A 72,089-nucleotide genomic window follows, 5' to 3' on the forward strand; every position below is an offset into this window, starting at 1 on the left:
AGATTCAGATGGAAATAAGGTAGAAGAGAAAATGCTATTTTGTTATTTCTTTGGCCTTGTTCAGATTCATTAGCCCCCTTCCCTGAGGACATGTCTTTATAGCATTTCTGTTACAGTTATTTGTAGAATCATTTTAGTTTCCATCCTAGACTCAAGATATTTGAGAATAGGGTCCAGGTTTCAGCCATCTTTCTACCTCTTGGAGTGAACCTAGCGCATGGGCAGTACATTATAATATTATAAATATTATATTATAAATACCTGAGTAAATGAACAATTAGAAAATTAATGAATGAAGACAAGCTATGAGCTGGGTCATGAACTCCTTCGGTGGGAAAAGGGGGAGGTTAAGTCAGATAAGTGGTCCTCCTGAATGAACTTTTTGTCTCTCCATGGTTGTCTAGTCTTACCCTCCTCCCTTAGTATGCCTCACTTAAAGGAAAGAGACAAGGTTGAAGACATACAAGCTCCATAGCAACAAATGTTCTTTCCTCACCTTAACCTGTATCTACTACAGAGCTATTATGTATTGCTCAAAAGGAGTTGGACCTGCCATACCTAGTTCTTCTGCTGATATCCTTAAACGGTAGAGGACATCTGGAAGATGGCAGTGACATAGATTTTGCATCTTTCTGATTACCTATTGAAATAAACAAAGCAATGACTATAGCAAAACCAAAGACCCATATACAGGCATACCTTTGAAATATTGCTGTTTCAGTTCCAGACCACTCCAATAAAGCAAGTCACACAAATATTTTGGTTTCCCAGTACATATAAAAGTTATCTTTACACTATATTGTAATCTATTAGGTGTGCAATAATATTATATCTAAAAACAATGTACAAACCTTAATTAAAAATACATTATTGGAGGAGGCAGAGTCAAGATGGTGGTGTGGGGAGACGTGGAGTTAGCGGCTCCACACAACCAAGGCTCCGGCTGGCCGCTGGTGGGGTACTCTGATGCCCAAGGAGATGGGAGGAACCCCAAAGTGAACTGGTAGGATGTAGGGGAACTGAGGGGGTAGGAGAAGTGGAAGCTAGACAGGATTGGTGCCCATGAGGCCGAGGAGATCTGGAGAGGCAGGTGGGAGGGACTCTGTGGGAAGAATGAGAGAGGAGTAGAGGGCGATTGCCCCACCAATTCAGGCCTGGAGAGCCTGCTGAGCTCTCAGGCCAGTACCACCCCTCCAAAGCTCCATCCAGGCCGCATGATTCCTGGGGGCATAGGAGGGAGGCTGGGGAGATCAGGAGAGGCAGGTGGGGGGAGCCATCCAGGAGGAGTAGGAGAGGAGCAGAGGGTGATTGTCCCACCCACTCAGGGCCTGGGAGCCTGCTGAGCTCCCAGGCAAATCCCCTGCCCTCCAAAACGCCCTTCAGGCTGCGTGGGTCCTTGGGGGCATAGGAGGGAGGCCGCAGAGATCAGGAGAGAGAGCCGGGAGGGGGCCTCCCAGACTGGAGGAGGAGAGGAAGTGAGGGCATTTGCCCCACCTACTCGAGCCAGGAAGGCTGCTGGGCTCCCAGGTGAGGTCCCCTGCCTTCTGAGACCAGGGGTAGGGGGCATGCCTGGGGCCCTTCTGTTCCTTGAGTCTAAGCCCCACCCCCCACAGCATTTTCCAGCCCTGTGGGACCTGACCATTGGTCCCGCCCACCACCCAAATCTCACCCTTGTTTAGGCCCCGCCATCCACAGCCAAGGCCTTTCCTCCCTCTTTTTTTTCCTCCTCCTCTTTTTTAATATTGTGGTACAGTTGGACCTTCCAGTTGTTGATTCCTCTATATTTCTATTTTTATATTCTTCCTAATATATCTGTTAGTTTCCTAGTCTAATTTTATTTTTATTTTTTACTTTGTTATTGTTATTTTTTTTTTTCTTTTTTGCCACCCCAGATGGCTTGCAGGATCTTGGTTCATGAGCCCAGGGCTGGGCCAAAGCTCCTGCAGTGGGAGCACCAAGTCTGAACCGCTAGACTAACAGAGAAGCTCAGACCCCAAGGAATATTCATTGGAGTGAGGTCTCACAGAGTTCCTCATCTCAGCACTAAGACCAAGGTCTACCCAATAGCCTAAAAACCCCAGTGTTGGAAGCCTCAGGCCAAACACCCAATAAGACGGGAACACAATCTCACTCATTAAAAAAAAAAAAAAATGAGATGGCAAAAAAATGAGATGGCAAAAAAAATATGCCACAGATGAGGGAGCAAGGTAAAAACCTTCAAGACCAAATAAATGAAGAGGAAATAGGTAATTTATCTGAAAAAGAATTCAGAGTAGTGATCATAAAGTTGATCCAGAATCTCAGAAATAGAATGGAGGCACAGATTGAGAAAATACAAGAAATGTTTAACAAGATCTAGAAGAACTAAATAACACACAGAAATGAACAACATGATAACTGAAATGAAAAATGCAATAGATGGAATCAATAACAGAATAACTGAGACAGAAGAATGAATAAGTAAGCCGGAAGGCAAAATGGTGGAAATAACTGCTGTGGAGCAGAATAAAGAAAAAAGAATGAAAAGAATTGAAGACGATCTCAGAGACCTCTGGGACAACACTAAACTCACCAACATTTGAATTATAGGGGTCCCAGAAGAAGAAGAGGAAAAAAAATGTTCTGAGAAAATATTTGAAAAGATTATACTTGAAAACTTCCCAAACATGGGAAAGGAAATACAGAGAGACCAGGAAGCACAAAGAGTCCAGGAAGCACAGAGAGTCCCATACAGGGTAAACCCAAAGAGAAACACACCAAGACACATATTAATCAAACTATAAAAAATTAAATACAAAGAAAAAATATTAAAAGCAGCAAGGGAAAAACAAAAAAATAACATCCAAAGGAATCCCCATAAGGTTATCAGCTGATTTTTCAATAGAAACTCTGCAGGCCAGAAGGGAGTGGCAGGACATACTTAAAGTGATGAAAGAGAAAAACCTACAACCAAGATTACTCTACCCAGCAAGGATCTCATTCAGATTTGATGGAGAAGTCAAAAACTTTTCAGACAAGCAAAAGCTAAGAGAATTGAGCACCACCAAACCAGCTTTACAACAAATACTAAATAAACTTCTCTAAGTGGGAAACTCAAGAGAAGAAAAAGACCCACAAAAATAAACCTAAAACAATTAAGAAAATGGTAATAGGAACATACATATTGATAATAACCTTGAATGTAAATGGATTAAATGCCCCAACCAAAAGACACAGACTGGCTGAATGGATACAAAAATAAAACCCATATATATGCTGTCTACAAGAGACCCACTTCAGACCTAGGGAAACATAAAGACTGAAAGTGAAGGGATGGAAAAAGATATTCCATGCAAATGGAAATCAAAAGAAAGCTGGAGTAGCAATACTCATATCAGATAAAATAGACTTTAAAATAAAGACTGTTACAAGAGATAAGGAGGGACACTACAAAAGGATCGATCAAAGAAGAAGATATAACAATTATGTTTATGCACCCAACGTAGGAGCACATCAATACATAAGAGAAATGCTAACAACCATGAAAGGAGAAATCAACAGTAACAGAATCATAGTAAGGGACTTTAACACCCCACTTACACCAATGGATAGATCATGCAAACAGAAAATAAATAAGGAAACACAAGTTTTAAATGACACAATAGATCAGGTAGATCTAATTGATACTTATAGAACATTCCACCCAAAAGTGGCAGAATACACTTTCTTCTCAAGTGCACATGGAACATTCTCCAGGATAGATCACATCTTGGGTCACAAATCAAGCCTTGGAAATTTTAAGAAAATTGAAATCATATCAAGCATCTTTTCTGACAACAACGCTATGAGATTGGAAATCAATTACAGGAAAAATAATTGTAAAAAACACAAATACATGGAGGCTAAACAGTGTGCTATTAAATAACCAAGAGATCACTGAAGAAATCAAAGAAGAAAGAAAAAAATACATAAAAGCAATAACAATGAAAACAAAATGGCCCAAAACCTATGGGATGCAGCAAAAGCAATTCTAAGAGGAAAGTTTATAGCAATACAATCTCACCTCAAGAAACAAGAAAAATCTCAAATAAACAATCTAACCCTACACTTAAGACAATTAGAGAAAGAAGAACAGAGAAAATCCAGTCAGTAGAAGGAAAGAAATCATAAAGATCAGAGCAGAAATAAATGAAATAGAAATGAAGAAAACAGTAGCAAAGATCAATAAAATGAAAAGCTGCTTCTTTGAGATGATAAACAAAATTGATTAACCCTTAGCCAGACTCATCAAGAAAAAAAGGGAGAGGACATAAATCAATAAACTTAGAAATGAAAAAGGAGAAATCACAAATGACACCACAGACATACAAAGGATTATAAGAGACTACTGCAAACAACTATATGCCAATAAAATGGATAACCATGAAGAAATGGACAAATTCTTGGAAAGATACAATTTTCTAAGACTGAACCAGGAAAAATTAGAAAATATAAACGGACCTACCACAAATAATAATATCAAATCCATAATTAAAAATCTTCCAACAAACAAAAGTGCAGGTACAGATGGCTTCACAGTCGAATTATATCAAACATTTAGAGAGGAGTTAACACTCATCCTTCTCAAACTCTTCCAAAAATATTGCATAGGGAGAAACAGTCCCATATTCATTCTACGAAGCCACCATCACCCTGATACCAAAACCAGAAAAAGATATCACAGAAAAAGAAAATTATAGACCAATATCACTCAGAGCATAGATGCAAAAATCCTCAACAAAATACTAGCAAACAGAATCCAATAGCACATTAAAAGGATCATACACCATGATCAAGTGGGATTTATTCCAGGAATGCAAGGATTCTTCAATATATGCCAATCAAACAATGTGATACACCACATTAACAAATTAAGGAATAAAAACCATATGATCATCTCAATAGTTGCAGAAAAAGCTTTTGACAAAATTCAACATCAACTTATGATAAAAACTCTCCAGAAAATGTGCATAGAGGGAGCCTACCTCAACATAATAAAGGCCATATATGACAAACCCACAGCAAGCATCATACTCAGTGGTGAAAAACTGAAAGCATTTCCACTGAGATCAGGAACAAAACTAGGATGTCCACTCTCACCACTCTTATTCAATATAGTTTTGGAAGTCCTAGCCACAGCAATCAGAGAAGAAAAACAAATAAAAGGAATACAAATTGGAAAAGAAGAAGTAAAACTGTCACTGTTTGCCAATAACATGATACTATACATAGAAAATCCTAAAGATGCCATCAGAAAACTGCTAGAACTAATCAATGAATTTGGTAACATTGCAGGATACAAAATTAATGCACAGAAATCTCTGGCATTCCTATACACCAACAATGAAAAATCAGAAAGAGAAATTAAGGAAACACTCTCCTTTACCATCGCAACTAAAAGAATAAAATACCTAGGAATAAACCTGTCTAAGGAGGCAAAAGACTTATACTCAGAAAACTATAAAACACTGATGAAAGAAATCATAGATGACATAAACAGATGGAGAAGTACGCCATGTTCTTGGATTGGAATAATCAATATTGTGAAAATGACTATACCACCCAATACAATGTACAGATTCAATGTAATCCCTGTCAAACCACCAATGGCATTCTTCACAGAATGAGAACAAAAAATTTTACAATTCATATGGAAATACAAAAGATCCCAAATAACCAAAGCAACCTTGAGAAAGAAAAACGGAGTTGGAGGAATCAGGTTCCCTGACTTCACACTAGACACTACCACAAAGCTACAGTAGACTTCACATTACCACAAAGCTACAGTAATCAAGACAGTGTGGTACTGGCACAAAAACAGAAATATAGATCAATGGTGTAGGATAGAATGCCCAGACCTAAACCCACACACATATGGTCACCTAATTTATGACAAAGGAGGCAAGAACATACAATGGAGAAAAGACAGCCTGTTCAATAAGTGGTGCTGAGAAAACTGGGCAGTTACATGTAAAAGATTGAAATTAGAACACTACCTAACACCATATACAAAAATAAGCTCCAAATAGATTAAAGACCTAAATGTAAGACCAGACACTATAAAATTCTTAGAGGAAAACATAGGAAGAACACTCTTGGTCATAAACCACAGCAAGAGCTTTTAGGACCCACCTCCTAGAGCAATGGAAATAAAAATAAACAAATGAGACTTAATTAAACTTAAAAAGTTTTGAATGGCAAAGGAAACCATAAACAAGACAAAAGGGCAACCCTCAAAATGGGAGAAAATATTTGCAAATGAAACAATATAGACAAAGGATTAATCTCCAGAATATACAAACAGCTCATGGAGCTCAATATCAAAAAAACAAACAATCCAGTTAAAAAATGGGCAGAAGTCCTAAATAGACATTTCACCAAGGAAGACATACAGATGGCCCAGAGTCACATGAAAAGATGCTCAACATCACTAATTATTAGAGAAATGCAAACTACAACGAGGTATCACCTCACGCTGGTGAGAATGGCCATTTTCAAAAAATCTAGAGACAATAAATGCTGGAAAGGGAGTGGTGAAAAGGGAACCATCCTGCACTGTTGGTGGGAATGTAGATTGATATAACCACTATGGAAAACAATATGAATGTTCCTTAAAAATCTAAAAATAAAACCACCATATGACCCAGAAATCCCACCACTGGGCATATACCCTGAGAATACCATAATTCAAAAAGAGACATTACCACAATGTTCATTGCAGCACTGTTTACAATAGCCAGGACATGGAACCAACGTAAATGTCCATCGACAGATGAATGGATAAAGAAGATGTGGCATATATATACAATGGAATATTACTCAGGCATAAAAAGAAATGAAATTGAGTTATTTGTAGTGAGATGGATGGACCTAGAGTCTGTCATACGGACTGAAGTAAGTCAGAAAGAGAAAAACAAATACAGTATGCTAACACATATAAGTGGAATCTAAAAAAAAAAAAAAATTGTAGTGATGAACTTAGTTACAGGGCAGGAATAAAGAGATAGACATAGAGAATGGACTTGAGGACATGGGGTGGGAGGGTGAAGCTGGGGCGAAGTGAGAGTAGCATCAACATACATACACTACTGAATTTACAATAGTTGGCTGGTGGGAAGCAGCAGCATAGTGCAGGGAGATTGCTTTGCAATGATCTGAGATAAGGAGGATGGGAGGGAGGCTCAAAAGGGAGGGGATATGGAGACATGTGTATGCATAGTGCTGATTTGCTTTGTTGTGCATCAGAAACTAACACAGTATTGTGAAGTTATTTTACTCCAATAAAGATCTATTAAAAAAAAAACCTACCTCATAAACCTGAAACAAACAAACAAACATTATTGCTAAAAATGCTAACCATCACCTGGGCCTTCTGCGATTGGTAATTTTTTTGCGGGTGGAGGATCTTGCCTGGATGTTGATGGCTGCTGACTGATCACGGTGGTGGATGCTGAAGGTTGGGGCTGCTGTGGCAATTTCTTAAAATAAGACAACAATGAAGTTTGCTACATCAATTGACTCTTCTTTTCACAAACAATTTCTCTGCAACAGGCAGTGCTGTTTGATAACATTTTACCCATAGTAGAATTTCTTTCAAAATTGGAGTCAATCCTCTCAAACCCTGTCATTGCTTTCTCAACTAAGTTTATGTAATATTATAACAATATTTGTTGTCATTTCAACAATCTTTACATCTTCACCAGAAATAGATTCTGTCTTAAGAAACCACTTTCTTTGTTCATTTATAAGAAGCAGCTCCTTATTCATTCAAAGTTTTACCATGAGAATGCAGCAAGTCAGTCAAACCTTCAGGCTCCACTTCTAATTCTAGTTCTTTTGCTATTTCCACCACATCTGCAGTTACTTCCTCCACTGAAGGCTTGAATCCCTCAAAGTCATACATGAGGGCTAGAATCAGCTTCTTCCAAACTCCTTTTAATGCTGATATTTTGACTTCCCCATGAATCTTGAATGTTCTTAATGACATCTAGAATGGTGAATCCTTTTCAGAGGTTTTCAATTGACTTTGCCCAGATCCATCAGAGGAATCAGTATCTATGGCAGCTATAGGTTTACAAAATGTATTTCTTACAAAGTAAGACTTGAACATTGAAATTACTCCTTAATCCATGGGCTGCAGAATGAGCTTTACATTAGCAGGCATGAAAACTACATTAATCTCATTGTCCATCTCCATCAGAGCTCTTGGGTGACCAGATGCATAGTCAATGAGCAGTAATGTTTTGAAAGGTATCTTTTTTTCAGAGCAGTAGGTCTCAACAGTACAAACCATTTGTAAACAGGTGTACTGTCATCCAGGCTTTGTTGTTCCATTTAAAGAGAATAGTCAAAGTAGACAGCATAATTCTTCAGGGCCCTAGGATTTTCAGAATGATAAGTAAGTGTTGGCTTCAACTTAAGTCACCAGCTGCATTAGTCCCTAACAAGGGAGTCAGCCTGTCCTTTGAATCTTTGAAGCCAGGCATTGACTTCTCTCTAGCTATGAAAGTCCTAGATGGCATCTTCTTCTGATAAAGGCTGTTTTGCTTACAGTGAGAATCTGTTCTTTAGTGCATCTACCTTTATTAATTAGCTTAGCTAGATCTTCTAGATAACTTGCTGCAGCTTCTACATCAGCACTTGCTGCTTCACCTTGCACTTTTATGTTACGGACTTGGTGTCTTCCCTTAACCCTCATGAACCAACCTCTGCTAGTTTCAAACTTCTTCTGCAGCTTCCTCACCTCTCTCAACCTTCACAGAATTAAAGAAAGTTAGAGTCTTGCTCTGGATGAATCTTTAGCTTAAGAGAATATTGTGGCTGTTTTGTTCCTCTTATCCAGACCACTAAAGCTTTTTCCATACCAGAAATAAGGCTGTTTTGCTTTCTTATCATTCATGTGTCCACTGGAGTAGTAAAATAGAGGTTCATAGAGAAGGTTCAACATATTTATCATAGGAGTCCTTATATGAAAACAAAGTCAAGGAAACAAAATATACTCTAACAACTAAAAAAATTTTAAGTTCTTGAAATAAAAGTTTATTTAAGACTTAGTAAAGTGTATGTCACATATCTGGGAAAATCTAAACAGAAAGGCAAACATCAAGGCATAGTCTAGTAAAAATATTGGGTTAAAAAAAATCTCTTGGGCATTGAGAGAAAAACAAAGCCATTCATAATAAAGGAAAATAGGATTGTCATTGACATTTTCAATAGCAACACTTTATTCTGTAGATCAATAGAATAACATTTAAGATACTCAAAAGAAAGAAAATGTGAGCCACATTTCCTATGTAGACAAACTGCCAACATAAAGACTGCTAACAAATGGTTATGAACCTGTAGTAATTCAGAAAATATTTTTCCTATGAGCTCTATCTGAGTAATTTGTTAAAGAATGAACTTCAGCCAACCAAAAGATTGGAGAGGCATTGAAGTTAGCAAGGTAATGCTTGTACTTTCTGACAATGTAGGACAATGATCAAAAATGGGGAGAAAATAGGGAGCATTTATGAAAAGAAGAATAAACTTGCTGACTGCTTTAAAGGTATTAACTGGGAGTAAAAGAAGTGTTACTCCATGTAGGGTATTGTGTAAAAGGGGAAGGGGGAAGGAAAGGTTACTAGTTAATTTCAACATAGCTCATAGTAGGGAATCAATAAAAAATAGCCAAAAGTAAAACTAAGGGTACTATAAAAAGATATTAGTACATATTTTAAGGTATTAGTTTAATGTGTTTACATATATATATATATATATACATATTTATTTATGTATGAAATGGAGCTAAGGCAAAACACATTGACATATTGATCATGTCAATAAATGTAAATACACTTAACTCACCTATTGAAATAAAAATGATTTCAGACTAATTAACAAATTATAAATTGAACACTATGATAAATACTAGATATCAGAGGAAGTAGAAATAAGACCAAATGCATTAAGAGATACAAAATGAGACTTTACAGTGCTAAGAGCTACAATTCATCTAATAATATAGTACCAACTTCCATAAAGCAGAAACTACACCAGTAGGGAAGTCTTTAACACCCTTCTCTAAATTCAAGTCCCACCAAGTGGACAAGATATTGGTAGAGCTATAGAAAAGCACAGTGTATTCAGTAAAGTAGATCTTAGTGATTCGTACCAAAATCAATCCCAATAATGAAAGAGACACTTTCTATGAAGTACACATGGAACATTTATGAAAATTGACTATGTCAATGTACAGAAAAAGAACTCAATAAATTCCAAAGACTAGAAATAATATAAACAATATTTTAGACCATAATAAAAACACTAAAAATTAATAACAAAATCAAAAACCCAAAAGATGCTTCTATTTGGAATTTTTAAAAAATCCTATTAAGCAACTAATGGGAAGTGAAAAATTAAATTACAAAATTTCTTTAAAATTATGATTTAAAACATGACATATCTGAATCTGTGGGAAACAAAGAAGTTATTAGAGGGAATTTATAGAATTAATTATTATCTAAATAGCAATGTAAACATCCCACCTCAAAATCTTAGAAAAAGAAAAACAAACACACAAAGAGAAAACAAAACAAAGTGGGAAAGAATTAATGAAGATAAAAACAAAATTGGTGAATTAAAAAACTGAAAGAAGTGAAATTATTAAATTATATGGTAGTTCTCAGGAAAAAAACCTCAACAAAATGGGCAAACCATTATATAATGTAACAGCAAAAGGGAGAAAGTACAAATATGCAAAATGATAGCCATAACAAAAGAAATTTAAAATAAGAATTATGAGAAATTACTTTTATTACTTTATCAAATAAGCTTTAAAATTTGAGCAAGGTTCTGTAAAATGTAGGCTATGAGCCTGTTGACAAAAAATTAATCAATAGTCTAAGAAAGAAATAGAAAAATTTATTCAAGCCAAACTGAGGATTCTGGCCCGGGAGACAGTCTCTCGGAGAGCTCTGAGAACTGTTATGAATAGGTAAGGGGAGGGTGTCAGTATATATGTGATTTTGGAAAAAGGGGTACATACAATTAAGCACACATCTTTGTAAAAGGTTACTGATAGTTGTGGGGAACAGACATCTTACTTAATGGCTTTAGGGCTTTTCTAAATATGGGAAGATGCAATAATTTCATGAAAAAGTTTCTCCTGAAAATATCTATCTGAGGGCCAATTTGGCCAGTTTTTCCAGAGCACAGAGCACGTCATCCTGATCTTCACCCTGAATTCCTGTAGGTCAGTGCCCACAGTGGCTAATGACTTGATTCTTGTAGAACTGGGTGATGGACAACATTCTTTATTTTACAATCCCCTCCTTTTCAGTCTTAATTTCAACCAAGGTTTTGGAGACATTTTGTGACCAGTTTGTCCCATGTGGCTAGGAATGCTTATTCCCAGGTCAGGTGAGGATTTTGTTGATAGGCCACTCAATGTGCAATTACTGGACTAGGCCTTGTTAACAGTAAACCAAAAGCCTCTGGGCCACCTATCTTACTAGTCTATTATGGTTCAGGAAATGGTTCCCTCTTGTTGCTTCTTCCCACATCTAGAGATTATGCTATTATAATTTATTGATCTTATAGAACTATATATTTGGTCAATTGTTTCAAGTTATATAATCGTCATTAATTTTATCTGAGACTCAGTCACACATTTGTTAATGCAAGAAACAATAATCTTGTAAAACAGGCAGAATACAAGTAATATCATTGGTAACAATAATAAGGTCATAAGTAAGTATTTAAGCCAAGAGCTTTCATTAGGTGCACCCAGTATTTTCCCAGGTCATCTAGCCAGTCTGTTCAGCACCAATCACCATGTTTAAGGGAATGATATATTGGCATTGCACATAAAGCTCACCAGAGATATCGGCATGTACAAGGTGAATGGTGGGTCTTTGTGATCCCTTACATGATTGAGAAAGGAATGTTATGTTTCTTTGTTTTTGGCCGTGCCCTGCAGCATGTGGGTTCTTAGTTCCCCAACCAGGGATCTAACCCCTGCCCCCTGCATTGGGAGCATGGAGTCTTAACAACTGGACTGCCAGGGAAGTCCCAAAAGGAATGTTATTTTGTGAGGAGTCACATGGTTGGTGCTAGAAGGAGAAAAATTTATCTTTATGGTTGATCGGGTATTTCTGCCATTAGGGAGGTCTGGTTAATGCATATTGCAGATGCACAAAGCAACTTGAGGGGAGGGTAGATGCCAAAGCATATGTTTTATGTGTAAATTTTTCTTGTCTTGCCTTAAAATGTGAATTTTTATTTCATCAAGCCAAATCTGGCCAGTTGCCTGTTTTTGTAAGTAAAGTCTTATTGAGACACATCTGCTCTTTTATACATTGTATATGACTACTTTTGCTAAAATGGTAGAGATGAGTAGTTGTGACAAAGACTTCATCGTCTGCAAAAACAAAATATTTACTATCTTACCCTTTACAGAAAAAGTTTGGGGACCACCTGACCTAGAGCAGTAGTTTTCTTTTTGGAAAAAGCAAACTTCAAAATGACCTTTACTTGAAACAGAATTTCACTGATTATCAAAGGAGAAGTAGAGAAAGTAGTTAAAACATTACTCCACATCCTTCCTTCTCCACGGACAGACACCAGGAAACCAAGGGTTATCAACAAGGATGATCTACAACAAGTACTCAGCCCACAAAGACTTTTTCTCTGCATTCCTGAGACTCCCCTTTCCTACCAAGAGACACTGGTGGCTGGGTTCCCTCATAAGGTGGATCTCACCATAACAAGCAGACTGTGAAATCTCTTTATCTCTGTGGACTAGAGACTTCCTTCCCCTACCTAATGGCACCAAGTGCCTGGCCCAGCCCTCAGAAGCTCCTTCTGTCTCAAGCAGCATTCATCAAAGACTAGTAGCAGCCTCATAGCACTAAATAAATCAAGCAGATCAAAAATAGCACCTCAAAGGCTCTGGAAATGATATTGTTGTTGGAACCACAGTCTATGAAATTAGGTCAGGATCTGCTTGCTAAACCTAAACATGGTGAAGACCTCTTAAAATAAAAGATTTAAGTAGGACCCAGAGACTTCTAACATAACAGCTAAAATGTCCAGGATGCAACTGAAAATCTTCCATCAGACCAAGAACCAGGAATTCACAAACTGAATGAGAAGAGATAATCAATTGATACCAACACGAAGGTGAATTGAATATTAGGATTATCTGAAAAAGACTTTAAAGCAGCCATCATAAAAATGCTTTAACAAGCAGTTACAAATTTCCTTGAAACAAATAGAAAAAATAGGAAATCTCAACAAGGAAATAGAAATTATAAAACAGAACAAAGTAGAAGGCAAAACTGAAAAATACAACAGAGAAGTGGATTTAAACAAGTGGAAAGATATATCATTACTTTGGATAGAAAGTCTCAACATCTGTAAAGATGTCAGTTTTACTTAATGTATAAATTTAATACACTTCAATTGAGGAAATGTGAATGTTTATTTGATGTTTTATTTTATTATGAAATAAGTATCACTTTTTAAAAGTATGGTCACTGTTTTTATCTCTTGGAGATAAATAGTGAAATACAGAATAGAAAATAGAATGTTTGAGATTTGCTTCAAAATAATGAAAGATGGTAGTGGGTGTGAGTAGGGATGAAACAAGATCAGCAAAGTATAAATTTATTGATAACTGTTGAAGCTGAATAACAGGTATGTTGAGTCTATTACACTATTTTCTGTACTTCTGTATGTGTTTGAGATTTTCTAAAATAAAAAAAAATTGTTTTCATGTCCTCAAGACATTAAAAAATGTCTTGCTTATATCTTGATTATTTTTTGTTTTTTGTTTTTTTGCAGTACACGGGCCTCTCACTGTTGTGGCCTGTCCCGTTGCGGAGCACAGTCTCCGGACGTGCAGGCTCAATGGCCATGGCTCACGGGCCCAGCCGCTCCATGGCATGTGAGGTCTTCCCAGACCGGGACATGAACCCGTGTCCCCTGCATCAGCAGGTGGACTCTCAACCACTGCGCCACCAGGGAAGCCCTATATTTTGTTTTGGTGGAAAAAAATAAATAGAGGTGAAATAGAAGAGGCTGGAATTTGAGTGAGATGAGGGTAGAAGAATAAGCTCAAATAAGAGGAAGAGTAATTATAGGAGCCTGAAGAGGAATTAGCCTAGATAACCCCACCAGAAGTATCTAGAATACAGTTTTTTAAGAATATAACTTCAGAATAATGACCCACCCAGTCTTCCCTAAAAAAAAGGGTTTTTGAAAGAAAAGAGACTCGAAGGAAATAATACCAAAATCCCCTGAAATACTCTAAATTCTATTTCAAAATCACCCTTAATATTTTCTTCTTCTACCTTCTTTATTTTTTCTTAATGTTGTTCCTTTTCTTTGAACACATAAAAGTAAAGAGATAAACATTTTAGAGTACTTTACTCGTTTTCTGCTTTGTTTGATTACTTCTGGTGGACAATAGTATTGCTTTCTGATTTATTTATTTATGTTTTTAGTGTTAATTATTTGAATATTTTTGTGTTAGAGCCTGTTTTCTGAAGATAGATTGTATAGATTTGATTCCAGCCTCTATTGTTTATGAGTTGTGTGACTTTGGGCAGATTGTTTACCCTTTCTATGTCTCAGTTTCCTTATGTGTAAAATGGGGAAATGCTAGTACCTAAGATTGTGGTTAGGATCGAGGATATCACACACTTATTGTGGAGCTGAGAGAATGTTAGAAACAGTCTATTCCTATGTCTGTGGTCTTTGGTTAAGCTCAATGCATGGAAGATGTGAGCGACTTATTTCCTTAACTAACCTGAGGCTTGGAACTAAACATGTGATGGTTTGGTATTTGATTCTGTAATTCTCCACTGCCCATCAGCATTCGTTTCCTATGGCTACTGTAACAAATTATCATCAACTTGATGGCTTACAACAGAAATTTATTCTCTCAGTTCTGGAAGCCATAAATCTGAAGCAAGGTGTAGTCAGGGCCATACTCCTTCCAGAGGTTTTAGGGAAGAATCCTTCCTTGCCTCTTCCAGCTTCTGTTGGCCCAGGCATCCCCTGGCTTGTAACTGAGCTGCGTTCCTCCACTGTCTACCTACAGCTGCCTTCGCATGACCTTTTTCTCTGTCTCTTTTTATCCTTTTCTGTCTCTTATAGATATTGGATTGGATTTAGGGCTCACCCTAATCCAGTATGATCTCATCTCAATTCTTACTGTAAGTAGATTTCCAAATAAAGCCACATTCTAGGTCTCCAGGTAGATATGAAATTTGGAGGACATTATTCAATCTCCTACAGCATCTAAAGATACATAGGGACTATTTTGGTTTGGTTTCCTTGGCTTGTGGTTGCATCACTCCAATATCTGCCTCCATTTTTTTTTTTTTTTTTTTTCTGCCTCCATTTTTACATCACCTCATTTTCTGTCTTTGTCTTCTCCACTGTGTGTGCTTGTTCCCAAAATTCCTTTGTGTCTTTCTTATAAGGATACATGCGATTGTATTTAGGGCTCAGGAAGATAATCCTGGCTAAGCATCTTTTCTCAAGAACCTTAACTTAATCACCTCTTTTGCCACATGAAGTAATGTTCACAAGTTCTGGGGATTGGGATATAGACATGCATTTTTTTTGGTGGGGGGGGAGTGGAGCACCGTTCAGCTCACTACACAATCTGAAGAAGACAGTCCTGTCAGAGGTACCTATTGAGGAGCCTAGGTAAACACAGGTGAAGACTCAAATTCAGAGGCATCAGCTTTGCAGGAAGATGAAGAAGCAACAGAATTGTTCATGAAACTGCTGGAACAGTGTTTGTTACCTACCACATCAGGCTGTGACAACCCTGGATTCGGAAAATGTTGCTGTTTTGAATTTCTATTGCCAGAGTCAAGGTTCACTGAAAGAATGCTACAACCAAGAACATTACCTTTGTTTGGCTACCTGACTTCAAGGTGCCTAAGCCTGCTGGACCACATTCCTGACTTATTCTGAACATCTAGAGCATATTTAGATGAATGACCTTGACATTTTTATATTATTTTACATTTAATTCCAAAGGTAACCCATGTTCCTTGTTAAACATTTAAACAGTTTGGACATATATAAGTAAAAAGTGAAAAATCTTTATCCCCTCTTTCTGAATTACTTTTCTTACCCCATCACCACTACATCAATCTCCAATGGGACTATTATTATCAGCTTAGGGTTTGTCTTTCCATACCTTTTCATGTATAGGTAAATGCACACAACCAAACTAAACTCATACCATACCTATTATTCTGCAACATTTTTTCAGCTGTAATTTCTTTACCCTTTATTAATAGTACTGTTTGATTTTTCCAGGAAACAATATTGTTCTGAAAAGTAAATTACCACTTCTAATATCACCCATCTATTATAACAGTCCAGATAAGAAATGATAGCAGATACTGTTAGCAATAGAACTATGAAAAATGGCCAAATAATGGAGATCTAGATGCTTACTGCGATCCAAACACCAAATCCACAATATTATTTTTATCCTAAAAATTAAATTGCTGCTTCTAATATCACCCATCTGTTGTAACAATCCAGGTGAGAAATGATAGTGGATAGGGTTAGCAATAGAGCTGTGAGAATTGGCCAAATGATGACAATCCAGATGCTTACTGAAATCCAAACATCCAACCCGTAATATTCTTTGAAACACTTTTGTAAATTAGGAATTAAATGATTTGTTGGTTTCTATTTACTACTTAGGAAGTCAAGTACATTTTCTTTACTTTTGCTTTGACAAAAAGCAATCAACTACTTTACTTCCAATTTAAAATGATATATTATAACCACTAAGATAAACTCTGAAGTCTTCCCACTCCTATTAAATACTTCTAGCTCTGTTATTACACGCATATGATTTAAGTATGGAATTTTTACCAACAGCAATTTCGTGTTGTTTCTTTGTCATGAAAATATTGTTTCACTATTACTATCTTTCAGCATCATCTCCACTCTTATTTTCATCAACAGCATATGCTGTTAGTAAGGTCTAAGACCTCCACAGCACTGTGCTGGGAGATAGAGAAAGATATGAACTATCCATCCTTTTCTTAAGGAACTGAATATCTGGATGGGGAGTTAGGCTATGGCTATAGTAGTTTGAGTATCACAAGTTGGTGAATTCCTTTATTATTCAAGTATTTTCTTGAATAATTGTATATTAAATAGTTATGTACCAGGCACTGTTCTCAGCTCCAAGATAAAGCATTGAACGACAGAAAGATTTCTGCCCCTATCAATTTTATATTCTAGAGGGAGAGCAAAGCAATAAACCAGAAAAATATAAGGGATATTAGGAGATTATCAACACTCTGGAGACAAATAAAAGAGGGTAACAAAGATGCAGAGCGCTGGGTGTTTTATACGTGCAATTTTAAATTAGAAGAGCAGGGTGAACCTCACTGAAAAGGTGATATTTGAGCAGACTTGAAGGAAGTATGCGAGTAAATCATGCCAGTTTCTGGGGTAAGAATATTTCATGCAGAAGAGATAGAGCAAAATCCTTGAAGCAGGGCCAAATCTGATGGCCCTGCTTACCAGCAAGGTGGTCAGTATGGCAGAGTAGAGTGAACAAAGGGGCAGTAAGAGATAAGAGTTGTCCAAAGGAGTCAGTACCTTGGCTTTTACTCTGCTAGAAACAGGGAGATATTGGAGGTTTGAAGCAGATGAGTAACATGCTGTGTTGAGAATTGACTCAAGTATGAGCTATGTAAAGTTGAGTGATCAGTTAGGACGCTGTGGCAATAATTCAGGTGAGGGGTGATAGCAGCCTGGACCAGGGCGGTAACAGGAGAAAATTCATCAATAGATATATTTTGAAGGTAGAGACAGCAAGATTTTCTGATGAACGGTGATAGAGCATCAGACCAACTGAGGATTACTTCAGAGTTTACTGGTCTGGGGAACTGGAATAATGGAGTTGCTATCAACTGTATGGCATCAATGTTAGGCATTCAGTTTGGCACAGGGTAAGCTTAAGATGTTTATTATGCAGACAAGTGGAGATGTTACATAGGCAATTGGATATAGAAACTAGAGTTTAGTAAGATGATTGGCTAGAGATAGAACTCTTTCAAGCCTTCAGGGTATAGATAGTTTTCCCAGTGGTGACGTTAAGAAGAGAAAGAACATCAAGGTAGAGAATAGGTCTGAGGACTGTACCCTGGGGCACTTGTATGTAAAACTGAGAAAAGGAGAAACCTGTAAAGGAACCAGAAATGGTCAGTGAGGTAGAAGGAAATCTCAGGAAGCCATGAAAACTTGTTTCAAGGAAGAGTGATCAATTTTGTTGTGTGTTGTTGATAGAACAAGAAAGAGAAGAAAAATAAATACATGTAACTATGGAAACTCTTTATAGGAAAGTAAAAGGAGCAGAAATATGGGAAAGGACCTGGAGGGAAAGGGATGTGTCAAGGACTTATTTTTAAAGATGGGAGAATTAGCACTGTAGATGAGACATTTTGTTTAGTCTTCCCTGTTTTAACACATTTTGAATGTGACTGTGTAGGGGAGGAAAACATTTCTTTTTCTCCTACCCATCTTACATTCATTGGCTGGGGCCCTGTAAATTAGACTGACAAAAGACAGATTAATAAGAGAAAAACAAACGGACGTTTATTAACATGTGCACCTCATATACACATAGGAGTACTCAGTGATGAGTAACTCAAAAAGGTGGTTAAAACTTGGGCTTATCTTAAAGAAAAAACAATAAATTTTTAGAGAAATGACCAAACAAAAGAAAAAGGTTTTGTTTCTACGGTGGCAAGTTGTGCGAAGGTAAATACATGAGGGAACTAATGAAAGACAAGGGCAAGTTGTAAATTTTGTTATGTAAATTCCTCTGGTGCTGTCTCTGGGTTGATAAGGGTCTAGAGTTATCTCTGGTGAATAACTTCTGTCTTCTTAGAAGAGCAGGGAGGGGAGACACCTTTACAAATTTATGTCCTGCTTTTAGGGAAATATGGGAAGAGCAAAGAACTTTCCTTGTATCTATTTCTTCTCGATTGCTTTCAGCTCAAAATAATCCTTATGCCAAAATAGCATAATTTGGGGTGGCATATTCTGCTACCCTTCAAATGCCTTTGAAAGGGCATGTTCTCTTCAGTTCTCCACACTTATCACTTACTATCTTTGTCCAACCCCTATAGGTACTCAGGTTTGCAACTCCTGTAGGAAACTGTGCCATTGTGGATTTAATATTGCAATTGTGGTATTTGTAAATAACCCTGAGAGACATGTAGTCATTTGTAACTATACTGAGTCACTTTTTGTTGATTTTTTAAAATATAAAATAATTTTTTTATCCTTTGTAAAGTTATGAAATAAAAATTTGTTTATGGTATACAATTTTAAAAAACATATAAAATCAGAAAAGAGAAATAAGTGTTAATCACAATCTACCAACAGAGATAATCTCCTGTTTACACTTGGGCATATATACTTACATACAGTCTTTTGGGTTTTTTTTTAACGAAACTCTATTTAAGAAAAATGGGGTCCATACTATAAAAATGTTGTGTGATTTACTTTTTACATTCAGCATAGCATTAAGTCTTGTGAAATCACTAAGTATTATTATTATACCCTCTTTAGTGATCTACAATATCATTTTTATAAAGACATAGAATTTCATTTTATGATGGATGAATCAAAATTTGTTTAATTGATTACTTGTTTAGATATTTAATTATCTCTTTACTTACTTATTGTGAATAAAATAATGTGACAATGAATATCCTTGTAACAAATTTCTGCATGCATTTTTTCCTAAAAGAGGATCATAAGTGCCTCAAGGCTGGCGTGAAAATGAATCACTTGGCTGGAGAGTGAGCTAGCTGACTTCCTCATGCATGGCTCCATAAAATTCTGTTGTCTTATTAAAATAAATTGTCGCACTCAATCTTCACCAAATGAGGTAAATATTATAAAGTTTTTCTTTTAAAAAATGGGGAGGGCTTCCCTGGTGGTACAGTGGTTGAGAGTCCGCCTGCCAATGCAGGGGACATGGGTTCGTGCCCCAGTCTGGGAAGATCTCACATGCCGTGGAGTGGCTAGGCCCGTGAGCCATGGCTGCTGAGCCTGTGCGTCTGGAGCCTGTGCTCCACAACAGGAGAGGCCACAACAGTGAGACGCCCATGAACTGAAAAAAAAAAATGGGGAAAGTCACATGTGTACTGATATAAAAACCCTCAAATGTAGGAAAACATCAATGATCCAAATAAGAAGTATGCTTTGCATATAACTTTTTCAAATATTTCTTTAGAGTTTGTAAATACTTGGCACCATGTCTAACTGGGTCTTTTCATGCATCAAGTCTTTAGTGACAATTTATTTCAAGGCTTTCTTTGCTGCCAAGCATTAAAACTCATCCTTTTCATTATTTAGGCTATTTGCATTAGTATAGACTACTGCACATGTTGACTTGGTTTTTTAATGCAACTTCTCACACCCATCATTTGTTTAATTAGGTGAGTTGATTACTTTATCATCTCAGCTTTTCTCAGAAATGGCATAAATTCCCTTTCCACCATTCTGGAAGTATTTTAATTAATGCCTTGGACCTTCCACACCAAACTCCATCAAAAATTTTAACTTTGTAGATTCCTTATATGATTTTCATGTAGTTGGTGCCCATCTTTTCTTTGTAAATTCCACCTGAAGCCCCTCATTCAAAGACAGCAAAAAAAAAATGCATTAAAGATTCTAAAATATAAGGCTTTTCCTTTTTGCAGCAGAATCCCTCTCAACTTGTCATGACACTTTTTATTTGCTTTTTAATGTCATTCTAGGTAAAGAAAATTAACATTTAAATTATAAGTATAAATAATACAGTTAATCTTTATATTGTACAATGCTAGTTTTAAAGGCAAATATAAAAACCTTCACAGCAATCAGAGAAGAAAAAGGAATCCAAATCAGAAGAGAAGAAGTAAAGCTGTCACTCTTTGCAGATGACATGATATTATACATAGAGAATCCTAAAGATGCTACCAGAAAATTACTAGAGCTAATCAATGAGTTTGATAAAGTAGCAGGATACCAAATTAATGCACAGAAATCTCTTGCATTCCTATACACTACTGATGAAAAATCTGAAAGAGAAATTAAGGAAACACTCCCATTTACCATTGCAACAAAAAGGATAAAATACCTAAGATTAAACCTACCTAAGGAGACAAAAGACCTGTATGCAGAAAACTATAAGGCACTGATGAAAGAAATTAAAGATGATCCAAACAGATGGAGAGATATACCATGTTCTTGGATTGGAACAATCAACATTCTGAAAATGACTATACTACTCAAAGCAATCTACAGATTCAATACAATCCCTGTCAAACTACCAATGGCATTTTTCACAGAACTAGAACAAAAAATTTTAAAATTTGTATGGAAACACAAAAGACCCCGAATAACCAAAGGAATCTTGAGAAAGAAAAACGGAGCTGGAGGAATCAGGTGCCTGGACTTCAGACTATACTACAAAGATACAGTAATCAAGACAGTATGGTACTGGCACAAAGACAGAAATATAGATCAATGGAACAGGATAGAAAGCCCAGAGATAAACCCATGCACATATGCTCAACTTATCTTTGATAAAGGAGGCAAGAATATACAGTGGAGAAAAGACAGCCTATTCAATAAGTGGTGCTGGGAAAACTGGACAGCTATATGTAAAAGAATGAAATTAGAACACTCCCTAACACCACACACAAAAATAAACTCAAAATGGATTAAAGACCTAAATCTAAGGCCAGACACTATAAAACTCTTAGAGGAAAACATAGGAAGAACATTCTATGACATAAATCACAGCAAGACCCTTTTTGACCCACTTCCTAGAGAATTGGAAATAAAAACAAGAATAAACAAATGGGACCTAATTAAACTTAAAAGTGTTTGCACAGCAAAGGAAAACATAAACAAGACAAAAAGACAACACTCAGAATGGGAGAAAATATTTGCAAATAAAGCAACTGACAAAGGATTAATCTCCAAAATTTACAAGCGGCTCATGCAGCTCAATAACAAAAAAACAAACAACCCAATCCAAAAATGGGCAGAAAACCTAAACAGACATTTCTCCAAAGAAGATATACAGATAGCCAACAAACACATGAAAGAATGCTCAACATCACTAATCATTAGAGAAATGCAAATCAAAACTACAATGAGGTATCATCTCACATCAGTCAGAATGGCCATCATCAAAATATCTACAAACAATAAATGCTGGACAGTGTGTGGAGAAAAGGGAACCCTCTTGCACTATTGGTGGGAATGTAATTTGATGCAGCTACTATGGAGAACAATATGGAGGGTCCTTAAAAAACTAAAACTAGAACTGCCATATGACCCAGCAATCCCACTACTGGGCATATACCCTGAGAAAACCATAATTCAGAAAGAGTCATGTACCACAATGTTCATTGCAGCTGTATTTACAATAGCCAGGACTTGGAAGCAACCTTAGTGTCCATCAACAGAGGAATGGATAAAGAAGATGTGGCACATATATGCAATGGAATATTACTCAACTATAAAAAGAAACGAAATTGAGTTATTTGTAGTGAGGTGGATGGACATAGAGTCTGTCATACAGAGTGAAGTAAGTCAGAAAGAGAAAAACAAATACTGTATGCTAACACATATATATGGAATCTAAAAAAAAAAAAATTCTTAGGAACCTAGGGGCAGGACAGGAATAAAGGCACAGACGTAGAGAATGGGCTTGAAGACACAGCGAGGGGGAAGAGTAAGCTGGGAATGAAGTGAGAGAGTGGCATGGACTTATATATACTACCAAATGTAAAATAGCTACTGGGAAGAAGGCGCATAGCACAGGGAGATCAGCTCGGTGCTTTGTGACCGCCTAGAGGGGTGGGATAGGGAGGGTGGGAGGAACACACAAGAGGGAGGAGATATGGGGATATATGTATATGTATAGCTGATTCACTTTGTTATAAAGCAGAAATTAACGCACCACTGTAAAGCAATTATACTCCAACAAAGATGTTAAAAAATAAAAAAACCTTGAACTCATATGTGTAATCACTGAAATTGCACAATTCCTGATTTGTGGCTCATATGTGTAAACTTATTTTGTACTTAGCACAATGGTAGAAATGCCGCACAAAACTAACTCAGCGGATCTTTTTTCTCACTTTGTGATAGGTACACATTCTCCTAATACTCTCTACTTTGAGGTACTCATTAGTAAGGAAAGACTGAAAAGGAAGAGGACCTATCAGTTGCTTTACATTTTCCTTTCCTGCTGTGCCATCAATTTCAGCCTAAATTGTTGGCTAATACAGGGAAGCAACACAGCAAGAAAAGAAACGATAAACTTCCTTGGCCGTTTATATTTCCTGGAATGACACTGCCTTCTTCCACATTTGCAGCAAATTTTGGTTGCACCAGAAAGTGTGCCCTATCTGGGCTGTCAGCTTACTCAGGGAAGACAGTACATGCTCACCTCTTAGTTGCTTTGAGTCTCCCTGAATTCCTACAGGGAGTAAGTCCACCACCATTCTGTGTTCACGGCCACCACCCACACTCTATGTGGAACAGATAGATGCCACATAAGGCATCTATCTCCTCTGCTCAGAGTTATGCTACATTGTTCTATCAGCTTTCACTTTCCAAACACAAGTCCAAAAACAAAATCAGTAAGAATTTCAAGACCGTGATCACAAAGCATAAAACCAAACATGAGGTCGTTCTGACCATCAGGTCCTGTGTGACTGTCCAGATCATATGCCCATGAAGCCATCTCTGTTTCCAGTCTTTTCAAATATCTTCTTGATCTTCACAGTGCAAAAATGTTAGGAAATTAGGTGCTCCTCTCTTCTCATGAAAGACTCTCTTGCCTGAAAAGTTCATCTCTCCTCAAAGCTACAATATCCACCTCTCTGTTAGTGATTGATGCCCATTATCTATATCTTCAGCCTCTACTGTCCTTCTGAATTCCAGAACCACATATCAAACTGTCCACCTGACATCTCTACTTGGATGTCTCAAAGGAACCTCAGACTTGAAGTGGCTAAAACAAACTGCATACATTTTCTTTTCATTGCTCCCCTTCCTTCCATCTTGCCCCCAACACTTCTAGATTTTATCCTCTTCCAGTGCCATGGGTCTCAATGAAAGATATCACCATCCAATCCATTACTCAAGTCAAAATTCAGGCAGTCATCTTTGTACCTCCTTCTTAACTTCAGTGCAGATCCATCACAATTTCTGGTCAGTTTTATCTCCTGAATATCTCCCTCTTTCTTTACTTTTCTCTCTCTCCATTGACACCATCTCTGTTATTACAATAACCTCCTAATTGCACTTACAGGATTCACTCTTACCACATCTGGTCTATTTTTCATGTTGCATCCAGAATATTTGTTTGTTTGTTTGCTTAAACACAAATTGGATTTTCCTACCTGCTTAAGACTATTCATTTCTTTCAGTATAAAAAAAAAATTCTTTAATGTGATATGCAAGGCCATTTATAGACTGACCACAACCACAACTTTATTATATTACAACTCCATCTTCCTTGCATTCTGTATTTCAGGAACACCAACCTGTTAAAGATTTAAATACTCCCTGTTTCCCAGTACAACTTCTGGGGTTTTTAAACATGGTTCCCCTTTGTCTTGGAATGGCTTTCCCTCTAACTTACATATTTGTATCCTACTCTTCCTTTAAGTCTCTGCTCAATCTTAAATTTTATAGTATAGAATTCCCTGACCCCCAATTGGGTCAATTCTTTCTGTTATATAATACTGTAGATGTCACATGTATAGTACTTTTATATATGTACGTTTGTGTACAACAATTTATAACATAGCCTTTGTAATGTGTCTTTGATCAAAATCTATCTCCTTCCCTAATGAGTAGACTCTGTCAAGTCAGAGAGTATGTCTGGCTCACTAAGCTCAGCTCCTTGCTTAGAATTTGAGTCGTACAAGAGACTCAATAAATATTTGTCACATCATTGAACGAATACTTACCTTCTTCCAGGCACAATACTTGGCACTTTACATGTTTTATCTCATTTAATCCTCTAACAAACATATGGGGCAGATTCTATTATTATCTCAGTTTTATGGAATTTGAGATTTACAAGCTTAAATTATTTGTATAAGGTCATATAGACTTTAAGTAGCAGAATCAGAATTTGAACTCAAATAGTGTACTCTGTCTTGAATTGTAGTGAAGGAGACAATTTAAAACTAGATTTAAAAGGGGTGAAGAAAACAAGAAATTGAAATCTGAGTCAGCATTATGGAATGAACCATATATGGTTTATCAAAAAAATCTATTACAACTTCAAATAATAAAGAAATGAATATATGATTCCAGTGTTAATGGCCAACCCTTTCTTCCAAGATATTGTGACTCACTTAGGCAGGACTGACAGAGGAAGAAGGTGTGTCTGCAAGGCTCTGGAACAAACTTTTTCTTTCTCTGTCTTGCCATTCACTCCTTTTCTGAGCCTTTGATAAAGTGTGTCCCAACCAGATCTCCCTCACCCTTTTCATGTTCCCTGCTTGATAGATCCACTGCTCGGAGGTCTAAATATCCGTCAACAGTTGCTCAAGAATCCGGCTTTAAAGTACAAAGTTTTCATCAGTTAAAGTCCTCCAGCTGTAGCTATTTCTCCTACTGAACAAATGCTGAGCCTGGAAGAGTACAGCTCTTCCCCAGAGCCTGCCCTGCCAAATATGTCTGGCAAAGCTGCCTGGGAATATCCTTTTGGTCTGCACACTGAAGTGATGGGAGTGATTTCAAGTATCTTCTTAACTTTTTGCAAGGAGAATGTAACTTCTATGCCGAGTGCCACCTCAGCATAGAGGTGGTTTCCTAGACCACATAAAATATGTAAAATACCATTATTTTCCAGGCACCTCCCAGGCTCCACTCTTCAACAGCTTCTTTGTCAGTAGCAGGGCATTTAAAGCTGTCACTGACAAACCCCTGACTTGGGGTTTGTGCTTTAACCATTTCATGACTAATTTTGGTGTGTGTTTGGGAGGGGTTCTATGAATTTAGCAATTGTCTAAAAATATTTTTCTTTGGCTCTTTAAAATATTGATCATTGGTGTAGCTCTCCCTTCCTCATTCCCCAAATAATTATGATTATCCATATTGCCTGGTTTGCCCAGTCATTACAAAGATCTTACAGTCTGGAAAGTTAATGACAAAACTCATAATAATGTTTGGAAGCTTTCTTTTGAGAATGGGTATAGAAAAGAAAGATGGAAAAGAAGAGGTTTAGAAATAATTGAGGGAATAAGGTTGGCCTCAATGGATATACACACACATATAATTACTCATGAAATATAGTTTTAACCTCAAAGTAGAATCCTCATGAGTGGACTTGGGAGAGGGTGGTGATGTAGCAGTTAAATATTTTGTTAGCAGATTGAACTGGCTGAAAGAGAACTTAGAGGCTGGAAAACCGGAAGAAAAAAAAAACCACAATAAACAGGTGTCAGGAGCTAATATGAGGCAAAGATGAGTACAATATTCTTTTAAATAAAAGCCCAGTAAATATTTCTTTTTTGAAACGTGAGATGTGGCAAGGCACGTATTGCTTTGACACTGACACCTTCCAGCATTGGTAATGCCATTTGTAGTCTATGAAACAAATAAGTGGTTTCTGATCCATGCTGGCATTAACATATAGGGAAATAGTCAATGCAAAACACAAACACAAAGGAACCACTGTAAAAATATTGTATTATTTGGATTCAGTCACCACCAATCTTGCCAAATCCCTGTAAATTCCCATTGTCCTGCATAGCAAGAATAAAGGAAAATACAGAGGTAGGTGCCACATTGTTTTAAGTTGAATGTTTTCCGATTTTTTTTCTTGAGCTGTCAGTCATTATTTAAAACCGAGTTAAGGGTTTTATTACATTCTTATTTTCCCCATATGCACTTAACAAATATATAAATTTTAGACTCTGCCTTAATTTTTTTAGCTATCATTCTCAAGGAACTGATTTCATTTGTGAATATGATGAGACTCAAAAGAATGGAAAAGAACAAACATTGGTGTGAAAATGATGCTTTAAATGCATGCTTGCCAGACAGGAAAAGCTCTTGGTTTTTTCCTATATTTAATCAATTAGCTTGTCTAATCCATTTGTGGAAGGTTGGCCTGACATGACTTCCCATCCGTTTAATAAGGATTAAGGTAGCATGAAGTGTGCATTTGCAAGTACAAACATGCTTAGAAATTCATTTATCTTTGGGGGGAGGCTGGTTCAAACTCCAGGTATATTTACAAACAAGATTCTAGTCACAGCCGAACAGCTTGGAGCTGGGGAAAGTAACTATGCCTTCTTTTCCTTAAACCCACAGGGCCTTTGAGTCCTACCCAAATAAAGATGGCCTTTGGCATTCAGCTCTCTTAGCTGGCAAGATATCTGCATAATGTCTGCAGAATTTAGAATGGCCAGGAGGGACAGGTCAAAGACAGCCAAATTATGATATCACACCCATAAAACCTCATCAGTAGTGACATACAGAAAACACTCAGTGAATTGTTTTCATTAACTTACCCTTATTAAGATGTTCTAAGCAGTGTCTTTATTTTTTGGCAGGTTTCAGATTCTGCCCTTTCTCCTTCCTTCATTCATTGCTTTTCCTTAAAAAGAATGGGCTACCATGGGCACTGATTGACAGTAGCTGAAAAAATGTAGCTCAGGAGAGTCAAGGATACTCAGACAGCCCAGGAAGAATGTTTTATACATGCTTTGTTTTCCTTTGGGAAAGCCAAAAACTTTCCAGAATCTTCTGGGATAGGTTAGGATGAGAGCTGTTCATGCAGTGAAGTAAAGGGAAGCCTGACTATAGAGAAAATCCTGCATCTCTTCTCTGGGAATCAGGATGAGAGCTCTGCCATACCACCCGACCAAATCCTAGCCTGGTCCTGGGTTGCAGTGAGCAGACTCTTCTGGAAAGAGAAAGCAGGGATGGTTGTCAAGCTGTCAGGATAGAGAGAATCAGGGAGCAGGGAGGGGGGACATGCAGTTGAACTCAGGCCCAGTTTTTCTTCAGGTCACACATGTCTCTAAAGCTGAAAATCTGGCTAGTCTACAAAAACGACATCAGGAGGAACAGAGGGGTGTAAGGAGAACCGACAGGAAACATTTTCTAATAACCGGCTGACCCTGTCGGGAGTTTAGAGGATCATCGTGTGGGGGCAGATATTGAGAAGACTCAGATGCTTGTCTACCTGTCTGAGTGGGGCCTGGGAATCTTGACCTGAAGGCCTTACTTATGGAGCAGAATTTATAAGCTATCACAGTGCCACGTGGCGGAGAACTTTTGCATAAAGATAGGTAGTAAGAGAAGGAGAGTGTAAGAAAGCCAAAACCAAGAGAAACAGAAATGAGGACAGAAGACTTATCAAGGGGTGTTTAAGATTGGAATGAATGGAGAAGATGTTTTGAATATAAAAGAGAGGAGCAAAGATATTACATTGTTTCACAGGCAAATTTTAAAATTGCGAAGACATAATTTACGTACTACAAATGAATCCTTGTTCTTTTGTGCTTTTTCCTTATTGTGCTAAATTTCATTTCTCAGATATGTATACTTTGAAAATTTAAGTTCTTAAATATATTTTAATTCCTTTAGATATAATAAGAACTAAGTGAACTATGGGGCATTTTTGGAGAGTTGAAAGTATTCTTTTACTATAACCTTGCTAGTCACCGGCATTCTTGAGGATTTCCATGTTGAATAAGCATGACAGATGGACCCTTGTCAATGATGGCCATTGATGTATGATGGGGAACTCCACGCCCTGAGAGTCATGCAGGCAGTGAACCTCAATGAAGGAAGTGCCCAAGTGTGTACCTTACCCACTTCAAGAAGAGATGAGAAAAACAAAGACCCCGAAGTGTGACTCAAAGAAGGAAATCAACTGTGAAGATAGCAGCTCTTCCTCACCCTCAGCATCTGAATCTTACTGATTTGACCAAAATGTTGCCTGGAAAAAGCAGTCCTGTACCAAGCTAATGAAGAGACAGTCATGACTCTCATCCCGATTCAATGTAAATGAACCAAATTAGAACTATGCTGTGCTTTACTAAGGATGTCAGAGTCTTAACTGTTTTTGACATTACCATATGAAGACTTAAACACATCCACACTAATTCCATCCAGATAAAGAGTCATGATATTCAGTAATGGGAGGTAAAACCAAAAGATGAAGAATGGACACAGCTATTTAAAACAAAACAATGCAAACAAACAAATGTAAGTAATTGAGAGAAAGGCACCCTGGTGACCGGAAGTCTGGGCACTTGAAGTCTAGTGCAAACTCCACTGCTGACCAGCTGAAAAGGAAGGGAATAGCTGACCTCCAGGTTCCCTTTTAACTCTGCATTTTTATGATTCTGATTCATCTTCCTAAGAAATACAGTTAAGTCTCAAGAGCACTGAGCAGCAGTGAATAGTGGGTGAATCCAATTTCTTTTAGTGATGGAAAAGTTCTGCAATTCTGTACAAAGAATTATTTGGGTTTTCTTTTGTGCCTACAACTTTTATTTTATTATCTTGAAGACCAAAATTGTTGGTTTGTTATATTTGTAAAGTTCAAATGTAAAATGATTATACTTGCTTAGGTGTTTTGTTTTTTTCTTTAAGTACAAGTGATGAATCTACTTCCTGGTGCCAGTCCATATTATTTCTTCACTCTGGCCAGTTAGATCTGGTGTCAGGTCATTTGAAGAGATACGATCTAATTTTGTTAGTATGTTGAGATTTTCTGCTTATGGTCTCTCCCTTCAACAAACAAATGAAAACCCATGCAAGCTTGTGAGAGCCAGTATAACAATATTTTTCATTTTAGTATTTCTATTTTTCTCCCTGGTGATAGGGAAAAATAAATTAGAGAACTCTGGGTCAAAGTCCTCAGATTTTTACAACTAACAGTTTATTCTATTCAACTGTTTAAGCACATTTAAATAAAATGAAAGGAAGTGAAAATGAATCACAAGCTAAAAGCAAGCTCTTGGCTTTCAGGAGTCTCTGGGCTGCTGATTCCAGGCAGCACTGAAATAGAAACACTGGAAGAGATAATAACCATGAACCAGTGCCTACGGCAATTCCTGCCTCTCCAGAAGAATCTAAAATGGTCTTGCTCCTGTTGATATCAATATGTGTAAAATAGCAACCAAAAAACACCTCACCTTTCAATCTCTTTGAACACTTCTGTATGTTGATTGAAAAGAGAATTTGATTTAAAAAAATGACAGTTTCTCACCACTCGAGATAGAGTAAAAATAAAAACAATGTGCTTGTATACATGTGTGGGTGTGTGCTTGTGTGTATTCAGACACGTGGGCGAGAGGTGAGGAGATATCCACACGTAAGTTCTCTTGGTGTGAATCAGGAGATTAACATCTGACCCTTCTGAAGTTTAGAAGGGCTTCCATCTCCAGAAGAAATAGAAGCAATATCCACCACTATTTTGGCCCTGTTTATCTCTGTACAGGTTCTCCAGTCAGTGTGATCTGTCTAATAAGGCTTCTCTCATCCCCAGTTGAATTGTTCTTGGAGATCTTTCTCTACGTACTGCCAAAAAGCTCCAACTTAATTTAGATAACACTCCGGGGATTCTGATTAGTTGTACTGTCTGAAGGTGGCCCAACCTGTCAATTTGTCATCTGCATTTGTCTTTCAAATCTAGGATTTCTCCCATTCTTTCAGTTTGGATCCAGAACGTGAGAGAGGGAGCTGGTTGTGCTTGTAAACCACCGTGTCAAGTCCCAGACTCCCAGATGGTTACACCCACGCCTGGAAGAGAACTCATTAAAGACTTAATCAAACAGGCTTCACTGTGCTATACTGTTGCTGGTGTTGGGATTTTTTTTTTCTTTCCTCTAGCTCTTTTATTATTTCCTTGGCACTTCTAGCATGCTGTTGAAGATCATCTGAGATTGAGACTGGATGTTGCATGATGTGAGGAAATTGGAACCAAGTGTATTTACTGTACTGGCATATGTATCATGCATTTCTAAAGCTGACAGTCTTATCTGAATAGCCTATCTTTCTAGGTCAGAGCATATTCCTTTAACCCCTGGATGCCTACACTTCCCTTCTCCCAAAGCAAGAATGTCAGAGGAACTTAAAGAACTTACCTTAGTAGTTGTATTCATTCTGATCAGATTGAATATCAACGGTGGCTTTCAACAAGAGCAAGCACACCAGAGGTAAAACACTGAATTATTTAGAACAGATTATATAAATGAAAGAATAAGATATTTTCTGTTTGAGGTAGTCTGAAAAAACAAAACAACACAAAACAAAGCTAAACATGTACCAAAAATGTTATAATTCTACTCTCTTTTGCACAACTTTCCTGGTTTTGGAAATGTGGGTATCATTCTCATCTTTTCCAGGAATATATCATAAAGCTGGATTTAGACAAGTTGATGTGAGGTTGGACGTGGTGGCATAAGAAAGTCTGAACAGTCAACTCTGGTGGGCTGGAGAGTTAAATTACATGAGAGTGTCAACCACTCTACTGAGTTTTGTACAAAACAGGTAATAAGAAGATAGAAGCAGAAAACATTTCTATGCAGACGAACTTTGGGTATGGGTTCAGATTCACACTGCAAAAGCAAAGAGAACACAGTAGCTTGTAAGACAGTAACCTGGAGCTCCTTCTAGCTCCTGACTTTAAATAGATTAATACGAATGTTTGTTTTTAAATGAGGAAGGCAGGCTTTGCTGGTGTAAATGACATTTGAGGGGTCTGAATAGCAAAGAAACTAAGAAGTTGAAGGATGGCTGGAAGTGGTGAGTAGAAGGAGGATATATATTAAGAAAGAAAAGTCCAGATATATACAAAATTATTTGGGTCTCTGTTTGCCAAGTCACACCCCAAAAGGGAGTCAGAGAGTAAGACAAGGTGACTCCTCTTCCATGGGGTAACCTCAATTTCTGTATATGCAGAGGTGGGTCAGCTGGCATCCTGTGAAACTTCATCACTGGATTGGCTGGATTAGCATCATGGGAATTTGTCCATCCTGTGCCAGACAATTTGTTAAATCCCATTCATGTGTCCCAATGCGTGATTAGGGACTTCTAGTAACTACCCATGTTCACACATCTATCATTCAGACACAAAATAAAATACAAAACACCAAATGTCTCTAGAGTTGAGCCAGATCTTTCTTATCTTTGAACAATCAAAACTTATAAAAGCCTTAGGGAACTGAAATGATTTATGAATGTTCAAAGTTGCTAAACTTTTGACAATTGTTCTTGCAAAAACAAAACTGTCTACATTATCTTGTATTACCATACTGATTTTGAACAAAAAAAAAATTTGTTTCAAAAACAGAATGTTGTTTTCTTGTTATTTTTTCCCCTTCTATTTAGACTTTGTGTTAAAAAAAAAAACCAAAAAACTTTCTTTGATTCTTTTCTTCTGAAAGCTGTTCTAAGTAAGAGCATCTGGGGGAAACATAAACTTCTCAATACTGTGTTAGTAAAATCTCTGTCCTGGTCTGGGATATAAATTGCATCTTGTCACCAGGCTGACCAAATAGACATTTATAACCTCTTCAACTACCAAAGGAAAACTGTAGATTGTAGAATATGTGGATTCAAGCCTGGCAAAAAGAACAGGTCAGTTAAGAATCCTAGACAAATCTTACTCTATCATGAATTGCAATGAAAAAGAATCAAGATTTATATTCTGTTTACTCATGTCTAAGGTAAATTCAAAAGGTGTGAAAAGTGGTAAACTAAAAGCAGAACTGATCCACTGTGGTTAAAGACAGACTTTTTCCCCTTCTCAGCATTAATTGTTTGGTATGGTTTCATTCTTTGTGAGATACTCAGGATTAAGAAATAATTGTGTTTCATTAATGTCTGATGAGTATCTTGTCAACCTCAGATAACAGAAGGTAAACACCTTCAAGATCTCTAGACCATCGTTGATATCATTGCTGACAGTTCCATTCTGTCAGACTTCAGTTACAATAGACAGTGTCTTTAGGCATCCTTGTCCAGTGATTGTGGGATTAAAATTGGTGTAAGCATTTTGAAAATAGCTTGGCAATATATTGTAAGAATCTTAAAACCATATCCCTTGAGCTAACCATTCCTCTTCTTAGAATATAACATAAGAAAAAAGTATCAGATATAGAATAAAAAATCAATTTGTTGATTTTTATGTAATCTGAGGATCCCCAGGTCCCCCAACTATCTGGGATGTTATTTTGCTTTTAATATCCAAGTAAATAAGTCACCCACATTAACTTCAGAAGGTCCAATGACTTTCTAAAATGTCTAAGAATAGGAGGGTAGAGGGTAGGGGGTAGGGACAAGGTATATTACCTTGGTTTTCTCTCATGCCTTCTCCAAACTCCTGCACCAGGCCTTTACTGAATCCCTGGGGTATCTCGTCTCTGCCTTTCCGTGTCACTCAAGTCTTACTGGTCGATTTCATGCCATTTCCATCATTCTTCCCAGCACCCCTAAGATAACTGAATGTTTGGGAATAGTGGAAACGACTTACAGCACAGGATAGGAAGTAACTTAAATATGGATCTTGGTCACATTGTGTTGTTAAAGGTAGTTGGCCATCCCGGAGAGTCCCTTCCTGGCTGGCTCTCAGGCTCTAGACTCTCACCCTATTGATGGCACTGGTCTCTCCTTTCAAAGCAGCCTCCTTCCCATTTCCTGGTTTCTCTGAGTCCTGCCACCCCAGCCTCCTGTCACCCCGCACCCCCACTCCCTCAGCCACAACTCCTTTCTCCAAGAATCAAACAGAGGTGCTTCAAACTATTTTTCAATCTCAAAATGATTTTCCCTCGGAGGAAATACACTTTTACTTTATTTTGCAGAGCAGTTTAGATTCCTTAATTTTAACATCCCCATTCGAAACTTTGCCTGGGGCCTATCTTAACTTTTAAACCAAAGTGTCTGTTAAATGTTTTTGTCAAATACAAGAGAAATCTTTTTGTAAAGTTGGGATCTGTTATCATTTTCCCCTGCAAATTCATGAAAAAGAAATTCTCTTTCTGATGAACTGGTAAATTGATAATACAGAAATTAATATCCCTCAAAAGGAAAATGAATGAGCAAATTATAGTAAATCCATAGAGTAAAATAATATCTCATAATTACAAATTGTATTCATAAAGAATTTTTTGGTTTATATGTCACTATTTTAAATGACACGAATGGTATAAAATTAAACTATATGATTTTAACCATGTAAAAATACTTAAATAAGCAGAAAGAAATATACTAAAATATAAAGAGCATCTATTCTAAATGGTGGAGTTATTGGTGATTTTTATTTTCCTTTAAACATTTTTAATAGTTTCCAGCTTGTCTACAATAAGCATATACTAGCTTTATGGCTTAAAATATACATTTATGTAAAATTCTCAAGAATTTGGACTTTTAAATCTATGTCTTCTTTTTTCCTTTCTCCTGATACTGTTCATTGTCTATTCACAGTGATGGTGTTGGTCTGGGCAGCATGAATTCAATTACAGTTCATCTAGGGTGAATGGGGGAGGGCAATAATCAAAGAACTCAGATTAATAACTGTTTAGCTTATTATGAAAAAAGAATGGAAAACCATATGTTCTCTAGGGACATCCAGTTTGAAAAGTCTCCAGAAAGAATATTAGCCAATTAACTACTAAGAAGTCATCATCTGTATATAATTTTCTAAATTGTTAACCTGGCCCCAAGTTAGAAACCAATTACAATAATCTCACAGACTAGTCACATTCTGTTCATGAGGATACAGGCAAACACTCAACTCTTCCACTGCTTACTCATATATAGACTAGGACCCCTGAATTTTATATGATGCAAGCCATCTATTGTGATTAAATTGTCCCTGATCTGGCATTTCAGGCTGCTGTGCAACCACACGCTACATGTTCCACCAGATTTGTGGTGAAAAGTCCCACCGAGATCTGAGGACGAATCTATTGTCTTGTGTAGCCTGTTCAGTCTTGGGAAATGCTTTTAAACTGTTCTCATAGCCTCTATTAGATGCAACTGTAAACACATTATTCTCACAGTTCAACATCTTTCTTCCTAAGATCAGGCATTGCATCTATGATATTCTCAACAAGCCGAGTAATATAAAAATCAATGATATAGGCGACTTATTTATTGCACAAGGGTAAGTGTGCACTTGGACATACTACAGCACCAGAACACTTTACAAGAGTTGGTGCCCCTCACAGGCAACTACATTCTCCTTAGATGGGTCTTTCTTTGTGATATATTCAAACTGACCTCTTATTAGATAATAGATGTGTACTATTTCCCTAACTATTCAGACATCCTTAGCAATAAATAATGTAAGACATGAAGTCCTTTTTGTTTTGTTTTGTTTTTTTATTAAGAAGAAAATCCTTCCATCAAACATAGGATATCTGATTTGAAATGATGTATCTCTTATCCCTCTCCCTTGGATCCACAGGTCTGAGGAATAAAACAGTAAAGACTTTCTCTAATAACAGATATTTGATGGCTCACTTTAACTTGCAGTTTGAGACAGCAAACTCCTCACCTTCTGCACTCTGAGTTATACCTTATATCTGACAGTCACAAAGAAAAATAGTGTGTAGCTATGTAGAGGCCATGATAAGGTTAACTTTAAGGAAATTTATGTCATGAAGGTGGCAGGATTGTTTTAGGGAGCGAGTAAAGTTTAGAATTTAACACAGGAAAAAGTATATTAAAGGATTAATTTTGCAAAAAGTTTTTTTCAGTAGAGAAGGTAGCATAACTGAAGCATACATCTATAATTTAATTTTCATTAAGAAGAAGAAACTACCCCTACAAGGTCAAATACATGCACCAAATCTTTAAAAGCATATATGACAAAACTAAAAATAATGGAAATGATTGTGCAGCAGGCTTAATTTAACATGTGTGATTGCTGGGTAGCTAACATGACAATGATATGAGTTCCTCATGGATAATGGTTAAGAACACAGACTTTGGAGTTAGATGGCCACCAACTAGCTGTGTGACTTTAGGTTTATTATTTAATTTCTTTAAGCATCAATTTCCTCAGGAGTAAAATAAGAGCTATGATACTGTTTATTTCACAGTATTTTTGTGAGAATTGAAGAAAAGATAATATGCATAGAATAATTAGAACAGTGCTTGGATGACAGTAAATGTTCATTAACTGGTGGCTCTTGACTACCATGATTTCCAAGGGTATGTGTGTGAGTAGGGAACTAAAAACTACATATGCTATAAAAGTCAACTCCTATTTCCAAAGGCCATATGACCATTTTCTTTTCATTTTTAAATATTCCCTTTGCGCATCTTACTCTAAACACTTAGATGTTATCTCTGTGGTTAATAAAGTAAATTCTTTTCTTATTTAAAAATATAAGTAAGAGAAGTTAAATGGTGAAGTAAAGAATGAAATGCAGATTTATTTTCCCTCCAGAAAATACCAGCCGTTGTCACCCACAGAATATCAATTGCCACTATATCCATGCATCAAAGCAAAAATTGACAAAATATATCCTCTGCCAGGGCTTCAGAGGTACAAAATAAATAATGCAAGAGTCTGTCCTCAAGAAGTTTTCTTCTGTAGGGGAAATAGAACAAATATTAAATCACTCCATTGTAAGTTATAAAGGAATAAATGCCTGAAACATAGGGATAAAGTGTTTTGGGGGCTCAGATGATGGCATCATCCCTTGAATCTGTTGATAAAAGAAAAATTCATGGCAGAGGTAGATTTTGAACTAAGCTTTGAGAGCTATCAAGATTTGTGTACTATTATGAAGAAAATGCAGCAGTAACAACAATTGTATTAGTATATTTTTTGTTTTGATTTTTCTTTTTTGTTGTTGTTTTTTTTTTGATTTTTGTTTTTGTTTTTTTTTGTTTTTTGATTTTTCTTGACATAGGTTTGTATAGCAAGTTATTTTCTGCATGTGTTTTGCCTAGGAGATAACTCACATTTAAGATAATTAGATTCTCCATGCTGAAAATTGTGGAGAGATTGGTGGAGGAATGGTTTCTTATTGTATCTGCCTCCCCTCAAAATTCACTCAGAATGGGTCAGGAATAGACATACAAAAGTTAAAACTATAAAATTTCTAGAGGCTGAACCAAGATGGTGGAGTAGAAGGACGTGCTCTCACTCCATCTTGTGAGAACACCAGAATCACAACTAACTGCTGAACAATCATCGACAGGAAGACACTGGAACTCACCAAAAAAGATACCCCACATCCAAAGAAAAAGGAGAAGCTACAATGAGATGGTAGGAGGGTTGCAATCACAAAAAAATCAAATCCCACAACTGCTAGGTGGGTGACTCACAAACTGGAGAACACTTATACCACAGAAGTTCAGCCACTGGAGGGAAGGTTCTGAGTCCCACATCAGGCTTGGCAATGGGAGGAGGAATTCCTAGAGAATCTTTGAAGGCTAGCAAGATTTGATTGCAGGACTCTGACAGGACGAGGGGAAACAGAGACTCCACTCTTGGAGGGCACACACAAAGTAGTGTGCACATTGGGACCCAGGGGAAGGAGTAGTGACCCCAAGGGAGACTGAACCAGACCTACTTGCTAGTGCTGGAGGCTCTCCTGCTGAGGCGGGGGGTAGCTATGGTTCACCATGAGGACAAGGACACTGGCAGCAGAAGTTCTTGGAGGTAGTCCTTGGTGTGAGCCCTCCCAGAGTCTGCCATTAGTCACACCAAAGAGCCTGGGTAGGCTCCAGTGTTGGGTTGCCTCAGGCCAATAACCAACAGGGAGGGAACCCAGCCCCACCCATCAGCAGACAAGCGTATTAAAGTTTTTCTGAACTCTGCCAACCAGAGCAACAGCCAGCTCTACCCACCACCAGTCCCTCCCATAAGGAAACTTGCACAAGCCTCTTAGACAGCCTCATCCACCAGAGGGCAAACAGCAGAAGCAAGAAGAACTATAATCCTGCAGCCTGTGGAACAAAAAACACATTCACAGAAAGATAGACAACATGAAAAGGCAGAGGGCTATGTACCAGATGAAGGAACAAGGTAAAACCCCAGAAAAACAACTAAATAAAGTGGAGATAGGCAACCTTCCAGAAAATGAATTCAGAATAATGAGAGTGAAGATGATCCAAGACCTCGGGAAAAAAGAATGGAGGCAAAGATCGAGAAGATGCAAGAAATATTTAAAAAAGACCTAGAAGAATTAAAGAACAAACAAACAGAGATGAACAATACAATAACTGAAATGAAAACTGTACTAGAAGGAATCGACAGCAGAATAACTGAAGCAGGAAAATGGATAAGTGACCTGGAAGACAAAATGGTGGAATTCACTGCTGCAGAACAGAATAAAGAAAAAAGAGTGAAAAGAAATGAAGACAGCCTAAGAGACCTCTGGGACAACATTAAATGCAACAACATTCACATTATAGGGATACCAGAAGGAGAAGAGAGAGTGAAAGGACCTGAGAAAATATTTGAAGAGATTATAGTCGAAAACTTCCCTAATATGGAAAAGGAAATAGCTATAAAAGTGCAGGAAGTGCAGTGAGTCCCATACAGGATAAACCCAAGGAGAAACAAGTTGAGATGCATAGTAATCAAATTGGCAAAAATTAAAGAAAAATTATTGAAAGCAACAAGGGAAAAATGACAAATAGCATATGAGGGAACTCCCATAAGGTTAACAGGTGATTTCTCAGCAGAAAGTCTACAAGCCAGAGGAAGTGGCATGATATACTTAAAGTGATGAAAGGGAAGAACCTACAACCAAGAGTACTCTACCCAGCAAGGATCTCATTCAGATTCGATGGAGAAATCAAAAGTTTTACAAACAAGCAAAAGCTAACAGAATTCAGCACCACCAAACCAGCTCTACAACAAATGCTAAAGGAACTTCTCTAAATGGAAAACACAAGAGAAGAAAAGGGCCTACTAAAACAAACCCAAAACAATTAAGAAAATGGTCACAGGAACATACATATCGATACTTACCTTAAACGTGAATGGATTAAATGCTCCAACGAAAAGACACAGGCTTGCTGAATGGATACAGAAACAAGATCCATAAATATGCTGTCTACAAGAGACCTACTTCAGACCTAGGGACACATACAGACTGAAAGTGAGGGGATGGGAAAAGATATTTCATGCAAATTGAGATCAAAAGAAAGCTGGAGTAGCAATACTCATATCAGATGAAATAGACTTTAAAATAAAGGTTCTTACAAGAGACAAGGAAGAACACTACATAATGATCAAGAGATCAATCCAAGAAGAAGATATAACAATTATAAATATATACGCACTCAACATAAGAGCACCTCAATATATAAGGCAACTGCTAACAGCTCTAAAAGAGGAAGTCAACAGTAACACAATAATAGTGGGGGAATTTAACACCTCACTTACCAGAATGGACAGATGATCCAAAGTGAAAATAAATAAGGAAACAGATGCTTTAAATGACACAATAGACCAGATAGATTTAATTGACATTTATAGGACATTCCATCCAAAAATAGCAGATTACACTTTCTTCTCAAGTGTGCATGGAACAATCTCCAGGATAGATCATATCTTGGGTCACAAATCAAGCCTCAGCAAATTTAAGAAAATTGAAATCATATCAAGCATCTTTTCTGACCACAATGCTGTGAGATTAGAAATCAATTACAGGGAAAAAAAAAGTAAAAAACACAAACACAGGGCGGCTAAACAATACATTACAATATAACCAAGAAATCACTAAGAAATCAAAGAGGAAATTAAAAAATACCTAGAGACAAATGACAATGAAAACACAACAATCCAAAACCTATGGGATGCAGCAAAAGCAGTGCTAAGAGGGAGTTTATAGCAATACAGGCCTACTTCAAGAAATAAGAAAAATCTCAAATAAACAATCTAATGTTACACCTAAAGGAGTGAGAGAAAGAAGAACAAACAAAACCCAAAGTTAGCAGAAGGAAAGAAATCATAAAGATCAGAGCAGAAATTAATGAAATAGAAACAAAGAAAACAATAACAAAGATCAATAAAACTAAAAGCTGGGTCTTTGAGAAGATAAAAAATATTGATAAACCATTAGCCAGACTCATCAAGAAAAAGAGGGAGAGAACTCAAGTCAATAAAGTTAGAAATGAAAAAGGAGAAGTTACAACAGACACCACAGAAATACAAAGCACCTTAAGAAACTACTACAAGAAATGCTATGCCAATAAAATGAACAACCTGGAAGAAATGGACAAATTCTTAGAGAAGAATGAACCAGGAAGAAATAGAAAAGATGGACAGACCAGTCACAAGCAATGAAATTGAAACTGTGATTAAAAATCTTCCAACAAACAAAAGTTCAGGACTACATGGCTTCACAGGTGAATTCTATCAAACATTTAGAGAAGAGCTAACACCCATCCTTCTCAAACTCTTCCAAAAAATTGCAGAGGAAGGAACACTCCCAAAGTCATTCTGTGAGGCCACCATCACCCTGATACCAAAACCAGACAAAGATACTGCAAAAAAAGAAACTTACAGACCAATATCACTGATGAATATAGATGCAAAAATCCTCAGAAAAATGCTAACAAATAGAATCCAACAACACATTAAGAGGATCATACACCATGATCACGTGGGATTTATCCCAGGTATGCAAGGATCCTTCAATATATGCAAATCAATCAATGTGATACACCATATTAACAAATTGAAGAGTAAAAACCATGTGATTATCTCAATAGATGCAGAAAAAGCTTTTGACAAAATTCAACACCAATTTATGATAAAAACTCTCCAGAAAGTGGGCATAGAGGGAAGCTACCTCAACATAATAAAGGCCATATATGACAAACCCACAGCAAACATCATTCTCAATGGTGAAAATCTGAAAGCATTTCTTCTAAGATCAGGAACAAGACAAGGATGTACACTCTCACCACTATTATTCAACATAGTTTTGGAAGTCCTAGCCACGGCAATCAGAGAAGAAATAGAAATAAAAGGAATACAAATTGGAAAAGAAGGAGTAAAACTGTCACTGTTTGCAGATGACATACATAGAGAATGCTAAAGATGCCACCAGAAAACTACAATAGCTAATCAATGAATTTGGTAAAGTTACAGGATACAAAATTAATGCACAGAAATCTCTTGCATCCCTATATACTGATGGTGAAAAATCTGAAAGAGAAAATAAGGAAACCCTCCCATTTACCACTGCAACAAAAAGAATAAAATACCTAGGAATAAACCTACCTATGGAGACAAAAGACCTGTATGCAGAAATCTATAAGACACTGATGAAAGAAATTAAAGATGATATGAACAGATGGAGACATATACCATGCTCTTGGATTGGAACAATCAATATTGTGAAAATGACTATACTACCCAAAGCAATCTACAGATTCAATGCAATCCCTATCAAATTACCAATGGCATTTTTTACAGAACTAGAACAAAAAATCTTATAATTTGTATGGAGACACAAAAGACCCTGAATAGCCAAAGCAGTCTTGAGGGAAAAAAGTGGAGCTGGAGGAATCAGACACCCTGACTCCAGACTATACTACAAAGCTACAGTAATCAAGACAATATGCTAGTGGCACAAAAACAGAAATGTAGATCAATGGAACAAGATAGAAAGCCCAGAGATAAACCCACGCACCTATGGTCAACTAATCTATGACAAAGGAGGCAAGGATATAGAATGGAGAAAAGACAGCCTCTTCAATAAGTGGAATAACTGGACAGCTACATGTAAAAGAATGAAATTAGAACACTCCCTAACACCATACATAAAAATAAACTCAAAATGGATTAGAGACCTAAATGTAAGACCGGACACTATAAAACTTAGAGGGAAACATAGGAAGAACACTCTTTGACATAAATCACAGCAAGATCTTTTTTGATCCACCTCCTAAAGTAATGGAAATAAAAACAAAAGTAAACAAATGGGACTGAATGAAACTTAAAAGCTTTTGCACAGCAAAGGAAACCATAAACAAGATGAAAAGACAACCCTCAGAATGGGAGAAAATACTTGCAAATGAATCAATGGACAAAGGATTAATCTCCAAAATATATAAACAGCTCATGCAGCTCAATATTAAAAAAACAAACAACCCAATCCAAAAATGGGCAGAAGACCTAAATAGACATTTCTCCAAAGAAGGCATACAGATAGCCAATAAGCACATGAATAACTGCTCAACATCACTAATTATTAGAGAAATGAAAATCAAAACTGCAATGAGGTATCACCTCATACCAGTTAGAATGAGCATCATCAGAAAATCTACAAACAACTAATGTTGGAGAGGGTGCAGAGAAAAGGGAACCCTCTGGCACTGTTGGTGGGAATGTAAATTGATACAGTCACTATGGAGAACAGTATGGAGGTTCCTTAAAAACTAAAAATAGAATTACCATATGATCCAGGAATCCCACTACTGGGCATATACCCAGAGAAAACCATAATTCAAAAAGAGTCATGTATCACAATGTTCACTGCAACACTATTTACAATAGCCAGGACATGGAAGCAACCTAAATGCCCATCAACAGACGAATGGATAAAGAAGATGTGGTATATATATACAATGGAATATTACTCAGCCATAAAAAGGAATGAAATTGGGTCATTTGTTGAGACGTGGATGGATGTAGAGACTGTCATACAGAGTGAAGTAAGTCAGAAAGAGAAAAATAAATACCGTATATTAACGTATATATGTGGAACCTAGAAAAATAGTACAGATGAACAGGTCTGCAGGGCAGAAATTGAGACACAGATGTAGAGAACAAACTTATGGACACCAAGGGGAGAAAGTGGCAGGGTATTGGCTTGGTGGTGTGATGAAGTGGGCGATTGGTGTTGATATGTATACACTGATGTGTATAAAATTGATGACTAATAAGAACCTGCTGTATAAAAAATAAATAAAATAAAATTCAAAAAAAAATTTCTAAGACAAAGTCTCAGAGAATACTTGGCAACCTAGGGGTCGATTTATCAATATTTATACATTATACTTTATACAAATTAAAAATCTTTGCTATCAGAAGACACCATTAAGAAAATCAGGCTAGGAGAATAGTACATCTATTCTGAATATATGAAGAACGCTTGGCTTCACAGGTGAATTCTATCAAACATTTAGAGAAGAATGTGATATAGACAACCCAATTTATAAACGGGCAAAATACTTCAACATATACTGTGCCAAACAAGATATGCAAGTGGCCAATAAGCCTATGAATAGATGTTTAACATCATTAGTAAAGATAAGGAAAATAAGACCTCAGTGAACTACAAATGACTAAAATTATAAAGGAGGATTATATGAAGTGTTGATGAGGATGTGGAACTGAAAATCTCATACATTGCTGCTAGGAATGAAAAATAGTATGGCCACATTGGAAAACCAGTGTGGCAGTTCTTTATAAAGCTAAACACATCTTATATGTGACCCAGCAATTCCACTCTTAGGTATTTACCCAAGGGAAATGAAGACACATGTCTACAAACAAACTTGAACAAGAATAGGTCTGATATAACAGATATATTAAAAATGACCTACAAAAGCAGAGCATGTATATTTTTTTCAAGTACATATGGAGCATTTGTAAAAATTGACTATGTATTAGGTAAAAATGGCAACCATAACACAATTCCAAGAATGGATATTACATAGATTACATTCTCTGATCACTAGAAAACAACAGTGAAATTTATCTCCCTCAACCCACATACCTTTAGTAATTTAAGTACTCACTGATGGGTTAAAGAGGGAAATATGGTGACAATTAGGAAATGTTTTGACTATAAAGCTACTACATATTAAGACTCTAGGTATGCAGTTAAACAATACTTAGGAGTTAATATACAACTTTAAATTTATTCATTAAAAAAGAAAAAGAAATAAGAAAAGTTAAACTTTCAATTTAAGAATCTACAAGAATAAACCAAAAGAATTTGAAGGAAGGAAATAATAAAGATAAGAGCAGATTTTAATAAAGTGGAAAACAAAGAAATAACAGCAGGTATTAGCAAAACGAAAACCTGGTTGCTTGAAAAGATGACTAAATTGAGAAACTTGAAGCAAGTCTAATTTAAAACAAATAAGCAAAAATAAGATTAGGAATGGAAAGGAGGCTACAAGTGCAAATACACTGGGCCTTGAAAATCTTAAGACTATATCATGGACAACTTATTTCAAATTTATTGAAAGCTTAGAAGAAATGAGAAATTTTCTGGAAAAGAAGGGTTTTTTTGTTTGTTTGCTTGTTTGTTTTTTGTTTTTCTAAGAAGTAGCATAGCATAATGATTAAGAGTGTAGAATCTGAGTCATACTGCCTGAGTCTGAATCCCAGCTTACCACTTACTCTGGCTATGATCTTGAGCAAATTAATTAAACTCTCAATTTTTCCATTTGGAAAATGTGAATAAACATAGTACTTTGTAGCATTGATACAAAGGTTGAAATAATGTTTGCAATATGCATGAAATACTACCAGGAAACATTAAGAGCTTATTAATAGTAATGTTTATTATTTTTATTAATATTAATTATCAACTCTAACTCAAGATTAAAAATAATGAATAAGCCAATAGTAACTAAAAATTGAACAGTAAAAGTATACTGCTTCTATAGTCACCATTTCCACTGTCATATATGAGTTTTATCAGACTTTCATATAACAGTAGTTCTCAATTTTAATAAACTGCTTCAGATAATTGCAATACAGGGTAAGCTATTCCATACATTTTACAAGGCAAATATAACCTCGATAAGGACAATAACCTGGATAAAAAACAGCACAAGAAAAAAATAAACCATTGTCATTTAACAATGTAGTTGTTGAATATAATTGCAAAATACTAAAAATCAGAAAGTCAGATTCAAGAGTCTGTTAAAAATACATTCTGACAAAGTATTCTGTGAAAGAAAAGGAAGACAGAATGTCAGAAGAATCTATTAATGTAACACATATAAGCTCAAAGAAGACAGAAAAAATTAGTTGATAAAATTTAACAATTTCATGATAAAAATGTTTCTCTCAGTAAGAATGCAAAGAAACTTCATAAGTTTCTTAACTTTAATTTCTGACAAAATAGATTTTGATGTTAAAATACATATTTCAGAAATTTGCAGTAAATATCATACTTAATGTTAAGATTCTAGCAGCATTTCCATTAAAGTAAGGAGTAGTGCTTCCCTGGTGGCGCAGTGGTTGAGAGTCCGCCTGCCGATGCAGGGGACACGGCTTCGTGCCCCAGTCCAGGAAGATCTCACATACCGCAGAGCGGCTAGACCCGTGAGCCATGGCTGCTGAGCCTGCCTGTCCGGAGCCTGTGCTCCGGGAGAGGCCACAACAGTGAGAGGCCCGCATACTGCAGAAAATAGTAAGGAGTAAATGTTAATTCCTGCACTCAACATTTCTATTTAATATTGTTCTGAGGCCCTACTTATTACAAAAGGAAAAGATAGAGAAAAACTATAAGAATTGGAAAAGAAGAGATAAAATATCCTTTATTAGATGATATAAACATCATTTAATTGGACAATTTACAAACTAGCAGAACTAATATGAATGATAATGTCGCTAGATATGAATCCAACATACCTAAATCAGTGGTTTTCTCATACACAGTAACCCTTTAGATAGCATAATAGAAAAAAAAATCTCATTTTTTAAATTATAAAATATAAAGGGCATGTCAAGATAAGTATAACAAATTCTGTAAGAATTTATGAAGAAATTACAAAAAAAATTTAATGACATGAAAGAAGACATTAAGTAATGGAGCTATATATATGGCATTAATTTAAATGTAGACTCACTATTGTAATGATAGAAATTCTATGCAAAGGAATCAGTATATTTCAATAAAAATCTCACCAAAGTGTTTCATGGAACTAGACAAGCTGTTTTTAAAGTTAATACAGAAGAGCAAAAGGTAAAAGCAAAAATTAGGCAAATTTGAAAAAGAATAAGTTGGAGAGGGGCAGGTGCTACTAGAAAGCAAAATTTAGAAAGCTGTGGAAATGACAGTGTGTATGAATGCAGAGATGAACAGACCAAGGGAACAGAATAGAGACACAGAAATAGAATCAGTGTATATGGAAACTTGATATATGACAGAGGTAATGTTGTAAACCAGTGAACTAATCAATCAATGATGATGGGAAAATTGGTAATCCACATGGAATGTATAATACTAGTAATAATAACGGATTCCTCAATCAAACCATATCCAAGAGGAAAAATTATTCCTAGGGAGAGGTTCTGATCAAAACATTCAAGGCAAAACTTTAAAACGTTTTAAAGAAAATAAAGGATAATACCATTATAATGCTGAGGTAGTGACAGATTTTTTTAAAAAAAACAAGCAAGATGATAATAGATTTGACTATGTTAAAATTTATTTTAAGAAAAGAGAACAAATTCTGCATTCAAACAGATAATATAAGCAAAGTGGAAAGGGAAGCCAGAAACTGGGCAAAGAATTTTTTAAAAATAGATAAAATCAAAACAGGATTGAGAAACAGTAAGGAAGAGTCTCTGGAGCTTAACACTGAGTTTTCACCACTTATTAGCTGGATGACCTTTGGCAAATTACTTCACATCTATGTACCTTAGCTCCCTATGTACAAAACAGGGATAATAAGTTTCTCCAACTCTCAGGGTTGTTGTAAAGATCAAATGAGTTAGTTATTGAATATAAGATTACCCAAACAGGATGAAGCATATCATAAGCATTCAATAAATTTTAGCAATTATTTTAAAGGGTTAGTATCAAAATATGGAGAGAAATCCTAAAAGTAAGTAAGAAAAAGACAATTTAATAGAAAAAATGGGCAAATACTAGTGTTTCAGGAGGACACCCAAATGTCCAAAGACCATTAGAAAAGCTGATCAACTCAGTAGTAATCATAGAAACACAAATTAAAAATACAGTGAGATGCCATTTCATGCTCATCAGATTGGCATAATTCAAAGTGTAGGGCTATGGAGTAGTAGAAAGCCCACAAACTGTTGGTAAGAATGTAAACTGCTACGACCAATATTGAGAATAATTGACATTATCAAGGAGCATTGATGATGATTATACTAGGCAATTCAGCAATTGTACTTCTGAGATATAAACCCTAGGAAATTTTTAATGAAGGTGCTCCAAAAAAACATGTACAAAACTATTTTTAACAATATTGTTTGTAATTGTAAATTAGTGGAAGCAAACTAAATATCTTTCAGTAGAGGAATGGATAAATGATACTGTGTTATTGCCATATAAAGAACTACCACACATGATTATAATGAATGAACAAGAGCTACGTCCATCAACATGGACAAACATCCAAATGTAATGTCAATCACAACTTGCTGCATTACATCCCATCTCTTCTCACCTACTCATACCACTCTAAGAATTTCTTTCCTGCATGAGCAAATTTTCCATTTCTACTGTATTATCCCCATGAGCATGCAACTTGCTATCCTTACCCTTTCTTACGTTCCCTTCTAGCTACCATCCAATTTCCTGCTACTTTACAGCAGAATTCTTTGAAAGGGTTGATTATACTTGATACCTACAATTCCCTTGCCTTCTTCTCTTTTTTGTGGGGGGGTGGGGAGAGGGTGGTGGTCACACCCATGTCATGCGGGGATCTTAGTTCCCAGTCCAGGGACCGAACCCATGCCCCCTGCCTTGGGAGCAGAGAGTCTTAAGCACTGGACCACTAGGGAATCTCCCTCTCTTCTCTTTCTTAATCTTTCTAAATTCTCTTTCACATTTCAACAGCAGATGCCTCAAAGTATTATTCCCAAATTTTGTGTCTGCTTCTTTTATCAATTTTATATTTTCAATAGATAATAGAGTCAAATGTTTCCAAAATTTAAAAAAAACAAATATTTTGTATGTTGTGAAAACACTTTTCTATCCTACTCTTTTTTCTCCACTCTTTTCACTCTTCTCTCCAAACTATTATTTATTTCTTGTGTATTATTCAGCTTATTTGTGCACACACAAGCAAATGCAAATTTATTTATGCTGGCTGATTGCTGCAGAATTCTTTTTTCACTTGATGTATCTTGGAGGCCATTTCACATCAGCACATAAGAGGTTTTCAATTATTTTTTATGTGTCTAGTATTTGATTGAATGGAGATACCATATAATTTATTTTGCCACATTATTATTGATGAACATTTTGAGTTTCTACACTTTTACATTTACAAACAATGCTGTGATAAATGACCTTGTATATGTGCATTTTGCATGTGTGTAGATTAAACATATGTAGATGAATTTCTAGAAGCTAAACTCCTAGTTCAAAGCAAAAAATGTGTTTATTTTTGAAAGATATTACTAAATATCTTTTCTAGTAATATGTGGGAGTACCTGCTCTCCCTAGACTCTCAAAGAAATTCTATTGTCAAATTATTACAAATTTTCCCTCATTATTTCAAGTAGAAAATAGTAAGCAGTTTTAACTTATGTTTCTTTAAGTAAACAAAGTTGAATATTTTTTCATAGGTTGAAAATTTTGTATTTATTTTTCTGTGTATTGTCCATTTTTATCCTTGTCATTTTTTCAGTTGGGTTATTGTTCTTATCAGTTTCTAGGAGCTCTTTAAATATTGGAGATATTAGTCATTTTCTCTCACATATTTTTCCTTTTTTGTCACTGGCATTTAACTTTGTGATTTTTTTATCCCATGCAGAAGTTTATTTTTTATTTTAACTGAAGTATAATTGGCTTACAATATTATATTAATTTCAGGTGTACAACATAGTAATTCAATATTTTTATAGAATATACTCCAAAGTTATTATAAAATGTTAACTATATTCCCTGTTCTGTATATTAAATCCTTGTAACTTTTATTTATTTATTTATTTTATTTTTTGGCTGCGTCAGGTCTTAGTTGCAGCACACGGGATCTTGGTTGAGGCATGTGGGATCTTTTTCGATACGGTGCTCGGTCTGCTCGGGTTTCTCTCTAGTTGCGGCACTCAGGCTTCTTTCTAGTTGTGGCATGTGGGTTTTCTCTCTCTAGTTGTGTCATGTGAGCTCTATTTCTATATTTCTTTATACTTATACAGTGGCCTGTTTGTCTATATATGTACCAGTATCACGTTGTTTTAATTGCAGGATTGAGGCTTTAAATGCAAGGTTTTAATATCTGATCAAGCTAACCTCTCCATCATTGCCCTTCTTCATCAGAATTTCTTTGCTATTATTGTTTATTTTTCCAGATGAAGATGGCATCCATTTTTCTAGTGCTTCAAATCCCATTGGTATTTTTATTGGGAACACATTACATTTATAAATTAACTTTAGAAATTAACTTTCAGAGAATCGACATCATTGTAACATTGAGGTTCTAACCCAAGATCTTGGTATGTTATTCATTTGAGAAGCATTTCTTTCATATGGTTTTGCATGTTTGTTCTGGCAAGTTTCTTTCATATAATCTTGCATATTTCCTTTTACTTCTAGGTATTTTATTTTATTTTTTTATTGCTCATGAAAAATGGGTCTTTTTTATCATAGCTGCAAATTGTTTATTGTTAGTTTATACGAAATCTATACTTCTAATATTAATTTATACTGTATCATCTGATGGAATGATCTTGTTTGTATTAGTTTTAAGTTGATTTTCTTGGCTTTTACAGGTATACAAATAACATCGGCAAAAAGTCATAATTTTACCCCTTACTTTCCAAATTTTATGCCTCTAAATATTTCCTCTTTTCTCATTATGTTGATGATTATGGTGGGCTTTTTTTTTTTTTTTTGCGTGATTTCTGTGGCAATGTCTCTAGTGTTTACCCATCAAGTATGATGTTGGCTTATTGGTTGATGTAGTTAATACATATAGTATTAAGGAAATCTACATTCATTTTCATTACCTCATGTTTGACTCATCTTTGAAAAGTTTACTCAAGATAGCTTTATGGGAACAGTATTTGTTGATTTCTTGAAAGTCAGAACTGTTTCTCTGTAGCCTTTAAAATTGGTTATAATCCTGGCTTAATATAAATTTGTAAGTAATCCTTTACTTACTCACTACTATAAAGAGACATGATTCCAATTTGATGTCTCCCTTGCTTATAAATATGGTGGTTGTAAAACTTATTGTTCAGACAGTGGCAATTCTAAGAGTAAAGGAGTATTCTATCAGTAATTATACTGGAAAAAAAGCCATAAACTGGGACTGCCCTCCCAACATCTGCCCCTCACCAAAAAAAGCCTGAGACATATGGTACACTAACAGTACGTGATTTCTTCTCTGTTCTTGGTTACCCAAGATTTATTTCTTTACAATTAAAGTTTAACAACTTTATTTAAAATATATCTCGGTGCTGAATATTCTGTTAAGCGTTCTAGTTTCTAAGACACATGGGAAATTTCAAAGTGTAGATTCGAGTGTTCTTGGGTTTCAAGAAAGTTTTTTGTTATACTTTTTCAGTGTTTCAGTGTTATACTTTTTTCCATTACTTTGCTCTTATCTCTAATCCTCTTTAACCCTTAATTTCAATTTGATTGCTTTTCTCCTTTCTGGTGTCTGTCCCTTACTGTGCTCCCCCATGTATGGTCTATTTTGTGTTATTTTTAATTGCACTTTATTTCTGTAATTAAGATATATTTATATATTTCATTTCTGAGTTCTGCCAGATCACATTTTGTCTTCTATTGTTCATCATTTGTTTCTTTAGATTTTTGCATTTCTCTTTTATAATATTCCTTCAGAGATGTAATTACCTCATCAAGTTTGAAAATTTCCATGGGAAAAACCTTAGAGGTAATTTGTATCAGTCCATGGCACCACATTTTTATGAGTATTCTTCACCTGCTGATAACATTTGCAGCTTTAACCAAATTTTTTTCTTAGGCTTTTATTGATACTGTGTCATTACTTTTCATTGAATGAATTGTAGTTTCCTGGACTAATGACTATTGGTAGAAATTTTCTGTGAGGAGTTCAATAAGGTGAGGGTAGTCTTCTTGGAAACAGTACCCAAAGGTCTCTTTTTTTGGTTTTGTTTCTACATAGGCAGGCTGTTTCTGATAAATAACACTCATCTTTATCTAGCTGTGTCTCCACTGATCTTATGAACTAACTACATCCAAGAGGGTACTGCCCCAAGTCTTGTTCATTTCAGTTATCATACTTGAAAGCAAATGACATGGGTTTTATAATTCAGGATGAGCTCCTTATTTTCAGAAAATGTATTTTATCCAAGACAAGTAGGGAAATGCTGAGTTACACAGTTGTGTTTCTACCAGAAATTTTCCTTTCTCTTTTGAACCCATTCCAATCAACATTTCTCCCCACCATCCCACTGAAAGATTTCTTGTCAAACATTATCAATAACCTTTACATTGTTCATTCCAATAGCCAAATTTTAGATGTTACTTTATGTGACTTACTGAGAGGTACATAGAAACCCTCAATTATATACATGATGTTTAACTTCTTAAAAATTATCAGAAATAAATGTAACATAATGTTAAGATTTGATAAAACTGGGTGGTTGGTACACTAGTATTTTACTTATTCTCTATTTTTGTCAATGCATTTGAAATATTTCATTTTATTTTTTAAGAAGGGGGAAACAGATTAATCTCTTAAGGGAATATACAGCAAATATATAGAATAAGAAGGACTCATGGAATTGTAATAGGGAAGAACAAATCTGACTCTCTATTGGATCTGCTTCTTTACTTTAACCTTTGTATTCTATTGTTGTTGCTACAAGTTAAGAATGTTGCTTATAGCCTGAAATATACAGGATAGCTCATCCTCAAGACTCTTACATTTAAAGGTATAATACTTCCATTCATATAGAGATTAAAAGTTGCAGAACAGACAATAACATTTGTCTTGTTGAAGTTTCTTTTTTTTTTTTTTATTGGAGTACTGTATAGTTGATTTGGAATGTTGTGTTACTTTCTGCTCTACAGCAAAGTGAATCAGTTATACATATATCCACTATTTTTTAGATTCTTTTCTCATATAGGTCATTATGTTGAGAGTTTATAGGAACCTTGTGACTAGACACACATGGACAGCTGCAAGAACAAAGGATTCCGGTACCAAGAAGTTTGCAGCAACCAACCACACCCTCTCCCTTTTTAGTATAAAAGAAGCCTGAATTCTAACTTGGGCAAGATGGTTCTTGGGACACTAGTCCACCATCTTCTAGGTCTGCTGGCTTTCCAAATAAGGTTGCTATTTTTTGCCTCAACAGCTCATTCCTCGATTTATTGGCCAGTAGTGTGGCGAGCAGTACCATACTGGACTTGGTAACAAAATGAATACAGAACTTATTGTGCCTGAGGAACTGATTGAAGTAATTGGCAAAGATTAAAATCCACTGAAGTTTAAACAAATCTGAGGGCAAAAGAATTTTACCTGGCTCCTTATTTCATCAGATGCCTAGTAATGATTCAAGATGTTACTGATGTCACCTAGAAAAGGCAGTTTAGTCTATCATTTTAGAGACAATTGTACCTGATTGTTTAAAAAACTACATACACGCAATAAATATATAACAATTTTTCTATGGATCAGACTTATATGCTAGTTATTAGGACTACAGTGATGAATAAGATGAAAATGGGGAAAAAATATCTAGCTTCAAAGAGTTCACAGTCTAGTGGGGAAGATAGACAAATAAACAGTTATATTTTTAAAAGTGCTATAATAATGCCATAATAGCAATGTGTGTGGGGTGCCACGGGGGCAGAGAGCTGTGAGAATGAGCCTCCTATATATCAATAGAGATCTGTGCTCACAGAGAAACTTTACCCAGAGCCATGCTGTCAGCAACTATGTTCCCAAATCTACCATAATTATTAATCCTAACTGCCAAATCCAGGGCCTCCCACTAGAATTTATTATACTCCAGGTTTTGTGATTTTTTTTAAGTAATAAGGCATTTGTTAAACTCAACACATTCTTAGGACGTTTTTATGCTCCAATTTAAGTGCCACGTGGCTAACTTAATCAGGTTTTTCCCTCTGCTTCTAAAATATCCTCATCAAAACAACAACCAGCGAGTAAGGACTTTGTTAATCAGAATGTGGGGCATTCAGAAAAAAAATTATCCTCTCAATAATCTAGTTGATAAGAGATACAAATAAAAACCTCTCTCAGGAGAAAGTACTGAAATGATTTTCTCAAGCAAAAACCAATTTGTTAGGTATTAACTGGCTCCATCTGATGATGCAATGAGTTTAGTTTGGGGTCAAAGCAAGTACAGTGGCAGCTATAATGAGGATCAAGATGAAGACAAATCTAAAAATGTCCATCCAAATGGTAGCATTAAAAAGAAATTGTCTAACTATTAACAGATCAATAACAGGGTTTTTTTCCTGGACTGCTGTTCACAAGTGTAATATCGTACCTGTATTTAAGTAGCTATTTTCCTCTTGGATTTATATCTGTCCTCAAAAAAAAAAAAAAAAAAAAGCACCATGGGGCAAAATCCTCCTGGCTGAGAAGATTTATACCTTTGGCATTGCCATTATTGCTCCAAGCCTTCAGGTCTCCTGCCATCAGGTAAATAGATTTTATAAAGGTGAGATGGCTTTTATATTGGAAACTGCAATAGAGAAAACTTGTGCTCCTTTCAGGAAGGAATGCCATCTGCATTTCTTGGGGTAGCTTAATAAAAATGGGAATACCAAATTGCTATTCTGTGAACTAGGAAACTCATAGAAGAATGGTTTCTGTATTTAGAGATCATTTTCCTTAAAATTAATTAATTAATTAATATAACTGTCAGCATCACCCTTATTTTAACCACAATGATTTTCTCCCTAATTAGGTCCTAAAACCTTAAAGTTGAGAGAAGTAATTTCCTAGAATCAATGTTTCATTTAGGCAAATCATGCTATTACTAACCATGTTATTGCTAAGAGGAAAGTTGATATTTACCTGTAGAACCCAATTGTACGTACGTTATGGAAGAGGAATTTTAGTAATTAGGTGTAAATTCCAGAGAAAATAATGTTCTACCTGGGCATATCCCTGGTCTCTCTGCTTGTAAGAAGTAGAAATGGCACCATAATTCTAGTTTATAGGGTAGAATAATTGCCTCAGTTTTCTGAATTGGATTTTAGCTAAAAGTTCTATAGGATCATTTAGACCTTTGACAGATAACATATCTAGGGAAAAAATGTACATAACATTTAATCAGTTTCATTCCTCTACAGTATATGCTCTTGCCAGGACAGTCTTTTTGATACAATTCACTTCATGTCTCAATCTCTGCTGAAAACCATTAAATAGGGCCTTATTGATTGTAGAATAATGTCAAAATCCCTAAATACAACACTGAAGGGTGTTCATCTTGCCCACACTACTCTTCCACAGTCCTTTCCTCTACTAACTTCTTAAGCATCCTATTTTCTGTCTACACTTGCCACTTGGAATTTCCTTCAATACTCTCTGCTTTACCTGTCTGAGTGACTCTTTTCTTCCCTATCATCTTTTTTCTCCACTCACACACATACTTCAAAACACAATGCAAATCTGCCTTCATGAAACCTTCCCTGATAATTCTGGTTAAATGCAACCCATCGCACTTTGAACTTGATACTTTTCTTTAGAGCTTTCACATGATAGATTCTTCTATAATTTTTGTAAAATATGGATTGTTTTTTCAAAGATGTTTCTTGGACATCTACTATAGGCCAGGCAAAATCCTGGTATTAGAACAGGACAGAGAACAACTTCACGGACTTCATATTCTAGTAGGAGGAATAGATCAAAAAATAGAAATAAGGAGAGATGGAGAAGGAGAAGAAGAGAGAGAGGAAAAGAAACAAATAAGCACAAATAAATAATACATTTTAAGAAATGCTATGAGTAGAAGAAACAAACAAGGGGCTGATTTAAAACTATCACAGAAGCTGAGGAATTTTACATAGGGGCTATATTAGTCAAGGTTCTCCAGAGAAACAGAACAGAGAGGGAAATTAAGAGGAATTAAGTCATATATTATGGCGAAGACCCACAGTCTGTCTTCTGGAAGCTGGAGACACAGGAAAGCCAATGGGGTAGTTTATTCTGAGTCTGAAGGCCTGAGAACCAGGGAGTGATGGAGGAAGTCTTCATCTAAGGGCTGGAGAAAACCCATGTCCCAGCTTAATTGGTTATTCAGAAACGGGGTGAATTCTCCCCTTCACCTTTTGTTGTATTCAGGCCCTCAGTGGATTGGATAAAGCCTACCCACATTGAGGAGGGAAATCTTCTTTACAGCGTCCACCTATTCAAATGCTCTTCTCATCTGAAACACCATCTCAGACACATTCAGAAATGATGTTTAGTCAAATATCTGAGCATCTCATGACCCAGTCAAGTTGACACAAAATTAACCATCATGAGTGGTCACGGAAGGCCTTGTTGAGAAGGTGAAACTTAAGCTGAGAGGTAAGGTTATGAAGAATACAGCTATGGAAAAAGTGGAGGAAGAACACTTCAGGCAGAGACAAAGGCAGGAGAAAAGAGCTTACATTCTCGAGGAAATAGAAGACTATGCATAAAGCAAGAGGGGTGCATGCAGATTTTTGTGAGCCAAGGAAAGACATTTAGATTTTATTCTGAGTGCAATGGAAAGCCATTGGAGGGCTCTATATGAGGAGATGATAGTTTCTGTTTTAAATAGTTTCTGTTTTAAATGTTGTCGTGTAAAATGAACGATTACTGGGTCCTTGGCAGGGAAAATGGACTGAGGCAAATAGAGGATAATAGGGAAGATGGTTAGAATGTTACAGTAATCCAGATTTAGGATATCTTGTATCCCACATGCTTTGACTCTGCTTCCATGGAAGGGTGAGGTCAATGTTCCTTCCAGTGGAACTGAGTAGAGGCTTGTGACTGCTCTAAACCGTAGAGTGTGGCAGCAGTGGCATCATGGCTTGGATGCTAGACAATAAAAGGATACAGCTTCCTCCTTGCTCTTTCTCTTTGGGACACTCACGACGTGGGAAGCCATGACGTGGGAAGCCAGCCACAATGCTGTGAGGAAGCCCAAATTACCTTCTGTGGAGAGACCCCATGGAGAGCAACTGAGACGTACAGCACCCGGCCAGCATCAACCACCCAATGTGTGAGTGGATCAGATGGCTTTAGCTTCCACCATGTCCCTGTCATGCCCTGTCCGAATTCCTGATCCACAGAATCTGTGGACATTAAAAAAAAGAAAAATGTCGTTTGATGCAACTAAAGTTTGGGAGTAATTTGTTTTTAGCAATAGATAAGAAATGGGTGGTGACACAGAAGGTGACAAGAAGGCAAATTCATGATACATTTTGGAAATACAATGTATAAGATTTGCTCATGAAATGGATGTATGGATTAAGAAGAGGGAATAAAGGATGACTCCTAAATATTTGGCTTTAGTAACAAAGTAGAGAGTTGCTCCATTAACTGAGGTTAAGAAGACAGGAGGATTTGGATGACAGATCTGGAAGGGGCAAAGCTGATCTTTTCTACCAGATTTTAAGCTCTATGAGAGCAGAGAAGAGTTTTACCTATTTCCTCCATGGCACAAAGCACAGCGTCTTTTGAGTAATAAGTGCAATAAATATCACCTAAATTGAACTGTGAAGAAGCTACTGCCTACGAATGCCCCAATGAGATCATCCTGCTGAAAGCATTTATCTAAAATATATATGGATATAAATGAAGATGTACTTTTAACATTTATATGAAGGGAATTGACATATTACATCAATTAATCACACTTGGCAAGAGAACGATACATAAATTAACTCGCTGTCTTTCAGACTTTGGCTGCACACAGTCAAGTGATATAAGGAACTGGAAAATGTACGGTTAATTTGGCTCATGGAGACGTGCATATATTAAAATGGGTCATATCAGTCCCCCAAATGAGGAATTGTTGCTCCACGTTGTGTTCTGTAAACAAAACCTTCATGCTGGACTTCCCTGGTGGTGCAGTGGTTGGGAGTCCACCTGCCAATGCAGGGGACACGGGTTCGAGCCCTGGTCGGGGAAGATCCCACATGCCTCGGAGCAACTAAGCCCGTGCGCCACAACTACTGAGATTGCGCTCTAGAGCCCGCCAGCCACAACTACTGAAGCCTGCGCGCTTAGAGCCTGTGCTCTGCATGTAACAAGAGAAGCCACTGCAATGAGAAGCCCGCGCAATGCAACGGAGAGTAGCCCCCGCTCACCACAACTAGAGAAAGCCCCGCGCACAGCAACGAAGATCAAATGCAGTCAAAATAAATAAATTAATTAATTAATTAAAAAAAAATCTTCATGTTTCTTGCTTATGGCTAATTCTACCTCGTGCTTGTATGACCTTGGCCTTTTCTTTACAGCCTGTTTGCTTAGATGTGTATGAGCCAAGTCTTCTTTATAAAGTGCCTAATTGAATATATTCACTCCATAATTTCTGGGAACTTTCCTGATGGGTCCAGGACTTTAAATAGATGCAATATCAAAGGTAACAGAGCTCCAGTGACAGAAGGGCCACTCTACAGGGAATTCTCCAGAATCACACCTAAGTGGTAGCTACGTCTTTCTGGGCTCCCTCTGTTTCTGTAGTGTCCAAGGGGAAAGCCATTCCACCTGCATTCTTGGTGTTTGACACTGTGCTTTACTCAAACTTGCCCACTTTGTAAATACCTTCACAGGATCTGGCTTTCCTTTTCTTTCTGGCACCTAAGTTAAGAATTTATCCCTCTTAAAATATTTGCCAATCTCATTTATATTCAAAGGGCAAATATGAACTCTGGAGACATGTCCTCTGGCCACATTGTTTACCTATGAGTTTCTGGGGAGGGTGAGGAGTGTTATGTGTGGGAAAAGGCAAAAGTCTTGAAAATATGACTCACAGCCCCGGCCACTGGACACACAGACACTTTTTCTAAAGTGCCCCTAACTATCTCAGGGAAAAACTTTAGCTCTTCAATGATAAAGATGCTTAATGACAAAGATGTCCCTCTTTCGATTATTTTCCTTTGGAAAGAAAGTTCATATAATCAACTCAGTTGGCTTGTCTTTTAAAAAATGATAGTCCTGTGTAAGTTGTGAATGTTTATCCCTTACTAAATGCTCATTCTAATTAAACAAGCTCTCCACCTTGAACAAAAGAATTGATTTTCTGTTTAAGATTTTTGTCGATAAATTCTTGGTGATTAGGGAGGTTAGTTAGTTATTAAGTCTTAATATATAGTTGTAACTTAAAGGCCATTGGTTTTCAAATAATTTTTAATGACCTATCAGGTTTCCTGAGTTTTCACTGTTCATAATCCTCTATTTCATTCAGTGGCCAAACCAGTTTCTATTTCTAACAATGGGAAGAGTTTTCATAAAGGATTGAAAAATCCTACCTCTATTGGCCTTCAGGACATCCCATGCCCAAAGAGTATAACACCCCCAGCATCTTTCTTTTCTTTTCTTTTTGTTTTTTTTTATATAGAAGATGGATCCAAATTTTTAAAAAATCTTCTCAATATAAGATGGAGAAAGCTTGGTATCAGGTAGAGTGGAGGAAAGAGGCAGCTACTAGAGGTAATACCCTCTTTTACTCATTGCTGCCCCTCTTCTGCCTCTCTGACTTAGCAGCTGGAGGCTTCAGAAATTAAGGAAACACCTTTAAAGTTACTTTTAAATTTACAAAACCACTTTTGTTCACGGCAGACATTTGAAACAACATCAAGGTGTATACATAGTGTCCTCAACACAATGGAACCTCTGTTCTTTCTACCCTACTTAGGGCTAGTCACTGGTATTGGGTTAATGCGTACCTTTTAAGCCCTTTTTTTCTATGCACACCTACAGGCACACATATACATGCACGTGAGTACATGTACCACAAAGAAGCATGTGTGGCTGTGGCATTAGTGTTGTTATTATTGTGGTCATAATGGAATCATGCAATTCAGTATCCCAGCTAACTTTTTCACCGATGTATCATGGACAGTAACATGTTAATACTATTCCATATTAGACATGACCAAAAATATTTAGAGAAAACTGATTTATTATTTAAACAAACTAATCAGCATCAAGATTTTTGTTCTTTTTACACTAATTCCATTGGAAGTCTAGCTATATTCTTTCTACAATGCTACCATATTCTGAAATCGTTTTCTCTTTTTGATCTGTTTTAGATAATCTATCTCTTTGCTTTGGGACCTCAGAGCAAATGGGGCATACATTTTTTTGTTTTACATATATTATGTTTTTTGAAAAATAGGCCCATTTCAATAGGCAGAATTCAGCTTTTCAGAGAACATGTGTGTGCCACCCATGGCATGTCAGTTTGTTGACAAAGGAAGCAGGAAATAAAATACTTGTGAGGTCTGTTAGGAGGGTGCCTAATGTAACTGGGTTCTTGCCTCAAGACACAGGCAAAATCCATCAGTGTTTGCTGTGTCATCTGGAAGAGTTAATGTTATTTCCTTTCCTTTTTTTCACTTATTTAAAATATTTTATTCATTCTGCTAAATCACTTGATAAAGGGAGGTGTCAAATATTCATTTTGGATAATCTTAGAAGAACATTCTAAATTTATCAATTAAAATTTTTACAGGTTTGGTTATGGACTAAGGACAGGTCTAAACACTTTCTTGTTACAAACCCACTCCACTTTCATATTTTCTGCATTATCTTTTCAGTCTCATTTATTCATTACTCAAAAGTAAAAACAAACTTGTGCAGTGAATAAGGGACCATTTTCTTTTGTGGGTGTTTCATTTTTGGCTTCTTAGAACACTGCCAGGGCCAACACTAATTATTTGCCATTGTTTGTTTTAGTTCTCTACTGAGGTGGGTGGATAGAAGACCAGCTTTTCTATTGATGTTTTTATGTATTATTTTCTTACTTTTCCGTAGGTTGAAAACCCTGCCTCTGCTGTTTCACTCATTGTGACAAAAAAGGGCCTACTTAAACATAAGATTTTATAAATGCTTCAGCAAGTGTCCTTTAGTACAGATGCACCTATCTGGCTAAAAGAAGGCAACTTCCAACTCCTCCTGCATTAAAGAAAACAAAATCAACTGGTGACATTGCTTTGGTCCAAATGTATATGTATCTGGAGGCATGAATGTAGGCTACAACCAAAAATTAAATTCTCCTGTTTATTTTGAAATCTCATGAATGATTAAAGAAATATAACCCAAGAGGATATTATGCAAAGGTATTACTCTATTATATACGTATGTAGCTATTGATGCCAAGAATGATACTGAGGACAGTGGAGACACACTTTATATTCTTTAGAAAGTAGTGTATAATGGCAAGTGCTATCTGACAGCATTAAACGTTAGTGAAAGAAAATGTTGAAAATTTATTTAGTGGAAATATAGGTTTTATGTTATGCTTGTAACATTTTCTTTCAACATTAGAATTTTAAATGCAAAGTTGAGCATGTCATTGCAATGATTAACTTATCCTCATGGTTTTCAGGTCCCTGGTCCTGGCCTCCATCTCCAGCCCAGCCACCCTTCAGGACACCACATATATCCTTTTTTTTTTTTTTTTTTAAATCTTTATGGGAGTATAATTGCTTTACAATGGTGTGACAGTTCCTGCTTTATAACAAAGTGAATCTGTTACACATATACATATGTTCCCAAATCTCTGCCTACTTGCGTCTCGCTCCCTCCCACCCTCCCTATCCCACCCCTCTAGGTGCTCACAAAGCACCGAGCTGATCTCCCTGTGCTATGCGGCTGCTTCCCACGAGCTATCTATTTTACGTTTGGTAGTGTATATATGCCCATGCCACTCTCTCGCTTTGACACAGCTTACCCTTCCCCCTCCCCATATCCTCAAGTCCATTCTCTAATAGGTCTGTGTCTTTATTCCTGTCTTACTCCTAGGTTCTTCATGACATTTTTGTTTCTTAAATTCCATATATATGTGTTAGCATACAGTATTTGTCTTTCTCTTTCTGACATACTTCACTCTGTATGACAGACTTTAGGCCCATCCACCTCATTACAAATAGCTCAATTTCGTTTCTTTTTATGGCTGAGTAATATTCCATTGTATATATGTGCCACATCTTCTTTATCCATTCATCCAATAATGGACACTTAGGTTGTTTCCATCTCCTGGCTATGGTAAATAGAGCAGCAATGAACATTTTGGTACATGACTCTTTTTGAATTATGGTTTTCGTAGGGTATATGCCCAATAGTGGGATTGCTGGGTCATATGGTAGTTCTATTTGTGGTTTCTTAAGGAACCTCCATACTGTTCTCCATAGTGGTTGTACCAATTCACATTCCCACCAGCAGTGCAAGAGTGTTCCCTTTTCTCCACACCCTCTCCAGCATTTATTTTTTCTAGATTTTTTGATGATGGCCATTCTGACTGGTGTCAGATTATATCTCATTGTAGTTTTGATTTGCATTTCTCTAATGATTAATGATGTTGAGCATTCTTTCATGTGTTTGTTGGCAGTCTGTATATCTTCTTTGGAGAAATGTCTATTTAGGTCTTCTGCCCATTTTTGGATTGGGTTGTTTGTTTTTTTGTTATTGAGCTGCATGAGCTGCTTATAAATTAATCCTTTGACAGTTGCTTCATTTGAAAATATTTTTTCCCATTCTGAGGGTTGTCTTTTCATCTTGTTTATGGTTTCTTTTGCTGTGCAAAAGCTTTCAAGTTTCATTAGGTCCCATTTGTTTATTTTTGTTTTTATTTCCATTTCTCTAGGAGGTGGATCCAAAAGGATCTTGCTGTGATTTATGTCATAGAGTGTTCTGCCTATGTTTTCATCTAAGAGCTTGATAGTTTCTGGCCTGACATTTAGGTCTTTAATCCAATTTGAGTTTATTTTTGTGTATGGTGTTAGGGAATGATCTAATCTCATACTTTTACATGTACCTATCCAGTTTTCACAGCACCACTTATTGAAGAGGCTGTCCTTTCTCCACTGTACATTCCTAGCTCCTTTATCAAAGATAAGGTGACCATATGTGTGTGGGTTTATCTCTGGGCTTTCTATCCTGTTCCATTGATCTATCTTTCTGTTTTTGTGCCAGTACCATACTGTCTTGATTACTGTAGCTTTGCAGTATAGTCTCAAGTCAGGGAGCCTAATTCCTCTAGCTCCATTTTTCCTTCTCAAGATTGCTTTGGCTATTCGGGGTCATTTGCATTTCCATACAAATTGTGAAATTTTTGTTCTAGTACTGTGAAAAATGTCAGTGGTAGTTTGATAGGGATTGCATTGAATCTGTAGATTGCTTTGGGTAGTAGAGTCATTTTCACAATGTTGATTCTTCCAATCCAAGAACATGGTATATCTCTCCATCTGTTTGTGTCATCTTTAATTTCTTTCATCAGTGTCTTATAATTTTCTGCATACAGGTCTTTTGTCTCTTTAGGTAGGTTTATTCCTAGACATTTTATTCTTTTTGTTGCAATGGTAAATGGGAGTGTTTTCTTGATTTCACTGTCAGATTTTTCATCATTAGTGTATAGGAATGCCAGAGATTTCTGTGCATTAATTTTGTATCCTGCTACTTTGCCAAATTCATTGATTATCTCTAGTAGTTTTCTGGTAGCATCTTTAGGATTCTCTATTTATACTATCATGTCATCTGTAAACAGTGACAGCTTTACTTCTTCTTTTCCTATTTGGATTCCTATTATTTCCTTTTCTTCTCTGATTGCTGTTGCTAAAACTTCCAAAACTATGTTGAATAAGAGTGGTGACAGTGGGCAACCTTGTCTTGTTTCTGATCTTAGGGGAAATTGTTTCAGTTTTTCACCATTGAGGATGTTGGCTGTGGGTTTGTCATATATGACCTTTATTATGTTGAGGAAAGTTCCCTCTATGCCTACTATCTGCATGGTTTTTATCATAAATGAGTGTTGAATTTTGTTGAAGGATTTCTCTGCATCTACTGAGATGATCATATGGTTTTTCTCCTTCAGTGTGGTAATATGGTGTATCATGTTGATTGATTTGCGTATATTGAAGAATCCTTGCATTCCTGGAATAAACCCCACTTGATCATAGTGTATGATCCTTTTAATGTGCTGTTGGATTCTGTTTGCTAGTATTTTGTTGAGGATTTTTGCATCTATATTCATCAGTGATGTTGGCCTGTAGTTTTCTTTCTCTGTGACATCCTTGTCTGGTTTTGGTATCAGGGTGATGGTGGCCTCGTAGAATGAGTTTGGGAGTGTTCCTCCCTCTGCTATATTTTGGAAGAGTTTGAGAAGGATAGGTGTTAGCTCTTCTCTAAACGTTTGATAGACTTTGCCTGTGAAGCCATCTGGTCCTGGGCTTTTGTTTGTTGGAAGATCTAAAATCACAGTTTCAATTTCAGTGCTTGTGATTGGTCTGTTCATAGTTTTTATTTCTTCCTGATTCAGTCTTGGCACGTTGTGTATTTCTAAGAATTTGTCCATTTCTTCCAGGTTGTCCATTTTATTGGCATAGAGTTGCTTGTAGTAATCTCTCATGATCTTTTGTATTTCTGCAGTGTCAGTTGTTACTTCTGCTTTTTCATTTCTAATTCTATTGATTTGAGTCTTCTTCCTTTTTTTCTTGATGAATCTGGCTAATGGTTTATCAATTTTGTTTATCTTCTCAAAGAACCAGCTTTTAGTTTTATTGATCTTTGCTCTTGTTTCCTTCATTTCTTTTTCATTTATTTCTGATCTGTTTTTTATGATTTCTTTCCTTCTGCTAACCTTAGGGTTTTTTTGTTCTTCTTTCTCTAATTGCTTTAGGTACAAGGTTAGGTTGTTTATTCGAGATGTGTCCTGTTTCTTAAGGTGGGATTGTATTGCTATAAACTTCCCTCTTAGAACTGCTTTTGCTCTATCCCATAGGTTTTGGGTCGTCGTGTATCCATTGTCATTTGTTTCTAGGTATTTTTTGATTTCCACTTTGATTTCTTCAGTGATCACTTCGTTATTAAGTAGTGTATTGTTTAGCCTCCATATGTTTGTATTTTTTACAGAACTTTGCCTGTAATTGATATCTAGTCTCATAGTGTTGTGGTCGGAAAAGATACTTGATAAAATTTCAATTTTCTTAAATATACCAAGGCTTGATTTGTGACCCAAGATATGATCTATCCTGGAAAATGTTCCATGAGCACTTGAGAAAAATGTGTATTCTGTTGTTTTGGGATGGAATGTCCTATGAATATCAATTAAGTCCATCTTGTTTAATGTATCATTTAAAGCTTGTGTTTTCTTTTATATTTTCTTTTGGATGCTCTGTCCATTGGTTAAAGTGGGTTGTTAATGTCCCAACTATGAATGTGTTACTGTCGATTTCCCCTTTTATGGTTGTTAGTGTTTGCCTTATGGATTGAGGTACTCCTATGTTGGCTGCATAAATATTTACAATTGTTATATCTTCTTCTTGGATCGATCCCTTGATCATTATGTAGTGTCCTTCTATGTCTCCTGTAATAATCTTTGTTTTAAAGTCTATTTTGTCTGATATGAGAATTGCTACTCCAGCTTTCTTTTGGTTTTACTTTCAGTCTGTATGTGTCTCTAGGTCTGAAGTGGGTCCTTTGTAGACAGCATATATATGGGTATTGTTTTTGTATGCATTCAGCCAATCTGTGTCTTTTGGTGGGAGCATTTAGTCCATTTACACTTAAGGTAATTATTGATATTGATAAGGTAATTATTGATTCCTATTCCCATTTACTTAATTGTTTTGGGTTTGTTATTGTAGGTCTTTTCCTTCTCTTGTGTTTCTTGCCTAGAGAAGTTCTTTTAGCATTTGTTGTAAAGCTGGTTTGGTGGTGCTGAACTCTCTCAGCTTTTGCTTGTCTGTAAAGGTTTTAATTTCTCCATCAAATCTGAATGAGATCCTTGCTGGGTAGAGTAGTCTTGGTTGCAGGTTTTTCTCCTTCATCACTTTCAGTATGTCCTGCCACTCCCTTCTGGCTTGTAGGGTTTCTGCTGAGAGATCAGCTGTTAACCTTATGGGGATTCCCTTGTGTGTTATTTGTTGTTTTTCCCTTGTTGCTTTTAATATGTTTTCTTTGTACTTAATTTTTGACAGTTTGATTAATATGTGTTTTGGCGTGTTTCTCCTTGGTTTTATCCTGTATGGGACTCTCTGTGCTTCCTGGACTTGATTAACTATTTCCTTTCCCATATCAGGAAAGTTTTCAACTATAATCTCTTCAAATATTTTCTCAGTCCCTTTCTTTTTCTCCTCTTCTTCTGGAACCCCTATAATTCGAATGTTGGTGCATTTAATGTTTTCCCAGAGGTCTCTGAGACTGTCCTCAGTTCTTTTCATTCTTTCTTCTTTATTCTGCTCTGCAGTAGTTATTTCCACTATTTTATCTTCCAGGTCACTTATCCATTCTTCTGCCCCAGTTATTCTGCTATTGATCCCATCTAGAGTATTTTAAATTTCATTTGTGTTGTTCATCATTGCTTGTTTCATCTTTAGTTCTTCTAGGTCCTTGTTAAATGTTTCTTGCGTTTTGTCTATTCTATTTCCAAGATTTTGGGTCATGTTTACTATCATTATTCTGAATTTTTTTTCAGGTAGACTGCCTATTTCCTCTTCATTTGTTAGGTCTGGTGGGTTTTTATCTTGCTCCTTCATCTGCTGTGTGTTTTTCTGTCTTCTCATTTTGCTTATCTTACTGTGTTTGGGGTCTCCTTTTTGCAGGCTGCAGGTTCGTAGTTCCCGTTGTTTTTGGTGTCTGTCCCCAGTGGCTAAATTTGGTTCAGTGGGTTGTGTAGGCTTCCTGGTGGAGGGGACTAGTCCCTGTGTTCTGGTGGATGAGGCTGGATCTTGTGTCTCTGGTGGGCAGGTCCACGTCTGGTGGTGTGTTTTGGGGTGTCTGTGGACTTATTAGGATTTTAGGCAGCCTCTCTGCTAATGGGTGGGGTTGTGTTCCTGTCTTGCTAGTTGTTTGCCATAGGTTGTCCAGCACTGTAGCTTGTTGGTCATTGAGTGAAGCTGGGTGCTGGTGTTGAGGTGGAGATCTCTGGGAGATTTTTGCCGTTTGATATTATGTGGAGCTGGGAGGTCTCTTGTGGACCAGTGTCCTGAAGTTGGCTCTCCCACCTCAGAGGCACAACATTGACTCCTGGCTGCAGCACCAAGAGCCTTTCATCCACATGGCTCAGAATAAAAGGGAGAAAAAGTAGAAGGAAAGAAAGAAAGAAAGAAAGAAGATAAAATAAAATAAAGTAAGATAAAATAAAATAAAGGTATTAAAATAAAAAATAATTTTTAAGAAAAAAACATTTTTTTTAAAGAAAAAAATAAAAACTGATGGATAGAACCCTAGGACAAATGGTGGAAGCAAAGCTATACAGACAAAGTTTCACACAGAAGCATACATATACACACTCACAAAAAGAGGAAAAGGGGAAAAAATCATAAATATTGCTCTCAAAGTCCCCTTCCTCAATTTGGGATGATTCATTGTCTATTCATGTATTCCACAGATGCAGGGTACATCAGGTTGATTGTGGAGCTTGAATCCGCTGCTTCTGAGGCTGCTGGGAGAGATTTCCCTTTCTCTTCTTTGTTCTCACAGCTCCCGGGGCTCAGCTTTGGATTTGACCCCGCCTCTCCGTGTAGGTAGCCGGAGGGCATCTCTTCTTCCCTCAGACAGGACAGGGTTAAAGGATCAGCTGATTCGGGGACTCTGACTCACTCTTGCTGGGGGGGAGGAAGGGGCACAGAGTGCGGGGTGAGCCTGCGATGGCAGAAGCTGGTGTGACATTGCACCAGCCTGAGGCGTGCCGTGCGTTCTCCCGGGGAAGTTGTCCCTAGGATCCGGGACCCCGGCAGTGGCGGGCTGCACAGGCTCCCCGGAAGGATGGTGTTGATAGTGACCTGTGCTCACACACAGGCTTCTTGGTGGCAGCAGCAGCAGCCGTAGCATCTCATGCCCGTCTCTGGAGTCCGCGCTTTTATCCGCGGCTCGCGCCCGTCTCTGGAGCTCCTTTAAGTAGTGCTCTTATTCCGCTCTCGTGCACCAGGAAACAAAGAGGAAAGAAAAAGTCTCTTGCCTCTTCGGCAGGTCCAGACTTTTCCCCGGACTCCCTCCCGGCTAGCCATGGCGCACTAACCCCCTGCAGGCTGTGTTCATGCCGCAAACCCCAGTCCTCTCCCTGCGCTCTGACCAAAGCCCAAGCCTCAGCTCCCAGCCCCGCCCACCCCAGCGCGTGAGCAGACAAGCCTCTCGGGCTGGTGAGTGCCGGTCGGCACCGATCCTCTGTGTGGGAATCTCCCTGCTTTGCCCTCCGCACCCCTGTTGCTGTGCTCCCCTCCGCAGCTCTGAAGCTTCCCGCCTCCGCCACCCGCAGTCTCTGCCCGTGAAGGGGCTTCCTAGTGTGTGGAAACCTTTCCTCCTTCACAGCTCCCTCCCACTGGTGCAGGTCCCGTCCCTATCCTTTTGCCTCTGGTTTTCTTTATTCTTTTGCCCTACCCAGGTACGTGGGGACTTTCTTGCCTTTTGGGAGGTCTGAGGTCTTCTGCCAGCGTTCAGTAGGTGTTCTGTAGGAGTTGTTCCACGTGTAGATGTATTTCTGGTGCATCTGTGGGGAGGAAGGTGATCTCCGCATCTTACTCTTCTGCCATCTTCCCCTCATCCTCACTACATATATCCTTAACTCCAGTCTATAATATGCAGATCGCCATCCATTCTCTCCACTCTCTTTTTCTTTTTTTCCCCCTTTTTTCTTCCTTGTTTTTTTGCATTGTCTGACAAATTTTCTATATGTGTCCCATTCATTCCTGCTTTAAGACCCTTCTCTTTGAATATAAACTTATTTTATGATTTACAAATAAGATAATTAACTTTTTCATTCATTTATATTGCATATAAATTGCCGTTGTAACTGCAACTGAAAAACTGGAGTTTGTGACCAGTTCATGATTAGAACACTGTTCATTTGGATTGGAAAAATTCCTATGTGGTGAGATTAGCCCAATATTCTATCAGTGAAGCCCACTCCAAAATGTACAGTTAATTGCTCTGGCAGTACAATTAGTTTATGTAGGTTTATTTGCTCTAAGTCAATCCCTGACAATGACCATTCAACAGATGATATGGATAAAATGCCTCAGACATAAAATGTCATCTCAAAAACAAAAAATGAAAAAACACATGTTTTTCCTTTATTGTTGACACAAATGATAGCATGAGGTTATCTCCTTGTTTCATTCAAGCTGACCTTTCTTCAATCACAGAGAAGAGTATTCAAATTGCAGGATGATTGGGAGTTTGGGATTGACAAGTACACACGGCTATATTTAAAATAAAATGCCTCACCATGAAAATATATATATATATATATAATTAATAAAGAAGCATGAGGCATACAAAAGAAATTGCATGATGATATCTCAAGTCACTTCACCTTCAACATACAGTCCCTTCTGCCTGAAGTGTCCTTCTCTGTTTCTTCATCTTATCAAATTTTACTCATCTTTCAAGACATAGGTCTAACATCATCTCCTCAAGAAAGCATTCTCTGCCCGCCCCCAATCATTAGTGTACACCCCTCTTAGCTCAGATAGCACTCTGCATGAGTATTTAGCATAGGAAATGTGTGCTGTTATAATTTTGATTTATTGTCTCTCTTTTGGACCACAAGCTGACCTCAGGAGAAGACCATATCTTTTTCAGCTTTGTATGCCTAATACTTAGCAAAGAGCCTTTCATAGCAGGGGTGCTAATACTAATTTGTTGAATGAATGAACCTGCTAATGCATTTGACTTATACCATTTCAGATGCTAGTTGGCCAAAGAAGACAATTAATATAATGAGATGAAGTTCATGGCTTTTCATCTAAAAATAAATCTGATCTTAAAAGTCCACTTAAATTACACTTTTCAAATGAAAATCATGAAATTCATTTCTCTGCTTTTTAAGTACAAACTCTATGTTTAATAACCATGTCATACTGTCTAGTTATGGGAAACCTCAGTTCCTAGGTTTATGCCTTAATAAAATTATTTCTATAGTTAGTTTCATATTTTAACTCCATATTCTGGCCAATTATTTAACAAATATTTATTGATAGCTTATTGAGGGGCAAACTCTCCCTGTTTTGGGCTCTGAAGATAGAGCCCAAAGATAGAGCCCGAGTTCCTGCTCTCATGGAACTTACATTCTAAAGGTTGGTAGACAGGTATTAAACCAAACAAATATATATATACAGAGAGAGAGAAAGACTCTCCTTTAAATAAATACATTTTGTGAACTTTGGATTTAGCTTGAAACTAGCTATTAAGAAGAAGATATTATTTAACAGAAGAAGCTGTTAAAATACTGAAATACCTAATTCAGACCACAGACTCCTGTTTGCTTCTCTTGGGGATGCTTAACTGCAAAATTTGGGAGAGGTATCATGACCAGAAAGACTGAGACTTCTTTTTCTATGAGAAAACAAACATGGATATTTTGAATTCTTTACCATAAATAGACTGAGTGTGGTTCTGAATATGGTCGCAAAATCTTTGGCTTGTGAATCCACAGCATTATAAAATTAAGCTTTCTGGTAAGAGGACTTTTTTTTTAACCTTAAAAAATTGAAGGAGGGGCTTCCCTGGTGGCGCAGTGGTTGAGAGTACGCCTGCCGATGCAGGGGACACGGGTTCGTGCCCCGGGCCGGGAGGATCCCACATGACGCGGAGCGGCTGGGCCCGTGAGCCATGGCCGCTGAGCCTGCGCGTCCGGAGCCTGTGCTCTGCAACGGGAGAGGCCACAACAGTGAGAGGCCCGCGTACCGCAAAAAAAAAAAAACCAAAAAAAAAAACTGAAGGGGTATTTTCCTTTTTTTTTTTCCACCATCATAGTCCCTCTTCTCTCCACCCCTTTCTTTGGTGCTCTTGGCAATGAGCCCAATTACTACACAGGTTTTCTGGCAGGTAGCATCTATTATTTTTAGCCCAGTTAATGGCTTACTTACAAACCAGCAAGTCTAAATCATAAAAAATAAGGAATGACTCACATTCTTTAAAGTGTATTCTGATACATTTGGCTTCTCATATAAAACAGAGGTACATAATGAGGTGATTGGAGGACACAGAATTCATTAATCCATGAGGTGGCAGTGATTCCAAGCAGAGACAGACAGAAATTTCTCTTAGGTCTCTATGGGCAGAGTAATTATGTCTTTAAAAGATCTGCGGTTTGTGAACATCTGTTACCCTTGGGGGAGTTCCCCTTCAGAATTTAGAGAAAGAAAATTCTCTGAGGAGCTAATCCAGACACATGAGTTACCATAGTTTGTAGCATCCATTTTATTCCCCAATCCCTATTAGTTGTCACTCTGCTCCTGTGGATCCAGCAGTTCTTTCCCTTTATTTGGATTTAAGCAGGAGAGCTGCCGGGGAATGAGGAGAAAAGTCTAAGACAACCCTCACTGGCTCCAGTAATGGCTTAGAGATGTCTTGAGTGTCGACTTTCTGCACAGATTTGGATTGTTGGATAGTTTTGCTCATTTACTTCAGAGAATGGAAACAATAATAATCAAGGCAAAACTCTCTGTTTAACAAAAGGATGTTTGTTATATGGAAGAGCTCTTGACAGAACCCATGTTATTACTCATCAGGCCATTTTTCCAAAATATGTTCTCTGTACAATTCAATCTTGGGGAAAAGCATAATAAAATAAGTCAGTTAAGTCAGACTGTTGGTTTAACTAAATTTTTTCAGTCTGAGCTAGTTTATCTTCTAAAGGAATTTAAGGATCATAAGAGTTGATCCAGTCACATGGGTAAAGAAAGTCATAGATAGGGACCCAGATATCAGTTTTCCCCCAAAACAACCTCTTTTTGGAAGAATGTAGATTTACTCAGGTGGCTGAGCCACAAAGAGATAAGGAAGATATCTTCTTACTGTGTCTAAAATTTCAGCTATATTTTGACTTTCAGTAAGCATCTAAATAATTCAAACAATCCTTGATTCAAGATAAACTTTACTCATCCTCCAAAGCAGAAAGATGCTGAAATTCAAAATATAAAGAGCAATATACATGAGGAAATGAATCAGGGATGACCTTATAAGGAATTCCTGCAAATGATTTCTATCTGCTATTTTTCTGGACCATCCAAATTCATACATATGTGATAATTGACATTGAATACTCACTGATTTGGATAATTCATTAAAAAACCCCTTAGACAATATAACCCTTAATATACATTTTTATTTATGTGTAAAATTTGGGTCATAACACTTATGAAAACTTGCACTGAAGTGGTCATTTAGACTACATGCAAACATAAGCGTATATAATAATTCACATTTACCTTTATTTAAAAAGTATTTAAGTGCAAGAAACTTAGTACTTGCTCTACTGAAAAAACACAATTGACAAGAGTTAATAACTTGTCTTCATCAATAAATGTCTAGAAAAATTCCATGTGAGCAGACTGGCTGGCAAGTGAAAAGAAAGCTAGTTAGTTCCCAGTCTCAGCAAACCACTTCTTATCCCCTTCCTTCTTAACTCCCTTCCATCTAACTTGTGGAAATAGGGTTAACACGGTCATGTGTGTCTTCTCCTCTATCAAATGTATTAGAGATTCAAACCTGAAACTGTGAATGTGAAATCCTAAAAATAAACCATCCCCTTTCAGACATTTGCAAATCCCCTCCATGGTTTTTTTGTTTGTTTGTTTGTTTGTTTTCATCTTTATTGGAGTACAATTGCTTTACAATGGTGTGCTAGTTTCTGCTTTATAACAAAGTGAATCAGTTATGCATATACATATGTTCCCATATCTCTTCCCTCTTGCGTTTCCCTCCCTCCCGCCCTCCCTATCCCACCCCTCTAGGTGCTCACAAAGCACAGAACTGATCTCCCTGTGCTATGCGGCTGCTTCCCACTAGCTATCTACCTTACGTTTGGTAGTGTATATATGTCTATGCCACTCTCTCTTTGTCACAGCTTACCCTTCCCCCTCCCGATATCCTCAAGTCCATTCTCCAGTAGGTCTGTGTCTTTATTCCCGTCTTACCCCTCGGTTCTTCATGACATTTTTTTTTTCTTA

Source organism: Phocoena phocoena, chromosome 5 (assembly GCF_963924675.1).
Source record: "Phocoena phocoena chromosome 5, mPhoPho1.1, whole genome shotgun sequence".
Lineage (NCBI taxonomy): Eukaryota > Metazoa > Chordata > Mammalia > Artiodactyla > Phocoenidae > Phocoena > Phocoena phocoena.